This window comes from Hemitrygon akajei, chromosome 17 (genome assembly GCF_048418815.1).
Source record: "Hemitrygon akajei chromosome 17, sHemAka1.3, whole genome shotgun sequence".
In the NCBI taxonomy this organism is placed as follows: domain Eukaryota; kingdom Metazoa; phylum Chordata; class Chondrichthyes; order Myliobatiformes; family Dasyatidae; genus Hemitrygon; species Hemitrygon akajei.
The window spans coordinates 69,449,311-69,521,399 of record NC_133140.1 but is presented as its reverse complement, the minus strand read 5'-3'; positions in this window follow the sequence as shown (position 1 = coordinate 69,521,399).

The window sequence follows — 72,089 nt, the reverse complement described above, 5'->3', positions numbered from 1 at the left end:
GATTTTCATGGCTATAATGTAAAGCAGAAAGTGAACTATTCAAGGCTGAATTGGAATGGTTCCTACTGGCATATGTTGGTCCTGTGGGACACAGGGTATTGGATGCCCAGCATTCCTTCCCCCACCCAATCCCAGTGATTTTAATGCCTGTGTATTGTTCACAATGTGGGAGCATTCAGTCGAAGCATGTACATCCTGTTGGCAACTGAGGGACTGGAGTTAAATGGAATGATTTGTAGCTTTTTGCTAGAAGCCACGCCTGCTTACTCTTGCCAATTTACAAAGGAGGTAAATTAGCCATAGCAGGACTGACTTAAAGGAACAGAGGATTTATTGTGTTTTTTGGGGGAGTGGAACTAATATTGTAATTATTTTCAAATTCAAAATATATTTAAAACATGTGTTTTAATATTAGTCAATCAAATGTCTGGTCAACTATCTGGTCAATAGTCAATTAACTCAGTGACTGAAACCTCGACGAGCTTCTAAGGTAGAGAATTCAAAGATCCACTGCACTCTGTTTAAAGAAATTTCTCCTCATCTCTGTCCTAAAAGCCCGCTCCATCTTTTATAGCTCTTACCCTTGCTTCTGGATTCCTCATCCAGAGTAAACTTCCTCCCCACATTCACTGTTTTGAGCTCTCTTTAAGTTTTGTACCTTTAAAGGAGATCATCTCTAATTATTCTAAATTCTGGAAAATACACCACTGATCCACCCAGTCCTTCCTTATATAGGAATCTAGCAATCCCAGAAACAAATCGGCCAATTCATTGTCTCACTCCTGAACAGAATCAGAATGAGAATCAGATTTATTATGACTAAGTTCTGGCATGAAATTTGTTTGCAACAGTCATAGAAGCACAAAGATAAGCCCTTTGGGCTCCTAAGTTCATACTGAACATTGACTACTTATTTACACCAAACTTACACCAATTGGGTTGTATACTCCCTACATTACCATCAACCTTCTCTTGATCATAACACTTACCTGTATACAAAGAGCATTATAGCAGCTAGTTAACATATCAACCATCCCAGAGGAAACTGGTGCACCCTGGGGAAACAAATATGATCACACCGTGAAAGTGCAAAGTCCATGCAGACAAGGTATTAACAAAATGTCTGGTCAACTATCTGGTCAATAGTCAACTAACTCCATTCCTAAAGTCTCCACTTCTCTGAATAGAGAATCCAAAGATTTACCACACTCTATGTGAAGATGTTTCTCATCATCACAGTCCTAAATGCCCATCCCATCTCCTGTAACTTTGATCCATGGTTCTGGATTCCTTGCTTCCCACTTGTTTCCCACTTCCACCGTATTGAGCCCAAAAATAATTTTCTAAGTCTAAAGAACAGGCAACAGATTTCTGAATGATCCATGTACACCACCTCATTATTCTTTTAGGTTTTGCACTACTTCTTTTGTAGTTTATTGCAAATTTATGTGTTTGCATTGTACTGCTGCCGCAAAACAATAAATTTCATATCATATAAGAAACACAAAATGTTTGAAGAACTCAGCATACATGGAAAGGAATGAAGAGTCAAAGTTTTGGCTAACTAATTACGGCCAACGTGAGAGGGAACAGTTTTAAGGAAGTAGGCACGGAGGAGATGTCAGGGGTAAGTTTTTTATGCAGAAAGTGGTGAGTGAGTAGAATCGGCTGCCAGCAACGGTGGTGGAGGTGGCTATGATAGCGTCTTTTAAGAGACCCCTGGATAGGTACATGGAGCTTAGAAAAATGGAGGGCTGTGGGTAACTCTAGGTAATTTCTAAAGTAAGTACATGGTCAGCACAGCATTGTGGGCCAAAGGGCCTGTATTATGCTGTAGGTTTTCTATGTTTCTATGTTTTGGGCCGAGACCCTGATGATCAGTCTTGGCTCAAAACATTGACTCTTTATTCCTTTCCATAGATACTGCCTGACATACTGCATTCCTCCAGTATTTTGTGTGCATTGATCTGGATTTCCAGCATTTGCAGAATCTCTTGTGTTTATCATATCATATCATATAAGACAGTGATAATAAACCTGATCCAGATTTTGATTCTGATTCTGACATAATTCTACAGGTATGATTTTACCAGTGCCCTTCAGAATAGCAGTTACTTTACTCCTATCATAATATAAGTTCTACTATAATATAAGTCTCCTTAATTACTCACGCATTAGCTTTCAGTGACTTACTGTTTGCACAAGGATATTTAAGTCCTTTTGAACATAATTTCCCAATCTCTCCCAATGTTACATACTCTATGTTTATGAAATTGGTGGCCACATATTCTTCCTCATTATCATGATCAGATTTATTATCACCTTCATGTCACCTGAAATTTGTTGTTTTGTGGCAGCAGTACAATACAAAGATATAAATATTAATAAATTACAGAAATATTTAAATAGTGCAAGAAAAGGAATAATGAGGTAGTGTTCTTAAGTTCATGGTGTCATATGGGGGCATTCAAACCGGACCCAAATGCAGGACACAGACACTGAAGTACTGGGGACAGGACAGGACAAAACTAAAGGACAGGACAGGTTGCAGACAGGGCTGGGGGAGCAGGATCGGGATGAGGGACTGGGAACAAGGAGCCTGGGGTGGACTCCGAGCTCGAGACTGGACACAGACCCAGAGCCTGGGCCTTGACTCAGGCTCAGACCCCCAAACCAGGCAAAGACGTGACAAAGCCTGGGTTCTAAGAGTTGGAGACTTAGGTTCCAGGAATTCTGGGGTTCCGGGGTTCCTGAAGGCTAGCCTCCTGGGCAGGACGCAGGACACAACCCAACAGAGGCAAGGAATCAGAAGGGACAGAACCAACCTCAGGGTAACAGCAACCAGCCTGGCTTACCCAACAGAGGCAAGGGACAGGGAGGGAGCTCAGTCCAGGGTGGCTCCAAGACTCAAGGCAGCCAGTAACCTCAGCCGGCTACAGAACAGCCAAATCCATAACTTACTGAATGAACCAGCCTTCCACCAGTGGGTTACTCCAAGCAGCAACTGCCAAGAATCTTCACAAGACAACAATACCACCCCCCCAACTACACTCAATCCCACAGCCACTTATATTCCCAGCCAACAAGATGAGCATTAGGTGCAAATGCTTGAGTCCAACCAAAACAAGGGACAGTCGGAGAACCCGGATTCCAGAGTCCGCGGACCGGAACATGAACCGGAATGCAGACTTCGGACCGGACCATGACACATGGACTGTTTAGAAACCTGATGGAGGTGGGGAAGAAGCTGCTCCTAAAACATTGAGTGTGGGTCTTTGGGCCCCTGTACCTCATCCCTGATGGTAGTGCTGAGAAGAGGGCATGTCCTGGATGGTGAGGGACTTTAGTGATGGATATTGCCTTTTTGAGGCACTGCTTCTTGAAGGTGTCCTTGATGGTGAAGAGGATAGTGCCCACGATCAAACTGGGAGATCCTGGGCATTAACAGTTCCTCACCAATCTGTGATAGAACCAGTCATAATGCTCTTTGCAGTACTTCAAGAGGAGTTTTGAAAGAATCTTTGATGACACCCCATATCTCCTCAAACTCCAAATGAAGTAGAGCAGATGTTTGTGTTGGGGCCTGGATAGATCCTCAGAGATGTTGATGTTGTGGAAGCTGAAGCTGCTCACTCTTTGGCTCATCTTTATCACCTGAAGCCTCCTTACTTCTTCCTTCTTCCTCCCTCCTCTGAGTCACACTTAGTTTTATATCATGAGTAAACTGGAGATATATCGCTTGTTCGTCTCAGCCAACCTGTTGATTTTGACTGTGAATACCTGGGGTCCAAGTACCACTACTTGCAGTATCTTACTACTAACTGCCATCCAGAGAAAGAGTTACTTATTCCCATTCTTCACTTCTTGGCTGTTAACAAATGATCAGTCCATGAAAATATATTGCCACAAAGTTAATCTAGTTGATCAGTCCCCTAAGTCGGAATTTATTGAATGCTATCTGAAAATCTAAGTACACCACATTTACTAGTTCCCCAGCCCTTATTAATCAGACACTGCCAACTCCATGTTGTCATATATTGCCACAAAGTTAATCTTGTTGACCAATCTCCTGTGTTTGAATTTATTGAATGCTTTCTGAAAATCTAAGTAGGGTACATCTATTAGTCCCCTCCTTATTCTTTATACTCGACACATTGACAAAGAATTTCAATATATTATTCAAATCTGATTTCTCTTACACCAATGGTTCCCAATGTTTTTAAGCCATGGACCAATACCATCAAGCAAGGATTCCGTGGACCCCAGTTTGGAAACCCCTGTTTTACAAAAATTTGATTCTGCTTAATCCTATTCCCCTTTTCCAGTTGTTCTGTTCCAGCACCCTCAGTTTTCATTTATAGCTAACTGATGTGAAGTTAACAGATCAATAGTTTCCTGACTTCTCCATCCTCTTTTCTTTAAGTAGTGGAACCATTGGCTAATTATCTGACTTTGTTGAACTCATTGTTCGGCCTACAAGACTGTAAAATATCTAATTAATAGATGCAAGGTTGTTCTTTGGGGTTGTGCTAAGCTACATTGGAATAGTATAGGTAAGAAAAAGACAGGCTAGATTGGGTGTAGAAAGGAGTATTTTGGTAGGACATCCAGTAGGCTACCTGTCCTCATGTTGGGAAAACCAGGACTCTGGTTAACAGAATTACCTCCTCCTCCTTCACCTAGTGGTGGAATATCCTCCCAGCACTTGCCATCTACAGCCAGAGAGGAGGTTTTGGAGAATTGCCAATGTCCACTGAACTTGCTGCACTGTAAGTTTCTGCTTTTAGAGCAATGTGAGAAGAGAGAACTGAGGCAATTAAGGAAAATTCCTGCTTGTTCGGCTTCCAGATGTTGCTCAACTAAGCAGATTTAACTTGTATCTAGTAAAGTACAGTACAGGATCATGCTATGTCCAAAATTTACAAACGTATATTACTATTACTTTCCTGAACATAAATGAAGCAAGAACTTGAGAACACAGAATATAAAGGTGGCTCAATACTTTGCTTGTAGTAGGCAATAATTAAATCAGATAACATTATAAATTTTTTTATGCCTCTGTCATTGTTGGTGACATTATGAGCTATGTATATACTTGATGCTTTCACTTCTATTGACCCAGTCAGCTATGGCACAGTTGATATCTCTCTTACCTCTTGAATCATTAGGTTAGAATCTCCAGAGTCTTGAACATAAAATTCTTGGCTGATAATTCTGTACAGTTTTAGAATGTGCTGTGCTCTTTGAGGTGATGTCTTTTGGAAGAGATGTTAAACTGAGGCCCATCTGCTCTCTCATCTGGACATAAAGATCCTGTGGCATTCTTCCAAAGAAGAGTACGGGAAATATTTTTGGATTCCGGTCCAATGAATATCCCTCAAACTACATCACTGATAAAAGCTAGCCTAAAAATCTTATAGTTCCAGGGAAGGTGACTTCCAGTGGCATTGAGTGGCAAGGGAGCCATGGGGACTGTGATAGATTTAGGTAAAGATTTTCCAGAAGAAAATATTCAGTTGACTGAGTCATTGTTCTCAGTGTAAAAAGCCTTGAAAGGTATGTGAAAAGACCCACTGCATCATTGCGAAGAGAAAATCAGGTAGCAATGAAGTGCTGCAGAGGGGATAAGCGGAATGTCGCCTTGCTTGGGGATGGGGGGGAATAATAGTGTTCATCGAAAGAACTATTAGGAGACATGAAGAAAGGTGACGTCAAGCATTGTGGATGAATAGAGAATGGAACAAGACCGTTGTCATGGAAACATGAAGCATTAGTGTAAATTATGCTGGACATGATATTGTATAATGGGAGGGAACGCATGTCCTGGAAAGGGGCCTGGAGCACATTTAGCTATTGTCCAAACACGAATAGTAATGGCCGGAGGCAAACTATCAGGAGGATTATAGGCAACTAGGTTAGCTTGGATGTCTTTAACTCACATTACAGTAGTTACCATCCATCATAGCATGAGTAATCTATGCCACTAATAGACCTTGAATGGGCTAAAGAATTTTTAGCTAGTGATATCATTGTCCAACAATTAACATCATAGTGTAAGTATCATTATTACAGAGTATTGGCATCAAATTTGTGTAGGTGCATTTTAAAATCTATTTGTTTTTAGCATCATGTTTGGTAAAATTTATTTGCAAAACATGCAAAAACATTAAGCTGTGTAAAAGGATTTCTACACAAGAACATGCAAACTAGAAGCAGGAATAGACTATATGGCCCTTTCAGCCCATTCTGCTGTCCATTCATTTCGCTCTGCATCATTTCCTGAACTCAGCCACTTGATTCCTTGAATATCACAAAAATTTTTATGGGCATGGTTACTAGTGTGAGCAAATTGGCTCTGTGTCTTCTGCATTACAACAGTGACTGAACTGCAAATATTTAAAAATTGATCCAAAAGGTGAAAAATAACACTCCATTCTTTTAGTCAGGTGCCTATGTTCCAATAAATTTGCCTCATGCTAAGAAACCAAAATGATGGAAAGATTAATGTGACATTCATGAATCTTTGGTTAACAAGATCAATTTTATATGGGTTTGTGACTCTAGTCTCACATTGACAAAAGGTTGCTTGTAAAATGCTAAAATTTCAAACCTTGAAAAGTTTTCATTTTTCTTCGTAAGTTATTAAAGTTTTTTAGCTGAACTTTATGAGTTCCTAAATGTAAAGCCTAAGCAGGTGCTGTCAATAAAGCGAGCTTTAACCTTAGCCACATTTATAAAGGCGGACAAAACTTTAGCTGTGGGGCCCAGCTTACACACAAACTTTTATAGTTAACGTGTGCAGTAACAGCACACTGCAGTGTCTGGTAAACTGCTTCAGGCTCCTGTGCAAGTCAAGGGTTGAAAAGGCTGTCAGGGTAAAAAACAAATGGACTATTCATGCAGGCATCACTGTATAGCTTTATGACATTACACGCTTACAAAAAAAAATTGCCAAGAAGAGTCAGATCGGGTTGCAGCCTGACCGCAGTGCAGCATATGCCTGGGTCTTGAACTTTGCCAGTTTCCAGAGGCTTTTTTTCCTCCCTTACTTGTACACCCCCACCCGACTCTCCACCCTCTCTCACTCTCCCGTAATCTTGAAAAGTAACAAATGCTTTTTCAGAGGTCTGACCTGACTTGGTCAGGGGGCAAAACAGGCAACTATTAATAGGTACGGTGACCAGGATTGAGAACCAATGAGCTGCATATGGAACAACTTGACAACAGCATGATTGACCTAAATCGAAGCAAGGCACATCCATACCACTGAGGCTAAAGCAACCCAAAATAACCTATACTTCATTCAAACAAGGGCATTATTTAAATCTGTACCCATTTTCTCACATGATGTCTCTTCATTCCCATTAAAGAAAACAAAAATAATAATTGCAATTATTTAAAATATAAAAGCTACAAATAAGATATAATTCAAAATCTTTATTTTAATTTGAAGTATCTGCCGTTTATTTATCTTTATAATGGAGTCCTATCATAAACAGAGGAAATATTTTCTGCTTTTCGGTGGCTAATGTTACTGTAGATGACATAGGGCTATGGGTAACCCTAGGTAATTTCTAAAGAAAGTACATGTTCAGCACAACATTGTGGGCTGAAGGGCCTGTATTGTGCTGTAGGTTTTCTATGTTTCATGTTAATACATTTCAGCATTAAAAGTGTCACACAGATATATGTTCAATTCTGAAGGAAGTTAACCAGTTTATCTTTTGTATATGTCTTTTCAGTAATCCCTAAAATAGCATATTCCAACATGTCCTGAAAGCTAGTAATGATATACTCAAACAATGTATATATAATAAAGGGAATTTAAGTATACAGTCTGCGGCCACTTTATCAGGTACACCTGCTCATTAATGCAAAGATCGAATCGGCCAACTATGTGGCAGAAGCTCAATGCATAAAATCATGTGGACTTGGTCAAGAGGTTCAGTTGCTGTTCAGACCAAACATGAGAATTGGGAAGAAATGTGACCTAAGTGGTTTTGAGTGTGCAGTGGTTGTTGGTGCTAGATGGGGTGATTTGAGTATCTCAGAAACTGCTAATCTCCAGCCATTTTTTACACACAACAGACTCTAGAGTTTACAGAGAATGGTGTGAAAAGCAAAAAAAAATCCAGTGAGCAGCAGTTCTGTGTGCAGAGGTCAGAGGAAAATAGTTCATGCTGACAGGAATGCAACAGTAACTCAAATAACCATGCGTTACAACAGTGGTATGCAGAAGAGCACCCCTGAATGCTCAACATGTCGAACCTTAAAGTGGATGGGCTACAGCAGCAGAAGACCACGAACATACAGTCAGTAGCCACAGTGTTAGGTACCAGAGGAACCTAATATAGTGGCCACTGAGTATACATATCAAAAGTAGGTTGCATAAGAAATCAACTTTATTACAAGAAAATGTGTACTGAAATGTGCAAGGGCATACAGTGTCAGCTGTAAGATTGGGGATTGATTCCAGCTGCTGTAATGTGTTTGTATATTCTCTCCACGACCACATAGGCTGCCTCTGGGTGCCCCAGTTTTTCCCACTTTCCAGCAATGTAAAGGTTAGAGCTAGTAAATTGTGTGCATGCTATCTTGGTGCCAGAGGTGGTGACTAAGATAATCTTCGCTGATCAGATTTAACACAAACGGTGCATTTCACAGTATTTTTTTGATATTGCAAATTCTATGAGACAAATAAAGCTATTCCTGAAATCTTTTATCTTTACTATGTCATTCATTGAAAGAATGTTGTTACAAATACAACATTTGCAGGAAGTAGTGATACACCAAAATCTTGATGTAACAGGTAACGTTTCAAGGAACTTCTTAAAAATGGCAAGGGAATGACAGTGAGATCTGGGAAGGAAATTAAGGAGTTTAAGCCTTGGCAGATGAAACTATGGCTGCTGAGGTTTCTTGAGGGGCAGATGCAGCCAACTCAGATAATTATGAGATTGCAGATTGTCACAAAGACAGAGAAGATTGAGACCACAGTGGGATTTGAGAACATTGAAGAAAGTTTGAACTCTTCTGTGTCATTTAACAGAATATATCAATAAACAGAAGGTGAGGTAGACCTTATTGCTCTGGCTTCTCATCTTTTTTCCCAGTCCTGATGAAGGGTCTCAGCCCAAAATGTTGACTGCTGACTCTTTCCCCTAGATGCTGTCTGGTCTGCTGAGATGCTGCAGCATTTTGTGGGTGTTGCTGGGATTTCCATTAGTCACAGATTTTTTTGTGGTTGTGCAAGTTAGGAAATGAGCAGCAGAGGTTTGGACAAGCAAAAGTTTAAAATGAAGGAGGGGAGGCAGGGAAGAGATGGGCTGAAGATAGGGATTATCTCCAGGAGGATGAGGCCATTTGACTTAATGGGGCAACGACCAGTATTTCAATCTTCTTTGTCTGTGTAATGCATTTTAAATGATGTGAATGTGGGACAAACCCAAAAAGCTGAATGACATGAACAGAATAAGAAAAAAATGGCCAGTTGTGAGGCAGATAGAAAGAAAGAGTGGACTACATAGCAATGGACAACTTGGTAATAAATCTACAAACTTGCAATGTGCTCAGATGTCACAGACAAAAAAGTCGGAATGGTAATAAGATAGTGAATTAAACTGGCAAGTGACTGAAAACTCAGGGTCAAACCTGCAGATTGAGTGCAGATGTACCACAAACTGATTACCAATCAGCATTGGTTTTCTCAGTTGTACAGGAAACCACACTGTGAACACTGAATGCAATACATTTGATTGGAAGAAATGCAAGTGAACCATTACTCCACATGGAATGACTGTGCAAGAATGGAAGAACGACAAAGCAATCTCCTTGAAATGATTAGATGGAATCTATGGAAGAAGAAACAGTTAACCTTTTGTCATGGATGCCATCAACAGATTATCTCTATAATTTCCACCATCTCCAATAAAAAATCACTTTACTTTTAGCATTGTGCAGGAATAACTCACTTTGTGATGCTTTAGTCCCGTCTTCTGTCCCAACAACCATTCCCTTGATGCCACGTTCCCAAGGAACTGCAGGAGATGCCACATCTCTTCTTTTCCTTCCAACCAAAAAGCCCAAAATGTTCTTCCAGGTGAAGAAGTACTTCCAATCAAGTGTGCTGCATTCACTATTCACATTGAAGTCTTTTCTATGTTGGAGAAGTTAAGGCAGATTGTGAGATTGTCTTGTAAAGTACTTGCGTTCTAACTTGCAACATCAGACACTATCTGTGTGTAGTTTACACGTTCTTCTATCACCTCTTGCCTTTCCTCTTTGTGCTCTTGTTTCCTTGTACATCCCTAAGACCAGTAGGTTAATTGCCCACTGAAAATAGTCCCTAATATTTTGGTGAGGGACAGAATTTAGGGGAAGTTGATAAGAACAATAACAGAATAAAAATGTAGGATTAGCTTAAGTGGATGTTGATGCAGACACAGTAGGATGAAGGATTTTTTCTGTACCATGTCTCTTTAGACTGTTTAACTTTTATTTTACATATTTTATAAACAAGCATGAATATTTCAATTTACCAGCTTTTGCTTCATGAGACTTTGAAGAGACTCTCTTAGAACAGCACGTCATATATTGTATTTCATATACAGTTTGCTTGCTTCTACTGAAATGATAAGAATTTCCCATTTTGTGTCCAGAAGGAACTACCAACCTCCAGAAGGAAAATTCTGTCCTCATTCTTTTCAAGTGCATCTGAAATTTTATGAAAATGTTCTTAATATATTTGCCAGCTGTGAAATCTGTTTTATTCCTTAAAAAGAATATTAATACTGATCTGTTGAAACATTGACAGGATCATAACCTAACCATCAAATAAATGCATTAAAATTAGTCAAATACCAGCAAAGGGTTAATTGTAAAACCATAAACCTTTCCTGACAAGAGAGTCTTTTTATGGAAGCGCCAACAGGAATCATCTGATTCTTAGATTTAGTGACTATTGTCCTCTGGGTCCTTGAAACTTCTCTTGTGAGTCTATCTTTTTGGCCACCTTGTTGACATCAGTGCAGCTCTCACTCCATAGAGGAAGTCTAACCCTTGGCCTTGCAAAACAGTCCCCAAGAGGGAGGCAAAAGTGCAACTTAAGGGATTGAACCAAACAACCACTGCTTAACCAGACACTTCGGGACATTCTAGTGCTTTTCGGTGTTTAGACAGTCGCTGTCTCCCTGAGGAGCAACTACAGAAAAAAAAGTGAGGTCCCTACTCCATGTGGTTAACTAATTGAACAGAGAATGGAGAAAAATAAACGGCTCAAGGCATTTTATAGAAAGCTGTGCTCGTCCTTTATTGCACATAATACTGATGTGCATAAAACCTGCAGATGGAAAAGTCTATTCAAAAATTAGATTGGAGAAAAGGCCTTAAAACAAGTGGTTTATTACTTTTCAAAACATCCTTATTAGACTCTGTGTTCCTATAATCCATATCACCTAATCTGCCAAATCAAACAGATATATATATTTTAACAAGGATGTATTTATAATGGTAATGAATACAGTATACAAGCTGATGAGATTACTTGGAACAGTGAAACGTATATATTCAGTAACATGCAAAAGTTTTAGATACATATATTACTAGAGTGCCTAAGATTTTTGCACAGTACTGTATAGTATGTCTTTCCAGATACCAAAGAGAACAACACTACTGAGCTAATACAAAGTTAAGTACAAGTTCTGTATCCCAACTACCTTCCCATTTGAAATTATATGCAGTACTGTGGAAATTTCTTGGGCACCCTCGCTATATCTATACGTGCCTAAAGCTTCTGCATAGTACTGTGGTGTAACTGAGAGAGGGTCTGATTTTAACATTTTGCCTCCAAGATAATTAATGTAATTTGAGTAATTTAAATATTTTGTTTCAGGTGGTGTTAGCCAGTTTGTGTGTGCTAAATATGCTCTATGGCTTCAACTGCCCTTCCTCAGTTTAAGTGTTACCTGCACTAGCGTGCAGGCAGAGCAATGGAAATCGCTACTTACACCTTCCTTCTTCCCTGCCATAAATGTCCTCGTGCAAATAATATCGCAAATATCAACGGTTCAAGCGGCAGCTAAAAGTACATACATTGTGAGGTTATTTTCAAGAATCTACGAGGTGGAACTGGCCCAGCACTGGTTAAGTGTCCGTTTTCAAGGACTTGCAGCATTGTCACCGTATACAAGAAGTTTTTAACCATAGAATGTGATTGTGCAGAGCAGGTTACTTGGCAAATCAAGATGCTATCAATAATAATTCTGGTGGCATGGTAACGTAGCTGTTAGCGTGACAGTACCAGCAATGCGGGTTCAATTCCCGCTGCTGCCTGTAAGGTGATTGTAAATTCCCCACTACATTGTTTCCTCTGGGTGCTCTGATTTCCTCCCACATTCCAAAGACATGCAGATTCGTAGATTAATTGTCACAAGGATGTATTTGGGTGGTATGGGCTCACTGAGCTGGTAGGGCCTGTTGCTATGGGGCATCTTTCATATATTTAAAGTTTAATAAAATATAAGCTGTCTTATGATGAATGATTCATTCCAGCCATGATGGTCTGAGTGGCTTAATTCTCACTTTTATGTTGATCGGTTGAAGAAAGATTTAACTGAACAAAATTCCTGAGATCAAATATAAAACTTCTCTTGAATATTGTAGGTCTAGTCAACATGAAGCCAGAATTTGTTTGCACAATGTTTTATTTATCTGATGCTCTTAGTCTTTGTAGAACTGTGTTTATGCCAGAGTATTGCCGATTGCCAAGATGAAATTTTAAATTTATGGCGTAGAAATTCTTGTCACTAACGTTAAATGTGTGTGAGAATGTTAATCAGTGATGCTCCCCCCTTCTGCACGTTCCAGAAGTGAATGTACAGATCTGAGCATCATCGAATTTGAATATAACACACATGAACTGAGCTGAACTTCTCTCTCCAAGGCTCTCCCACAGGAGCCGGTATGAGCATTATACTGTCTCGAAATTATCTGCCATTCATTAAGATGATGACTGATATGATCTTGGCTTTCAATTCTGCCACATTAATGATTCTCTGTCACCCTCGAGCCTTCTGAAGACTGAATATCTGTCTATCCCCATGAGGATGTGCAATGACTCCGTCTCCACAGCTCCTGTGGTGGAAAATTCCAAGATTCATGATGCTCTGAGAATCAAAATTCTTGATCTCATTCTTATGTGGGTAAACCTTTATTACAAAATTATGCTCTTAGTTTTGACAGTGCTACAAAATCATCCATAAAATCATTAGACCATAAGACATAGGAGCAGAATTAGTCCATTCAGCCCATCGAGTCTGCTCCACTATTACATCGTGGCTGATTTATTTTCCCTTTCACATACCTTCTCCCTGCAACCTTCAACATCCTTATTAATCAAGAACCTAGCAACCTCCACTTTAAATATACCTAATGACATGGGCTCTACATCTGTCTGTGGTAACGAATTCCACAGGTTCACCACTCTCTGGCTAAACAAATCTCTCAACTCTGTTCTAAAGGGATTGGCTTGTATTCTGAGTCTGTGCCGTCTAGTCCTAGACTCACTCACAATAAGAAACACCCTCTCCACATTCAGTTTATCTGGGCCATTCAATATTCCATTAAATATTGAAGGAGTTTCAATGAGACCCCTTCCCCCTCATTCTTCTAAACTCTAGGCCCAAAGCCATCAAATACTCCACATACATAAACCGTTTCATTCCTGGGATCATTCTCATGAACCTCCTCTGGACCTTCTCCAACTTGAGATAACATTTGGTCTTTGAATAAATCTACTTTATTGATCTCTATAGTTAATTTATTGCACTCTGACCCTTCACCCTCACCCTTCCATCACCTTCATTTTATATCACATGTCTACTAAGAAAAATAATTGCTTTATTTTAAATCATTCTACATTCAGTCACTACTGAAAAATGATGCCGGATCACACAACATAGGTTATAGTATGAAATAATGATTATAACGGTTAAGAAGAAATGGATTTAAATGAAGGTCTAGTTTAGGAGAGACTCAATGGGTTGAACTGCCTTCTTTGTTGTAATTTCACAATGAAGGGTATGTGTCTCTTATGAATTCTGCTGTTAAAGTTAAAACATGAGTACCAAGTTTAGCAGGTTTAGAATTGTTTCTGCTCCTATATCTTATGGTCTTATGTTTGAATAATCAAAATTTTAACCAAACACAGGTCTTTCCCAAGGGACCATATAGCATCTTGTTAACGAATTATAAGTAGATTTCTTTCCCTCTTGCACTTTATAAACAACACCTGTGGTGAAAACTTGTAAATTTCTTTATTACGTTGGTTTGACAGACAGGCATCCGTTGACTGCTGTAAGTATAACGCAGAGGCGATGGTTTTTAGCTGCAGTGTTAAATCAATGTTCTGCTGATCAAAGATTTGTAAAGAACTGGACATTCTGCAAGCTTGCAATAATGGCTCTGAGTTGGCAGCTGCAGCTGTGAATGCTTTTCTACTGTGTATCAAGGGCAAGTCCTTGTTCAGAAGGAATAGAAAATCCCACCCAAAGACCATGCATGCATTCTTCAACGGGGATTCACCAGGCACCATTGAATCATTCAGCATAGAAAAAGGCTGTTCAGCCTATTTGGGCTGTGCTGTCTTTTTGATAAAGACTAATCCCATAGCCACAGCTCTGCAGAGGTTCCTTTATTAAGACCGTAAGATACAGGAGCAGAATTAGACCACTTGCTCATCGAGTCTGCTGCACCATTTCATCATGGTTGATCCAATTTTCCTCTCAACCCCAATTTCCTGCCTTCTCCCCGTATCCCATCATGCCCTGATCATTAATTATAATAATATGCCCACAGTGGGCTGTTTATTAGTCACACCTGTACACCTGCTCACGAACGCAACTATCTAATCAGCCAATCACGTGGCAGCAGCTTAAAGCAGAGAAGCATGTAAACATGGTCAAGAGGTTCGGACAAAACATCAGAATGGGGAAGAAATGTGATCTAAGTGACCTTGACTGCGGAATGAGTTTTGGCGCCAGGCCACTTTATTAGGTAAAGGAGATTCCTATTACAGTGACAATTGAGTGTTGGTCCAATTGTCTATTGAAAGGTACAAAAGAATCCCATTCTGGCAGCCCTTCCTTCCACACAGACGGCAACAAGCTACAGTTTTAAAAATGTCTCTTTTCCCTGTTGATTGGATGCTTTTCACTCTCGTCCCTAATTCCAGAGTACTGTGGTATTGGTCTTTGATCAGATAGACTAGAACCACAATGGGTAGCCCAATCCTCGGAATTTACTCCATTTAACCTCTTCTGTAAGAGCACATTTATTGAAAGAATTGCCTTTGTCTGTTGATAGCATATGAAACACAGCAGGTACTGCAGGTAGCAGTTCAATATTTTAAAGACCCAGAAAGTCAGCAGATGCAGGAAATCCAAAGCAACACACGTAAAATGCTGAAGGGAACTCAGCAGGTCAGGCGACATCTATGGAAATGAGCAAACAGTCGACGTTTCAGGCCAAGACCTTTCTTCAGGACTGGAAAGAAAGGGGGAAGACACCAGAATAAAAAGGTGGGGGAGGGGGAGGAACAGAGCTGGAAGGTGATAGGTGAAGCCAGGTAGGAAGGAGAGATAAAGGCTGGAGAAGAAAGAACGTGATAGGAGAGGTGAGTAGACCATAGGAGAAAGGGAAGGAGGAGGGGACCCCGGGAAGGAGATAGGCAGGTTCAATATCTCGCTCCCATTTAGCAGGAACAAATTACTCTCTCTTGGGGTTTGGAATGTTAATGTACTCTGAGCATTTAAGTGAGATAAACTACTTAAAAACAATTGGGTTTCATCTAAAGCATCAGTCCTATTAGCAGTTAACAGCAATGGGATTGCCATTAAAGTGGCAGTGAAAAAGAGTAAACTCTGCATAACTTTGACATTTTTTTGAAAGAAAAACGATTATTTCATAACAGATTGCGTAAGTGGTCAAACATGGAATAATTGTCACATATGGCCTTCATCATTTTGGATCAATCTTAAAGCACACTGTTTTCAGTTGAATGGAAACATGCAATAAAAAAAAGACTTTTGATCATTGAGGTGTTTGATCTCAGAAATTATAAATGAAATTAGGCATACACTGGAAAACTTGAGACCCCTGTGTCTGTGTATTTCCAGAACAGGAGGTACAGTGAAATGATAGATTTTTAGCTTATTTTCCAGTTGTGTTTCCTAGGCACTGTGGCACAAGATTCACTTGCAAGCAGTTCAGTTCAGTACAAAACGTGGTCAGATAGTATTACAGTGCTCTTTTTGAAAGTAATTCAGCCCGACACAGCAACTGCTGCATTTAGACAAAAAGGCTTTTATTATTTACATGCCAAGAGCATGAATTTTAGTCCTTAAAAAATGACATTTCATAGATTTTTATAATCACCTGAAAGTCAGGCTTGAAACCACAGCACGCAACCTGTGTGAAGTGGGGAAGGTTTTCTGCATCTGGCTCCTCAAACTGAAGTTCCACTGTGCTTAGAAGGTCTGTATTTAAAGAACACCAGCTGCATATGCTCATATTTCATCGAGCCACCAATTTCCTTTCCCTGACAAACAGCCTTCAGAAAGAAAGCAGTCCAGAAATTCTCCACGTTAGCGGAACATTCACCCTCCCCCTTCTCTTCCATTAGCATCATTATGCTGCTCCTGGGAAAAGCCAACCTTCGCCTAGGCAGCAGCCTCAGTCTCAGGGAGGGGGCCAGAACTCGCAAATGAAGCCCTGTCCCTCGCAAGCGAAAACTCTAACTTTTCCAAAATGATAAGACCACGGGAAAAGAGGTGCAAAAAAATCTGCTGACAGACTTAGCCGCTGGCTGCCTAATCACTGTTTAGAAACTGTTTACAGCCCACTTGACTGCAATTACAGGTTAGATTTCACTGAGGACAATTTATTTGCTTGACTTTAACTAGTTAATGAGGCTAGGTCAGGGGCAGCCCTGAGTCAGAGCTTTCGATCTTTCTCTAATGCCTTTCTGTCAGGTATTTTTATTTTGCTGCCCTTATCTTTTCTGTTTAGTGAAGTTAGTGTACATAGTGTCGCTCGATCTGGGAGCCTGCACAAAAAGGGACGCAATGAGGAAAGTTAATTAGACAATCTGGTTAATTCCTTGATTATATCTCAGAAATCTAAACCAGTTACAAAATGGGCTACTATTGCTGATTGAAACCAGACAAATTGCTCCAACAAAATCCTTGACTTAGGGCATGTTTTCTTAACATGAGTCTTACATCACAACTGCTACCACAAAAATGATTGGTAGTGTTCCTTACAAAAAGGTCTTGGCCCAGTAATAAAGAAAGGAGAAAAAAAATGCAGCACTCCGATCACAATTGCCATTCAATTTCCTCCCAGAACACATTGCATTTTTTTTTGTTCAGCGCTGCTATTACTCTGAATGGCTGAGTACTGATTAAGGATCTGTGAAAATTCTGGTTCAAAAATGATTGAGCACAACACAGCTGATCTCTAACATTATTAATATTTATCACTCTGCAGAGATTCACTTCACCCCAACATGAGGCATGGGAGAGGTGGGAGAGCGTGGGCAGGAGGTACCAGAAACTGAATTGTCCAGACTGCTCAGATGAATCAAAATGGCATTTTCTGCAACATAAAACAAATGCTCCTTTTGTTTAATTACCAATTTCTGAATAATTTTTACTCTTCTCCTAACATTTTGTATTATAGCCAATTTTATCATACCATAGTTATTGCCTATCCCTAGATATCAAAAATAGGAAGTTTCCTTTGATTGAATTTTATTAGCAGATGATTGACCTGAAGCATTATTCTGTTTCCCTTTCCACAGATGTTGCCTGACATGTTGGGTGTTTTTAGCATTTTCTTTTTTGTTTTAGATTTCTTGCATCTGCAGTTTTAACTTCTATTAGTTACTGTGTCTTAATTCATCCCAAGTCTCACCTCGCCTTCACTTAATTGACCCCTACTACATCATCCTATACTTAGATCCAGCAGCTCAACAAAATTAATAAAATTACTGTATAGATATATTTACATCTTACCTCCAACTTGCTCCTCCCTGTATTCATGTCTTCCTAATACTTCCATGTTCTCTGTTACTGTATCCTTGGCTTTTCGTTCACCCCACTTTCATTAGTCTTGACAGCCCAGCTCCCTGCTAATTAGGCCCTCTGGTCTAAAATCAAAGGTTTCAACCCAAAACATTGACTGATTGTTCCTCTCCGTAGATGCTGCCTGATATGCTGAGTTCCTCCAGCATTTTGTGTATGTTGATCAAGAGCTTGTCTTTTAGAATACGTGACATATGTTCAAGTGTCTGATAAAAGAGGGATAGAAACTGTCCTTGAGCCTAAGGTTTGGGGTCTCAGGCTTTTGAGTCTTCTGCTCAATTAGATAGATAGACAGACAGATGGATACTTTGTTGATCCCAAAGGAAACTAGAGTCAGAGTAGCATTACAAGTGCACAAATATACAAATATTAGAAGAGAAGTAAGAAAGAATAAAAAAAAGTTACCTCAAACAGTTTAACAGGAGGGAGTCATCACTTCCCCGGCTATAGGTTGACTCATTGTAGAGCCTAATGGCCGAGGGTAAGAATGACCTGATAAAAATAACTTTGGACCAACACAGTTGTCTCACTCTATTGCTAATTAGAGAAGGGAAAAGAGAGAATGATCATGTGTGAGGGCTCCTTGATTATGTTTTTCTGAGGCAATGGGAAATGGAGGCAGTGAGGGGAGGTTGATTTGTGAGATGGGGTGTAACCTCAGAGCTACAGATGTTCATCGAGGACAATAAACTGAGGCTCAGGCATCCTCTCAAGTGGACATAAATTATTCTATGGCCACTCTTTAGACTAGACCACCAGTGTCCAGGCCTTTGTTTTCCTCCCCAGCCTTAACCACAATGGTATTGCTATTGTGGAGTCTTGCTGTGCTCAAATAGGTAGCAATTTCATCCTCTTCATTTTTACTCTACCCTTTAGACTTTGTTATTAATAAATTATTGATACTGATTTATGGTGAACCCTTTTAAAATAAAGTCAATGGGCTCAATTGTTGAAAATAATTGCACAAAACATACACTGGCATAGTTCCTCAATATTACTTTTTAATGAACAGAGATTGAAATATAATGTGTGTTTAAAAAATGTCAGAACAGGTTGCTACTGATCCCAGTGAATTTCAACAATAAAGCATGGTGTTGTAGTTAGTTTGGAAGAGTTGGAAGAGTGGATCTGTGCAAATAGAAATGTATGTAACTAAAACTAGTGCCAATATTGTAAGACAGCGTTAACATGACCACATTGTTTATAATTGCAGGAATCGATTTCCACAACATCATTGAAAGATAGATTATCTCTAAGCCTGCTTAATGTTTTGTAGGCAAGATTGTTGCATCTATGTCATATGATACAAAGTTTGCACGTGTGATTGGGTAATAATGGGCACAAGGAATTTAACAGAAGGAAATACAAAGTGATAAATTTTTTGTATGAAATATTAGGGAAGTCAATATATTGAGCACAACTTTAAGGGGGACGTGACACTGAGAAACATGTGGGTCTACACACACATACAAATAACAGGGATCCAGAGTTTCATAAACAAAATAAAACAAATACCAGTAATGTATAATGAACTTCAATAATTGCTAGTTCTATCACAACTGGTGTAGTGTCCACTTCACATAAGAAAGACTTGAAGACCATGGAAAGGTGCAGAGAAAGGTAATGAAAGAGTGCCAAGAATGAAGCACATATCCTACAAGAAAATGCTGAGGAGATTAGTATTATTATCCTTGAAGAAGAGAAGGACATAAGGAGTTTTAATAAAACTGTTTAAACTAATGAGAAGTCTAGAAAGATGATCAAAGAATCAAGAACATGGTCACACATTTTATATAAGGCCAATGGCTAAAGGGCAAAATAGAACTTGAGGAAAAAGTCCATTTTACACCGTGAGTGGTTAAAATCTGAAATTTATTGCCTGATAGAGTGGTGATATTATATTTCTAGGGAAATTGTGCTATGGAGAAAGGGTGAGGGAGATATGAAACTCTGCAGAACAATGGCTGGCTGCATTTCTCTTTCAAAGAGTTGGCATAGAGTCGGAATGAGTTGTCACCTCTGCTGTTACTTTCTTATAATGCAATGATGTTGCTAATAGACCTCTAACTGATGATTGGTCATGGGCCTTTCCTAATCCAAAGATGGAAAATTCCACTGATTCCATTGTTAGTATGGCAAGATGACTCTGTTCCTGTCGGCTAATGGTCAATCAGCCCACTCATAACCTTCTAATGGATGTTGTAATTTTTCCATTAACAGGACAATTCAGAAGAATCCGTGCAACATTAATTGGCTCAATAACAAGTGGAGCTTTTCTGCCAGAATTACACTGATACTCATCCAGAAAAAGCACAGAGACCTTACTGCCAGAGAAATCTAGTTGTCCTCAACTTCAATCAAAACTGAGATTGGGGTTAAATGGGAAATACCTCCAGTGCCTTATAGATAGAAAGAAGTTCAAAATAGTCAATGAAGAATTTGCATATCACTGTAATATTGCTGAAGGAGTTCCTTAGGTAAGTCCATTTGGACAAATCCTCTTCAGCTATACGAGCACGAGCGTTCTTACATTGTTTGTTGGCAGATAGTATCATAAGGATCAGTTCTGTTGAGCTCTGATGATGATACTCAGTACAGCTGGGACAGAGATCTGGTGGACTAATAATAGAAAGGAGTCATGTTACAAAGTGACAAGATAAAGACAAGAGGAAAAAGCACAGTCGTCTCCTCCTAATCCAGAGTGTCATCAAATCCCACACATTCTACATTTGCTGAGTAATCACTGATTAGAAACTGAATAGGATCAAAAGTTTAAAAAATTTGAAGTATCATTTATTATCAGAGTACATACATGTCGCCACATTCAACCCCGAGATTGTTTATCCTGCCGGCAATACTCAACACATCAATAAAATAGTATCTGTAAATAATATCAATGAAAGAGCAAGAGCATTGAGGACAACAAATTGTGCAATGCCACAAAATAAACATTCATGAATAATGAGAGCATAAGTTAACAAGTAAAGGAGTCCTTAAAGTAAACCATTGGTTGTAGGAACATCTCAATAGTAATTATCCTCTTTTGTTCATGAGCCCGATGGTTGAGGGGTTGTAACTATTCTAGAACCCGGTGGTGTGAGACCTCAGACAAATTGTACCTTCTGCTGATGGCAGCAGCAAGTGAGGAAAGAGCATGACCTGGGTGGTGAAGATCTTTGATGATGGACGCTGCTCTCCTAAGACAATGTTTCATGTAAATGTGCTCAATAGCTGGGAGGGCTTTACTCATTATGTACTGGACCAAATTCACTACCTTTTGTAGGATTTTCCGCTCAAAGGCATTGGTGTTCCCGTACCAGGCTGTAATGCAGCCAGTCGATACACTTTCCTCTACACGCCTATAAAAGTATGTCAAGGTTTTTGATATTATGCCGAATCATTGCAGCTTTCTAAAGAACTAGAGGTACTGTCATGCTTCCTTTGGAACTATATTTATATGATGAGTCCAGGACAGCCATATTATTACCGTGGGAACAGAATAAGCTACATAAATAGTTCAGTTTACGAGCACTTAAAGCCTCGTATATGAAATGCAATAAATTATTCACCCCCAACACTGGATTAATCATATTTTCAGCAGTGCTTAAGAAATTCAAAACCAATTTGGACAGAGAACATGCATAATGTATACAAAGAAAATCTCTTGTTTCTACTATGCCATCATCCCAATATGTGAAGTGCTTTCTGCAGAAATCCTCCATGAGGACCACAACATTGTTGTGGTTTGGAAGCTTGTGTGCTATAATGACATGGAGAGCTATGCAGGCTGGAGTCAGGCCCTTATGATTTGACTCTCGGTAGCTTCATCCATGCTAGACAGGTTAAAGTGCAGAGGCCAGACTAACAGTTGTCCACTGGTCCTCCAGGTTCAGGGATTCAGCTCAGGGCCAACAACCCTGACTGGTCTGACAAAACTGCTACAGAAACAGGAATGAGGATTCCTTCTACATCTGCGTGTGACAGTATCCCTGAGACTCCACCCGGCACTTGCATGGCTGAAAAATGAAAACCAACAAGAAGCTGCTGGCATGATAGAAGAAGTCCTGAACACCACCAAGACCAAGACCAAAACTGGTTTTGACCACGGACCGACAGAGATGGAGGACCTTCATTACTGCCCGAAGCACCAGCTGCTTTATGGGCAGCAGGTATCTGCAGGAATGCATTACTGCATTTTGTTGCATTGGACTGGATCTCTCTGACCGACATTTCCAAATGGAGAAGTGGGCATTCAGGAGTAAATTCTAGCCTTGAAACACCAATGAAGTAAATTCTGAAAATTCATCAACCCAATTAATCTATGAACCCAATGGCTTTAAATTGCAATGAAACCAGAACACCTATGCAGTCAAAGGAGAATGAAGATGGATCAGCTCACAACTGACTTCTAACATTTTTTTAAGCTGACATTGGAAGAAGTAATCCAATTGCCAATCTCATTGCCTTTGAAGGAAAAGAATGGAGACATATTGATTGTACTCAAGGATATGGAAATGAAGAGCAAGTTTTAACATTAAAATTAACATTGTAATCTGAAATTGCATATAGATCATATGGTGCACATTTATTGTTATATGTTTAAAGATGGATGAATAACAATATTTTCATTAATACCAAATATGTAGAGAAAATATCTTTATTCATCTTTCAATGGGCCATTAACAACAAATGCAAAAACATTATCTATTTAGTAGATAGAATAAAGTTTGACATCAAATAGGCCAGCGTCTCCAATATTCCACATGAAAATCATATTAGCATGTGTCATATGCCTCTATTTACATCTTCCTTATTTTTAATCATGCTTTGATTGGGTTAATGCCTTCTTGCAGACTGAGCAGTTTCAAATTTCAGGGATATCTCATTCCAATGTGGACCATCACCATTCCTGCTAAGGTTTTTGAGAGTTTTATAATAAGTTATAAAACTCTGGATACAGAACATTTGTGGTATTGGAGTCTGGTCAGCATGCTATAGGAAGGATGTGGAGGCTTTGGAGAAGATGCAGAAGAGGTTTACATGGACGTTGCCAAGTGTTGCTGCATTAGCCATAAGATGAGGCTGTAGAAACTTGAATTGTCTTCCTTGTAGTGTCATAGGCTAGGGGATTGAAGCTCATAGGAACATAGATAATTTATAAGAGGCATAGAAAGGGAAGAAAGTCATTCCTAGAATGGAATTTCAGAGGGCATAGCTTGAAGATGAGAGGAGTAAGTTTAGAAGAGATGTATGAGACAACATTTTACACAAAGGGTGGTAACTGCTTGGAATGAGTTGTCAGGGAAGATGGTGGAAGCAGATTTGATAGCAATATTTAAGAGAGATTTAACAAACAGGGAACTGAGGGACATGGACCATGTGCAAGCAGATGGAATTAGATTGCAATCATAGTCAACATGCACATTGTGGACTGAAGGGCCTGTTTCTGTGCTGTATTGATCAATGTTCTAATGTACCACCAAGCAGATATAGTATGCCTCTTCCACTCTCAGAGCCCACTCAGTTTTGCAAGGATTGCAACTTATTTGTAACATCCATTTTAAATGGAGACTCTGCTGGTCAATATCAGTACTGTGATTCACCTTAATAATCTGCACACAAATCTCAGACTCCCGCAATGAAACTTTTGCTCCTCTTCACTTCTTTTTGAAATGATTATGCTGCAGATAAGCTGGTAAATCATCTTGTGAGTGGTTATGTGAGCAATTGTGGTGATTTGTCTCCTGTCTTTGGAGACCCAGTGACTGGGGTCAGTACATAAATTGGAACCGTCACATTGAGTTTTGCCGACCATCAATTTTGTCTTATGCCTTCATAAACAATGTGGCATGTGCTAAGCTGAATGATTCAAGGCTGTAAGGAGGGGGAGAAGATCAGCAAGAGCACAGAGTAGAAAGAATTAAAAAGACCAAGAGGTTGAAGACTAAAGGTAAGAGATGAATTACTTGTCTGACTATAATATTTTTCTTGTAGCCTGTCCAAATGTCTGTGATTGGTGGTGTTAAAGCCTCCTTGGGTAAGGGAATAAAATCCGTTGAAGGCAAGAGATTCTGCAGATGCTGGAAATCCAGAGTAACACACACAAGATGCTGGAGGAACTCAGCAGGACAGGCAACGTCTATGTAAAGGAATAAAGAGTTGATGTTTCAGGCCAAGACCCTTCATCAGGACTGGGGAGGAAGGAGAAGAGGCCAGAATAAGAAGGTGGGGGGGGGGGGGGATGGGGGAGGGAAGGACTAAAAGGGAAGGAGGGTAATAGGAGATAGGTGAATCCAGGTTAGTGGGGTATTTTGTGTATGCTATTCAACCCTTGAATGGCCTTCTGCAAAAGCAGGAGTAACTGAGACAAAAATAAAATTATTACTACTATGGCTTAAATGATAACTTCATCACCTTAATTGAGTTTGAGGGTAAGTACCCAGTTGCTGGTCATGCCTACACCTGGCAGACAGTTGCAAGAATGGGAATGGCAGAAGCTTGGGAACAGATCTCCCCAGCTTGTCCTCCAGACCACAAAATACTTCTGCCATCTGTGGAAAAAATATTTGTCTTGCATGATTGAAAATCTATGCTTAGAAATAAAAACTTTTCATTTATAACTCTTAGCAAAGTGTTATATTCTATTGTTAACATGCAGAAAATGGCAACTAATTTGCAGATAGCAACACACACAAAATGCTGGAGGAACTCAGCAGGCCAGGCAGCATCTATGGAAAAGAGTAAACAGTCGACATTTCGAGCCAAAATACTTCATCAGGATTTGCAAATAGTTTGTTCCCACATACAACAATCGGATAATGGTCAGGTCATTATTTCAGTAACCTTTGTAACAGAAGACTTCTACTCCATCATTTTGTGCGATGGATATAAGAAATAAAATTCTAATTCTAATTCCAGTTAAGGGATATATTTTGGCCTAATCACAGGGATAACTGACATTTTTTCCGGAAGTAACATCCCCTAACTAGAAAATTTAGAGAATTTAGAGATTAAATTAAGGCCTCAGTTATGCTGTTTGTTTAAGTTCATATTCAGGATCTGAGCTCCCTTGCTATAGCCAGCATTTATTGTCCATGACCAATTGCTCTTGAGTAGGTTATGGTGAGTCGCTTCATGAACTGGTGAAAGTATTGTAGTCCTTTACTGCTGTTAGAGAGATCTACTGAAGGTCAAGGATTAGCAATGTATTTCCAATCAAGAATGGTGTGCAACTGGGATGGGAGTCTGTAGTCAAAATTGCTTACCTTCTTGTTGGTAAAACTCTTGGATTAACCTCGCACCTAAATGGCAGTTTCAATAACATTGATTTAGACTCTCAGCAATACACTATTAACATTCCTTCCTGCATTTAAGTCTGTGGATGAAGATTTGAACTCACAGCTTTCTGCTTCAGAGGTTGGAATGCTGCTAAATGAGCTAAAATTAATTTAAAACCTAGAGGTGACCTTATTTATAGAGCAAAGAAGCATTGGAGAAATGTCAAAATCACAGCTCCTTAACCACCCAATTTTGATCTTATCAAATAAAATTATCAGCTTGTTTCTGATATACCTGCCTATGTGTTGGTGCTGGTGGACAGAATTTGGGCTACAAACTAAGTTTTAAAGCATTAATGGCCTCCTGTCCCTGACATGAAAGGAGTCAGGTTGTATTTTTGTTTAAATATTGATTTTGGCGTTGCTAAACATGGTGTTAACAGATGTTTGGGTGTTTATGTATTGCTCTGCAGCCAGAATTTTACTTTCCACCTGCAATAGGTCCAAAACAGCCACAGAGGAGGAGAAAGTGTCCTGTTTGAAGTAGCGGTTTCATTTAAATCTATACGTAAGTATCAGTGAGTGCTGGGGGAAGATGAAAATATTATACTTCTACCTTTTCTTGCAAATATAATCAAAGCATTCCATTGTTTGCTATCTGAGGATGTGATGCAGTTTCTTAAAATGTATATCTCTTATGTTTTAAATCTAAAACTTGAGTTTAGGGGGGGGGGGATCTCATTGAAACCTTTTAAATGTTAAAAGGCCTAGACAGAGTAATGTGGAAAGGATGTTTCCCATGGTGGGAGAGTCTAGGGCAAGAGGGCTCAGCCTCAGGATAGAGGGGTGCCCTTTCAAAACAGAAATGTGGAGAGATTTCTTTAGCCAAAGGGTCGTGAATTTGTGGAATTTGTTGCCACGTGCAGCTGTGGAGGCCAGGCTGTTGGGTGCATTTAAGGCAGAGATTGATAAGTTCTTGATTGGGCACGGCATCAAAGGTTACGGGGAGAAGGCAGGGAACTGGGGTTGAGGAGCACAAAAAAAAAAATCAGCCATGATTGAATGGCAGAGCAGACTCAATGGGCCAAATGGCCTAATTCTGCTCCTATGTCTTATGGCCTAATGGCCTTAACTACTTCTGTAGAAAAATTTGCTCAGTGCAATCATAGTCAAAACAATGAATGCCCATGTCATATAACACGGCACACAATGATGATGATGACGATGTGGTGGTGGCTTCAAATCAGGATGCAAATAAATTTACTTCTGAAAAATTATTATGCACACATTTAATAGTTTAAAGAATTTACAACATGGACATTGAACAGTACAGCACAGGAACAGGCCCTTCAGCCCACAATGCCTGCGCTGACCATGACACAACTGAAATTTGTCCCACCTTCCTGCATATGGTCCATACCTGAATCAGAGTAGGTTTTTTTTTAATCATTGACTTAGTTTGAAACTGACTTGTTTTCCAGCAGCAGTACAGTACAAGACATAAAAGTTACAAAAATATATTGTGTCATTCCTCTGTTCCCTGCCTGTTCATATGCCTTTCTAAATGCATCTTAAAAATTGTTATCAGATCTGCTTTCACCATTCCCCTGGCAGCACATTCCAGACACCTTCCACTCATCATGTTAAAAAAACCTCTTGTAAACGTTCCCCCTTCCTTCCTAACCGATACCCTTTACTATCTGATACTTCCACCCTGGGTAAAAGACTGTGACTGTGATCTATACCTGTTATCATTTTGTTTACTTCTAACAGATCTCTCCTCAGCTTCTGACACACCAGAAAAAAAAACCAGTGCAATTTTGTCCAACCTCTCTTTATACCTAAAACTCTCTATCTAGGCAACATCTTGGTGAACCTCTTCTGCACCATTTCCAAAACCTCCACAACTTTCTTGTAATTTAGTGTCCCAAAGTGCACACAATATTCAAAATGTGGCCTAACCAAAGTTTTATACAGCTGCAACAGGATTTCCCAGTGTTTTTACTCAATTCCCAGCAATATACAATATGCCTACTTGGATTGTCACTTTCAGGAGGCTTTGGGCATGCACCACAAGATTCTTCTGTACTTCTATACTCCTAAGGAGTTTATTGAACATTTTCCTCTTACATTTAATTTTCCTAAGTACAGCACCTCACACTTGTCATTGTCATTTCTCTGCCCATGTTTCCAAACGGTCTATATTTTAATGAATCTAGACTCTAGACACTAGAATACTACAGTACAGTACAGGCCCTTCGGCCTTCAATATTGTGCCGACCCATATATTCCTTAAAAAAATGTACTAAACCCACACTACCCCCTAACCTTCTACTTTTCTTTCATCCATGTGCCTGTCCAAGAGGCAGGAAGAATCCTTTGACAAGTTTGCCCAAGAATCCTTTGACAAGTTTCTTCACTACCCACATCCCTGTCAATCCACACTGGTTGAACACACAAGTTGGTGCAGTCTTCCATTGATTCTGTTATGGTTATTATTCTGTGGGTTTATTGAGTATGCCTGCAAGAAAATGAATCTCAAGATTCTATATGCTGACATATATGTACTTTGATAATAAATTTACTTTGAACTTTGAATTTTTGTGTTGTCTGCAAATCTACTAATTAGCCTAATTCCATTTCTGTCTACATTAATGAAATATATTGTATATCACACACAACAGAGGTCATGGCACTGTTCCTTGTGAAACACTAGTTACAGATCATCAGTCAGAGTTACTACCCTCCACCAGTACCAATTGTCTTCAATGGCTCAGTTAATTTTGAATCTACCAAATCTCCATAGATCCCACGTGCCTCAATTTTCTGGATCAGCCTACCATGATAGAGAGCTTTACTAAAGTCCATGCATACAACATCAATACCCTACCCTTTTTAATCATTGTTGTTACCTTCTCAAAAATCCGTAAGACATACTAAATACCCCTAATAATGCTATACTTTATGATTTAAGAGTTTTAGGTGACTTAAGTTAACTTTATAAATGTTAAAATAATTTTATGTTTTTAAAAAATTATCTTTTTCAATTCTAATAGTTTTAAAATATTTCTGAGTGTCTGGGATATTTAAAAAAAACAATCCTTTAGAGCATTTTTCTAGCAGCAGAGCTGGAAATGGGACGTTGCTAGCTGATAAAGATTTCTAGGCTGATTTGTTGGTATGATTTCATCGCTGCATTTGCCTAAAAGTTGGTTGTTGCTATCACTGATAGCTTGACTCTCACGTTTCTCTCTAATTTTCTGAATGAAAACGCAACTTCATTTTATATTTATTAACATTAAATTCTTTTTCTAATTATTTATTTCAACTTCTTATTTTCTTAGGCTTGAACACAATGATTTTTCACAGCATTGGGTTTTCTCCATTGCACTCAGTCTGCACTTCCCCCTCCCTCGGAAAATGAGCCAAAATAACCACGGACCTTTGCATCATGGTCATTCTCTCTTCTCCCCTCTCCAAATGGCCAGAAGGTGGAAAAGCTTGAGAACGTACACTTCCAGTCTCAAGGACAGCTTCTATCCCACTGTTATCAGACACTTGAATGAACTTCTTATATGATAAACTCTTGATCTCTCAATCTACCTCGTCACAGCCCTTGCCTTTATTTGTCTACCTGAACTGTGATTTTTCTGTAACTACTATATTCCATTTATTTTTCATTTTTACTACTTAGGTGTACTTATGTATGGAATAATCTATCTGGATGGCATTTAGCCAAAAGCTTTTCACTGTCTCTCAGGACATGTGATAATAATAAACTAATTACCAATTATGCCCATGATTTATGAACGTAAAGTACTTGTTGGCTCCCATTCCTATTCTTCCCCATAATAGCAGAGGACTAATTCCAATCCTGAGATTAAGATCCTATTAGGTTCCTTTTTTATCTGCATGATCTTCACCTCCTCAAGCTCCAAAATATCTGTTTCTCTAATTTTAGACATGCCGCCATTCTTCATGGTACCGATGACTGCCACATTGTGTGGTTATTTGAGCCCATATCCTTAAACTCTATCACAAAGCCATCCACCTCCTTCATCTTTTCATAGATAAATCTGGAACTCAAGTCTGATCTCACCAACCAAGATGGACAATGCACAGAAATGCCAACTCCTGCTCAAAGCAGTAATTTTTGTCACTGTAAGCAAGAAATAAGTGGTGAGTTAATTCAGAGCTGTTTTGCTCACTGCGGTTTAAAGTTTTCAGGCTTGGAGATGCCAGAAACGGCTAGCAGTAAAAAATGAAACTCCAAAGAATTTGAATGTATCGATAATCATCTTGAAAGTTGCTATCAACTTGAAGGTTTGGAGGATACAATTGTCAAAAGCATTGTATGAAGGCATTCCATTATCTGTACTAAATGTCTTGTGCTGATTTTGTTCATTTACAGTCAACCCAAAGGAACACAGCATCATATAGTAGATGAATACCTCCATCGATAACTATTAGGAACTAATACACAGTTTTATAGTAATGTAGAGGTTTAGTAGTATTCTAATTGTTTCTCATTTATGTTAATATATAATTTCTTACTCAGTTAAATGGCAGTTTTTTTAATACCTTTTTAACCATTTCCATGAAACTTTGGCTAATTGGGGCAGCTGCTTAATTGGGCCAAAATGTATTGATCCCAATGTGTCCCAATTAACCAGAATCCACTCTACCCCTAAAATAGGTGGGGGGAGTGTGGATTTGGGTGGAGATTCGGGAGAATTGGGTGTAGTTGGGCAAGTGAGAGAGGATAGGTTACCGAAAATAAGTGGGTGAATATAACTGATGGGATTGTTCTGATTCTGTGAGCTGTATGGTCTCTTTCTATGTCATTATAAGATATGCCTTATAAAAATATACTTTTACCACATACACTGTAACAGCTTAAGCAGCCAGATCACTACCACCTTCTCAAGTCCAATCAGGACAAGCATTAAAGCTTCACACACAAAATGCTGGACGAACTTTCCAGGCCAGGCAGCATCTTCCTCCAGTGTGTTGTGTGTTGCTTTAATTTCCAGCATCTGCAGATTTTCTCTTGTTTGTGAAACAATAAAGTTTGTCCTAGCCAGCAACATCCACAACCTAAAAATAAAATTTTTAAGTATTTGCTTTTCAGAGTTTGATTATTTCAATGAAACCACTGAGTAGAAGCGACTGAGTTTGCTTTGATTTACCTAATCCACTCAAAATTCACCAGTGGGTGCCAGCTCCATGATTCCCACCTCAACATCCACACCCCCACCACTCCCCTTTATTTGGCCTTCCCAACCCCCGACTCTCCCAGGGACCTCATACAGCATTTGGATCACCTCACCTTCCTACGTACTGAGACTTGTGGCTGCTGCCCAGCCTTCTCTTGGTACCCACATTTTTCCGGCACAAAAAATTGAAGCCCGGAGACTAATTTGTCATGATCCTGCCTCCGGTGTGTAGGACGCAAGCCAATCTCTAGGCCATATTGCCTGAACTTCATCTCTTTACAGCGTTTGTTCCGAAATCAATCAAGTCTATTACACGTTTCCATTTTTGAATAAACTTTGTTTAACTGGGCAATACAGAGGAAATAAATACTACAAGCTAGGCTTAACAAGACAGAGGCTGCAATCCACAGTTTGTGATCTTTACCATAATGTATGTAGTTGAGACATTAGGGCTAAAAATGCAATTAACACTGAACCAATTTGTTTTCCAGCACTTAAAGTATTCTAGCAGTGTCAAAAATCCACAAAGCCCAACTTGTCATCATCCCTAATTATCTACTAAGAAAGGAAATTAGCTTTCCAGATTTTACTCCCTATGTGCTGTAAATCTTTTCTCTTCCAATTTGCTTCTTTCTCCTGGGTGGGCAAATTAAGCTCCCTTTCGTATTCCCCCGAAAGATGCTTTCTGTGCTTTTCCATTTTACTATTCACATCTGGATTTCATATCAGCCTTTAATTAATCCTCAGTGATTGCTGGGCATTGACAGCCAAGCAGGGGAAGCTCTGATTATACTCTGACCAGGCCTGGTGACAGACTCAGCAATACAGCGAGGCTGCAATTTATCGTGGCTCCCTCGTCACCACCAGGAAGGTTGTTTAAGAATGTCGGTGTAAAACGATTCAGATTCAGATCTGTTTATCACATGTACATCAAAACATACTGTGAAGATTTGGTTGAGGCAGACTGTAAAAGCCGCCATACATATCACCACCAAACAGTAGGGACAGTAAGACATATCATCTACAAAATGAAGGTGGAGAGCTCTTTGCAAGAAGCAAAAAGAACTAGACACGGTTTAGTCAATGGCATTTAAAAGTCAACATTTGGTTTTAGCCTGTTTGAGGAAAAATATCTTCAAAGCAACATTCACAGCAGACTTCATCAGTTAGAACTTTTCTGTGACCCAGTAACTGTAGATCAAACTGTTAAGCAGAATGCTATAAAGTCCAAGAATTTGGTTCCACTTTCATATACACTTGCTTTGGCTGGGCGAGGGCAGCCACTTTTGCAGCACAGTGCTAGATTAAGTTAGAGAGTAGAAGATAGGATTGGTCTTCATCATGGTGCTTGAATCACGCCTCCTGGTGGTCACTTATCGACAGGCATTGACATCATGGAGAGAAGCTTGCAGGCAGTGTTCCCTCTAATTTGCAATCACCAGTGTCCGCAAAAATCTTGTGCTGTGCAATTTTTTGCCCAGTGACAACAACATGTGCGCACTGAAAAATTTCTTCAATAAAATCTATAAATAAGCCAGTTCTAAAATCTGCAGACAAATCATCGCAAACTCCACATTGTCAACACCGTATGTATCAGAAACCAGAAAAGGAAATGTGATTGTGTACGATTGTGAAATATACATAACAAGCCATTGAGGTAGAAAGTGACAACCTTTTGTGCACAGTTTAAAGTCCTTTGTCCGCTAGTAGCAAAAGACGTGTACATGTGTACACATGCACACCTTAGAGGGAATGTTGCTTGCAGTCCACTATCCTCCATTTCTTTCTGATATCCATTGATTAAACCTTTTGTTTTAAAGTCACGCATTGGGAAACCCAGCAAAAATAACACTGCCTTCCAATCATCACCCTGCCCCAGAGCAGAAATGCTGAAAGCTCAACTATAAACATCAGCAGTGATTTGGATGGTGTTATGTAGAGAATGCTGAAAGTAAATCATATATGGTTATGATTAAACTGAGTTTATATCATGAGCTTTAAGAGAAAATGTTGAGGTTTATAGCTGTCATTATGCCTGTCAGTCTTGTCTTTGTGTCAGAAGGTTGTGGGATCAAGTCTCACTCCAGGGACCAAGAGGGGAACTCCAGGTTGACACTCAGATAATGCAGTGTGCTAGTGCCATTGTTTGGGTGGGCTGTTAAAACTGGGGCCTCTTCTATTCCTTCAGGTGGATTGGGTAAAATAGCATAATGGTTAAGGTAGTAGTAATCTGAAAGGCCAGTCTAATAATTTGGAGAGGAGAGTTCAATTTACACCATGGCAGCTGAGGAATTTAGTTTCAGTTATTTAACACTGTCTGCAATATAAAGAGCTTATGTCAGTAATGGTAGCCTTGAAACTGTTGGATTGTCTTAACGTCACCACTGCATTTACGTGTTTCCAATATCTATCCAGTTGACTCTCAACTACTTTTTCAACTGACTAATAAAAGTTATCCTGTTCAAGGGGACCAGTGGTAAGTCCCTTTTACCCAGGTCCAATGAATATACAAAACCATATAGAACATAGAACATAGAATACAGAAAATCTACAGCACATTACAGGCCCTTCGGCCCACAATATTGTGCCAACCATGTAACGTATTCCTGAAACTGCCTAGAACTTCCCTACCACATAGCCCTCTATTATACGGTATTTTCAACAAATGAGTCCATTGACTTTATTTAAAATGTTCACCATAAATCAGTATCAGTAATATATTAATAACAAAGTCTAAAGGATAGAGTAAAAATGAAGAGGATGAAATTGCTACCTATTTGAGCACAGCAAGACTCCACAATAGCAATACCATTGTGGTTAAGGCTGGGGAGGAAAACAAAGGCCTGGACACTGGTGGTCTAGTCTAAAGAGTGGCAATAGAATGATTTATGTCCACTTGAGAGGATGCCTGAGCCTCAGTTTATTGTCCTCGATGAACATCTGTACCTCTGAGGTTGCACCCCATCTCACAAATCAACCTCCCCTCACTGCCTCCATTTCCCATTGCCTCAGAAAAACATAATCAAGGAGCCCTCACACATGATCATTCCCCTTTCTCCCTTCTCTAATTAGCAATAGAATGAGACAACTGTGTTGGTCCAAAGTTATCTTTATGAGGTCATTCTTACCCTCGGCCCTACAATGAGTCAACCTATAGCTGGGAAAGTGATGACCCCCTCCTGTTAAACCGGTTGAGGTAACTTTTTTTTATTCTTTCTTACTTCTCTTCTAATATTTGTGCACTTGTAATGCTACTCTGACACTAGTTTCCTTTGGGATCAATAAAGTATCCATCTGTCTATCTATCTATCTAACTGAGCTGAAGACTCAAAAGCCACTGTACCTATCTAAGAGTCTCTTAAGAGATCCTATTGTATCCACCTCTACCACCTTCACTGGCAGAGCATTCCACACACCCACCAGTCTGTGTGAAAAACTTACCTCTGACATCCTGCTTGTAGCTACTTTCAAGCACCTTAAAACTATGCCCCCTCATGTTAGCCATTTCAGCCCTGAGAAAAAGCCTCTGACTATCTACACGATCAATGCCTCTCATCATCTTATACACTTCTATCTGGTCACCTTTAATCCTCCATTGCTCCAAGGAGAAAAGGCCAAGTTCAGTCAACCTACATTTTCCAACCAGGCAGCATCCTTGTAAATCTCCTCTGCACTCTCTCTATAGTATCCACATCCTTCCTGTAGTGAGGTGAACAAAACTGAACACAGAACTCCAAGTGGGGTCTAACTAAGGTCTTATATATCTGTAAAATTACCTCATGGCTCTTGAACTCAGTCCCATGGTTTATGAATGCCAGCGCACCATAAGCCTTCTTAACAACACTGTCAACCTGCGCAGCAGCTTTGAGTGCCATATGGACATGAACCTCAAGATCTCACTGACCCTCCACACTTCCAAGGGTTTTACCATTAATATTATATTCTGTCTTCAAATTTGACCTACCGAAATGAACCACTTCACACTTATCTGAGTTGAACTCCAGCTGCCACTTCTCAGCCCAGTTCTGCATCCTATCGATGTCCCGCTGTAACCTCTGACAATCCTTCAGACTATCCAAAACACCCTCAATTTTTGTATCATCAGCAAACTTACTAATCCACACTTCTACTTCCTCTTCCAGATCATTTATAAAAATCACAAAGAGAGGGATCCCAGAACAGATCCCTGCAGGACATCACTAGTCACCAACCTCCATGCAGAGTACCATCCACAACCACCCTTTGCCTCCTGTGGTCAAGCCAATTCTGGATTCACAAAACAAGGTCTCCTTGGATCCCATGCCTCATTACTTTTTGAATGAGCCTGGCATGGGGAACCTTATCAAATCCCTTACTGAAATCTGTATACACTACATGCTCTACCTTCATCAATGTGTTTTGTTACATCCTCAAAGAATTCAATTGGATTCGTAAGGCATGACCTGCCCTTGACAAATCCATGCTGACTATCCCTAATCAGTTTATGTCTCTCCAAATGCTCATAAAGCCTGCTTCTCAGTATCTTCTCCAACAACTTGCCCACCACTGAAGTAAGATAAACTGGTCTATAATTTCTTGGGTGATATCTACTCCCTTTTTTGAACAACCTTCTAGTCATCTGCTACTTCTCCCATTCCTGTTGATACAAAGATCATTGACAAAAGCTCAGCAATTTCCTCCCTTGCTTCCCACAGTAGCCTGGGGTATATCTCATCTGGTCCCAGCAACTTATCTAACTTAATACCTTTCAAAAACTCCAGCAGATCCTCTTTCTTAATCTTCATACACTCAACCGTTTCAGTCTGCTGTAAGTCATTCCCACAATTGCCGAAGTCCTTTTCACTGGTGAATACTGAAACAAGGTAGATAGTTCTGCTTCAAGGAATGTAGGTTACAGTTCTAGAATAGCTCTGTGAATGCGTTGAGACTTTGAAACAATGTGGGTATATGGCCTTCCATTTTGTCTTCCAAAATCTGATTCAGCTGCTGGGTTTTGAAAATTGCATTCTTTTGCCAATATTATGACGTCGAGAAAGTAAATGTTTTCAACAAAGTAACAGTAAACACACAGCAAGGAAAAACAATACAGAAAAGATTTAATTGGTGCAATCCAGTTAACAAAGTAGATTGAGCAAGAAATTATAAAGTTATCTGCAAGGAGAAAAATAATAAAAAATTGGAAAGTCTTGGCAGGTTTATGTGTTACACCTGGAGTATTGCATGCACTTTCATCTCCTTGTTTAAAAAGGAATATACTGGCATAAGAAGCCATTATGAAACTACAAGATATAGGGGCAGAACAGGCCACTCAGCCCATCGAGACTGTTCCACCAGACCATCATAGCTGATTTATTATTCCTTTCAACCCCATTCACCTGCCTTCTCCCCATAGCCTATGACACCCTGATTAATCAAGAAACTACCAACCTCCACCTTAAATATACCCAATGTCTTGGCTTGCATAGCTGTCTGTGGCAATAAATTCCACAGATTCATTGTACGCTGGCTAATTTTTTTTTCCTCACCTCTGTTCTAAAAGGATGTCCCTCTTTGCTGAATCTATGCCATCTAGTCCTAGACTCCCCAACTATAGGAAGCACCCTCTCCACATCCACGCTATCTGGGCCTTTCAATATTCAATAGGTTTCACTGAGATTACCCCCGCTCCCCACCTCATTCTTCTGAACTCCAGCGAGTACAGATCCAGAGCCATCAAGCACTCCTTTCATTGTTGTGAGTGTCCTTTGGACTTTTTCCAATGCAGCACTTCTTTTCTTAGATAAGGGGCCCAAAACTACTCACAAAACTCCAAGAGCAGTCTGACCAATGCCTTATAAAGCCTCAACATTACATCTTTACATTTGTATTCTAGTGCTCTTGACATGAATGCTCAAATTGCATTTGCCTTCCTCACCCTGACACAACCTGCAAGTTAGCCTTTAGGAAATCCTGCAAGAGGACTCACAGGCCCTTTGATTCCCTGTTTTTTGAATTTTCTCTCCATTTAGAAAATACTTCACACTTTTTTTCCTTCTACCGAAGTGCATGATTATGTGCTTCCCTATATTCCATCTGCCACTTTGCTCATTCTCCCAATCTGTTAAGTCCATCTGCAAATACCCTGCTTCCTCAACACTACCTGACCCTCCACCTCTCTTCATATCATCTGCAAACATGGCCACAAAACCATCAATAATTTCATCCAAATCATTGATAGGTAACATGAAAAGAAGTGGTCCCAACACCGGCCCCTACAACACACCTCTTGTCACCAGCAGCCAACCAGAAAGGCCCTATTTATTCTCACTTTTTGCCTCCTGTCAGTCAGCCAAGGACTTTCAAGGACTTGTTATCTCATGTTCCTGATATTTATTTATTTGTTTGTTTGTTTGTTTATTTATTTACTGGCAGTTTGTTGTCCTTGCACAATGGTTAAACACCCAAAGTGGTGTGGTCTTTCATTGATTCTCATATGGTTATTATTCTAATATGGATTTATTAAGAAATCCATATTAAGAAATCCAATTAAATGTTTACAAGAAAATGGATCTCCGGGTTGAATAGGGTGACATATATGTACTTTAATAATAAAGTTACTTTGAATTTTTAAACTCTGAACTTTGAACTTCAGACTTTTCAGCTTCCCAAGCACCTTCTCCTTAGTCATTACAACTATTACTTCTGCCCCCTGATGCTCTCACATTTCTGGCATACTGCTAGTGCCTTCCAGAATGAAGACTGAGGCAAAATGCTTATTAGGTTCACCTGGCATTTCTTTGTTCCCCATTACTACCTCTCCAGCGTCATTTTCCGGTATCCAATATCCACTCTTGTCTCTGTGTATGTACTTTGTATATATCCCAAATAACTTACCAGGCAGTGATACAGCCAGTCAGGATGCTCTCAGCTGTGCCCCTGTCGAAAGTCCTTAGGATTTGGGAACTCATGCCAAATTCCTTCAACTGCCTGAGGTGCTGAGACACTGTTGTGCTTTATTCACCACACAGCAGTATGTACAGACCAAGTGAGATCTTCGGTGATGCGTATACCGATGAACTTAAAGCTGTTCACCCTCTCAACCCCAGATCCATTGATGTCAATAGGGGTTAGCCTAGCTACGATCCTCCTGTAGTCCACAACCAGCTCCTTTGTTTTTACGACATTGAGGGAGAGGTTGTTTTCTTGACACCGCTGTGTCATTATTATTTGAGGTAAGGCCAATCAATGTAGTATCATCTGCAAATTTAATTAGCTGATTGGAGCTGTGGGTGGCGACACAGTCATGGGTGTTCAGAGAGTAAAGGAGGGGGCTTAGGACACAGCCTTGTTGGGCCCCTGTGTTGAGGGTCGGAGGGGCAGAGGTGAGGGGGCACACTCTTACCACCCGCTGGCGATCTGACAAGTAGTCCAGGATCCAGCTGCACAAGACAGAGTGGCCGAGGTGTCTGAGCTTCTTGTCGAGCCTGGAGGGAACTATGGTGTTGAATGCTGAACTGTAGTCCAAGAACAGCATTCCCACATAAGCATCCCTCTTCTCTAGTTGTGTAATGACAGTGTGTAAAGCTGTGGCTATTGCTTCAGCTGTCGATCAGTTGTGTGGGTAGGTGAATTGTAGGGGGTCCAGTGTGGATGGTAGCGTGCGGTAGATGTAGTCCTTGACCAGCCTCTCAAAGCATTACTCCACTGTGATACTACTACATTCAATTTTAGCTTCTCCTTTTCAGGGTGAATTCTATCATATTATGATCACTGCCTTCTAAGGATTCCTTTACCTTAAACTCTCTAATCAAATCTGGGTCATTACAAAGCACCCAAACCAGGATTGTTGTTCCCCTAATGGACTCAATCATGCACTGCTCTAAAACATCATCTTGCAGCCATTCTATAAATTCTGTCTTGGGATCCAACACCAACCTGATTTTCCCAATCGACCTGCATATTGAAATCCCCCATGACTGTCAATTATCACATTTTTAACATGCTTTTTCTATCTACGTTGTAAATTGGAGCCCACATCCTGTTACTGTTAGGTGGCCAGTATAAAGCCCCCTTCAGAGTCTTTTTACCTTTGCAGTTTCGTAACTCTACACAAGGATTCTACATCTTCTCATCCTATGTCACTTCTTTCTAAGGATTTGAGTTCATTTTTTTACCAACAGGGCCACCACACTCCTCTCTGCCTACCTGCCTATTCTTGTGTATCCTTGGATGTTAAGCTCCCAACTGTGATCTTCACTCAGCCATGAATCAGTGATGCCCACGACATCTGCTCATCTCTAACTGCGCTACAAGATCATCTACCATAATCCATATACTACATGCATTGAAATATTACACCTTCAGTCCTATATTCATCACCCTTTTCAATTTTGGCCCCTGTTACACTTTAACTCATCTCACTGACTGCAATTTTGCCTGATCATCTGCCTGTCATTCCTCAGTGTCACTATACACTGCATCTAGTTGTATACCAGCTGCCTCAAACATGGACCATGGCCCCTGCAGCAAATTAATCATACATTCATCTGCCAAATCATCCTATTCTTACTCTCACTGGCACATGGCACAGGCGGCAATCCAGATAATACTACCCTGGAGGTCCTGCTTTTCACCAGCTACCTAACTTCCTATATTCTCTCTTCAGAACCTCCTTCTTTCTCCTACCTATGTCGTTGGTACTAATATGTACCACAACTTCCAGCTGTTCGCCCTCCCCCTATAGGATGATGTGGTCCCAATCCAAGACGTCCCTGACTTTGGCACTTAGGAGGCAACATGCCATCTGGGTTTCTCTTTCACATCCACAGAATCTGCTGTCTGCTCCTCTAATTACAGAATCTCCTATTACTACTGCACTCCTTGTCCCTCCCCACTTCCCTTCTGTGTGACAGAGACAGACTCAATGCCACAGATCAGGTCACTGAGGCTTCCCCTGGTAGGTCTTAACCCCCAACAGTATCCAAAGTATCCTCTTATTATTGAGAGGAACAGCCACAGGGGCACTCTGCACTGGCTGTCTATTCCCTTTCCCTGTCCTGATAGCCACCCAGGTACCTACCTCCTGACTACCTCCCTGTCGCTCCTATTTATTCACCTCCTTATTTCCCGTGTGAGCAGAAGGTCATCCCGCATCAGTTCCACTTCCTAAGGAGTTGCAGCTCAGTGCAGTTCATGCAGATGTAGTTTCCAGGGAGACTGTAAGTCTGCCAAAGTTCCCACATCGCACACAAGGAATGTGCCACTAACTCTGGACCCATTCTCAGAGAACTAGCTATGTACTTACAAAATAAAGCTTACTGGAAACTTACTCAGAACCTCCACCCATTCGCACCTAAGCCCATTGAGCCAAAGCCTGACCTCTCTAACACTATCCACTGCTCCCACAATGGCCGCTCCACTTACACTTTGCTTTTTACTGGCCCCTGCCAAGTGCCCAATAGATCATTATGACCACAGTCAGCTGAAAAGATCTGAAAGCACCCAAGCTCTTTTGCATCATAAACGAACAACCTCTCATGCTGACCACAGTCTGTCAAAAAAATGAGAAAGCATGAGAAGTATCACCAGACTGCTTCTGGAATTTTATAGGGAACACTTGGGCAGAATGTTGCAATTCTTCGTGGAGCTTAGAAGAATGGAAAGTTAACTTACTGACCCATGTAAGATTCCGAGGGAGCATGATATAGAAGACATGCGGGAATGTTTCCCCTTATGGACTAACATAGAATCTTGAGACATGGTTTTAAAATAGGATGAAGATAAAGAGGAATTTCTTCCTTCCAAGAGCCATGGAACCTTCAAAACTCTCTACAACATAGGCCCGGGTAGGCTTAAATATATTGGGTACAATTTGTTTTGGGAACAGTGGGTAGACAAACAGGCGGGAAAATGGAATTGAGATTACTAAACGACCTTAATGAAAGGCAAAGCAGAACCAATGGGCCATACGACCCACTCATACTCCCAGTTTTCAAGTTCTTATGTTTCCTATGTAATAAATTAGAAGCAAGATCTTTTAAATGCTATTGTAATTTGATAGAGTTCCAAATAAAGACTAACACCAGGAAAGTGATCATCATTACTTGCCTGGTTGACTGCATCAGCAATCCTGCAAAAGCTTAATACAATGTTGGTGAGGCCTAATTTGGAGTATTATTTGCAGTTTCGGTCACCTAGCCACAGGAAAGATGTAAATAAGGTTGAAAGAGTAAAGAGAAAATTTACAAGGATATTGCTGGGTATGGAGGACTTGAGTTCTAAGGATTAGGACTTTATTACTTAGAACACAGAAGACTGAGAGGAGATTTGATAGAGTTGTACAAAATTGTGAGGGGTATAGATAGGGTACACGCAAGCAGACTTTTTCCACTGAGGTTGGGAGGGACCACATCCAAAGGTCATTGGTTAAGGGTGGAAGGTAAAAAGTTTAAGGGGAACATGAGTGGAAACTTCTTCACTCAGAGGGTTGTGAGAGTGTGGAATGAGGTGCCAACACAAGTGGTGCAAGGATATGGAGGGCTATGATCCTGGTACAGGTTGATGGGAGCAGGCAGTTTAAATGGTTTTTGCATGGACAAGATGGGCCAAAGGGCCTGTTTCTGTGCTATACATCTCTATAATTCTAATGTTATTACACGTTTATACTTAAATAAATAAATACATAGATTGGGAGGACCATAGTGTTGGATGAGGAGAAGAGGTGAGGAAATTGTGAATGCAAGTTTGATTGCAACATTTGAAAGAAGTTTGGGTAAGTACATGGAAGGGAGGGGTATGGAGGTACTATGGTCCAGCTGGGGGTTGAAGGTTCTAGGCAGAATAACAGTTCAGCATGTACTAGATGGGCCAAAGGGCCTGTTTCTATGCTGTAGTTTTCTATGATTCTAACCTCAGGACAATGCAGTCCATTTGACTGACCTGTCTACCACTGTTTTCACAATCCATCTTCTTCAACACAAAGGCGCTTACAAACCTATTTCAACAATACCTTTCAAGCCTGTGACCTTTATCACCAACGATGTCAAGGGAAGCATTGTCTTGACAATGCAATTATTGGAAATTCCCTTACAGGTTGCATAATATCTTGATTTAGCACCTATTACATTCTCTTTATCACCACAGGATCATAATCCTGAAATCCCATATTTAACATTATCGTGGGGATCTCACAGCATTAATGCCTCTTCAGCACCTGGGGATATGCAGTAAATATGCTGGCTTTTTAATGAGTATCACAAGTTCTTTAAATTAATAGATAAAGAACATGGATAATGAAATACAATTTTCATTTTAAACCTTTTTTAGCCTGAATTTTGAGGTTAAACTTTGTGACACATAAGTAAGTCCTAATCCGTACCAGTAAACTTGCAGGGAAGTGGGTCGTCTCACAGCAGCAGGGAGGTCCTATGATACAACAGCATCTGCCTCATGTCATCTAGCATGACAGCTTCAGATTATCCAGAGAAGCTCAAAAGCTGCTGCAGGAGAGACTGACAAGGTTTTTGCAATAAATGAAAGCTATAAACTTAGTCCTTTGACAGCCATAAAGTGAAAAACAAGCTATGGCATGTGCTGACGGCAGCAAGAACATCAGGGGTGTGATAGGTGACCTGGTTTTCCTGACCTCATTCTTCAAAGAGCAATGCTAAATGCAGTTTTGAGATTTTAAGTTCAATGCTTATTGGAGAAAATCTCTTTAAAAGAACAGTCCCATATTGAATTTATTATCTGACATTGAATTAGTAGGCACGCATTGCCTCAAAATCAGAAGGTTAGACATTTAAGGTAGATTTGAATATCTCAGCACTCTGAGCTGTACTGTGTTCTCAGAAGTGCTATTTTCCAGGAGAGATGTTGCTTTAAAATTTTCCTCTCTCACACACATTTCATGCATCAATCATGAAATATCGCTTTCTCTCTGTCCCCTTCTCTCTCCTTCTGATCTGCTCAGTGCTTCCACATATACCCAATACCTTATCCCCAAAGTGCCCAGTTTCTTGCCCCTTCCTCCACTGATCAGCTACAAAACTCTCCCACTAAACCTGTTTTCTCCACTGCTCCCACCGTCCTCCCGACCTACCGCATTTCATTCCATGCTCCATCAGATTCCATTATCTTCAACCCATTGTTGCATCCACATCATATCCCAGCCTCTTTCACTATCCCATACTTCCCCCCTCCCCCTGCGCCTGACCTTGCTGCCAAACATCCCCCTTCACACGGATCCACCTGATCACTTGCTAGATCCTGCCTCACTCCTCCCCCCTGCCCTCTTCATGCTCGATGCCTTTGCTCTACACTTTCAGTCCAGATGGGGTGGGGGGGGGGGGTCTCAACTCAAATGCCAATGGAACATTTCTCTCCACAGATGCTGGGCTCCTCCAACATTTAGTTTGTTGCTCCAGATTCCAACATCTGCAGTCTCCATGCAATACTGAAGGGTATGTGCACTGATATCCATTACTGGGATGCTGTACCATTGGAACTGGAATTTGAGAGCCGTGTACTGTACATTACTCAGCTGACACAATGGTGTGCTCAGCAAGCGCAACTGATGGTGAAGTCAATTTCTGTTGGTTTGTTTTGGTTCTTTATTTGATGTCAAAGTACAACACTAAGTTCCACAACCTTGTTTGTTGATTAAACCTCTTTGCTGAGAATAATTAAAATACTGTACATTGATATAATCATTAAAGTGCAAGTCCCTACACAATGTGATGTTGTATTGGCGAAAGTATACAGCTGTAGAGTCAGATATAGGCGATAAGACACTGTACTTTGTAGAACAAAAAAAAAATCCATCTGGTAGTGCCACAATATAGAAGAAAGTGTACTCCAGTGTGTTTGAGTTCTTAACCGCTAATAATACCCATTATGAGCTGGCATGGCATCAAATACATTCACTAATGGCAGTCTTTTTAAGCTTTACTGGTCAAGCAGAACATGGGAGATGATCTGCTTTGTACACCAGTAAACAAAGCTTAACTATTCAACAATCTGATAGAGTGACAACGGCAGTTCAAGTGAGATTCGGCAAATGTCGATGACTGATTTCAAATACCTTTCCTCTGATAGGAAAGTGATGAGGGTCAGTGTGAGTTGACATGGGAAGTTGATCAGGGCTCCTGAGCAGATAGAAACAATAACAACACTGCCTTACACAAGTAATAGAAATACAACCACCATGTAACCAGCAATGGTGATTAAACGACTGTGTAGCAGCACCCTCATTTCATATTCTAGCACCTAGACTGCCAGGATTGAAGATGATTTTAACTTGTCCTTGGTGTCCCATTTTTATCACTTAATGCAAAACACTGGCTTCTTCCTAACTATGCTGCTTACTCTGTTGAATTGTTCCCAGAATTTCTATTTGTTTTTCATATATACAGTATGTGCATTAAAAGTAATAGAGCCCTTCGGTCCATTGTCCATGCTGGACAAGATTAACATCTAAGCAGTTAGTCTCATTTGCCTGAATTTTGCCCATATCCCTCTAATCTTTTCTTATCCATGCATCTGGCCAGGTGTCTTGTTAGTGTATTGGCCTCAACCACATCCTCAGACAGCTCATTCTATCCATGAACAAAATTGTCCCTTGGGTTCCTAGAAAATCTCTCCACTGCCAACCTAAGCCCATGTATTTCTTTGCCATGTCAGTCTTTGTTTGTACGTAGATTTTCATGAATTCAATTGTATTTCTTTGTTTTACTGTGAATGCCCACAGAAATATTAATTTCAAGGTAGTATATAACACATACCAACTTTGATAACAAATTTACTTTGAACATTGAACTTTGATATCCACCTTTACTGTATGAGTACCCCTCTTGATCTTATGCACCTCAGTAACCCTTTGCCCACTGTCCCATTTGTACATTGTATCACCAACCAACACTAGAGCTCAAAACCATCAAATGTTGTAGTGACATTGGTGTGTATTATGTTATACAACCAGTTTCTCACATAATTATTTTATTGTGTAGCATTCATAGTGATGCTACCTCCATTGAAATATATTGTAACGTGCCCTTGATCATAGTTCAGTATAACACTGTATCTAATTTAATACGGATATCTGAGGGCAAATTTCAACCCCATTGTTTCTTTCTGAAAGCCTCTCTTTCTATGAACTGGCTCACAGCCTAGCATCATAATCTCTTAAAACACCTCTTTCCTGTTATGTGTGTAGTTCCAGATGAAAAACCCAATTCCCATAAGTCAGTGGCTATCAACAGTGCAGGAAGATCTGGTCTGCAGCAAACAATTTCTGTCCACTTTAAAAAACATTAAATGTGCTTTTTAGCTGATATTCTGCATTGAATGAAAGGATGAATACTCGTCTGCATTTATTTTCTGCCAGTAATATTTTCATGTAATAGTTGGCGAGTCAATACTTGTGGAAAGTTGCGTTTTTCAGAAATACTTTTAAATATTTTCTTTCTGTCTTCTTTATTTTATTAAGTTATGTTTGAGCATAAAACATTAAAGAATACAGAATAGGAACAGGTCCTTTGGTCCATAATGTTATGCTGAACTAATTAAACTAAACTCATCTCTTCTGCCTCCATATCTCTCCATTCCCTGCTTATTCATATTCCTATCTAGGTGTCCGTTGATCAGTTATATCATATTTGCTACCATTACATGCAGAATCAGATTCTGTATCAGGTTTAGTATCACCAGCATATGTTGTAAAATTTGTTAACTTAGCAGTAGCTGTACAATACAATACATGATAAATATAGAATAAGTAAATTAATTACAGTAAGTTTTAATATATTAAGTAGTTAAATTAAGAGTAATAGTGCAAAAAATAGAAATAAAACAGTAGTGAGGTAGTGCTCATGGGTTCAATGTCCATTTAGAAATCGAACGGCAAAGGGGAAGATGCTTTTCCTGAATCGCTGAGTTTGTGCCTTCAGGCTTCTTGTACCTCCTTCCTGATGGTAACAATGGAGGAGGGCATGTTCTGGATGATAGGGGTCCTTAATAATGGATGCCACCTTTCTGAGGCATCGCTCCTTGATATATCTTGCATACCATGGCAGCTAGTATCCATGATGGAGTTGATAATTTTACTACTTTCTGTAGCTTTGTTCAATGCTGTACAGTAGCTTCACCCCCTCCCCCCATACTAGATGGCAATGCAGTCAGTCAGCATGCTTTCCACGGTACATCAGTATAAGTTTTCAACTGTTTTAGGTGACAAACCAAATCTCCTCAATTTCCTGATAAAATATAGCCGTTGTCTTACCTTCTTTCTAGCTGCATCGATATGTTGGGACCAGTTCAGATCTTCAGCGATCTAGACACCCAGGAACTTGAAATTTCTCAGTCTTTCCACTTCCGATCCCTCTGAGGACTGATTCATGTTCCCTCATCTTACCCTTTCTGAAGTCCACAATCAGCTGCTCGGTCTTACTGACATTTTGCAAGGATGTTGCTGCAACAACACTCAACTAGCCGGTATATCTCACTGCTGTGCGCGCTCTCGTCTCCATCTGAGATTCTGCCAACAGAAATTTATAGATGGCGTTTGAGCTATGCCTAGCCACACAGTCATAGTTATAGTGAAAGTACAGCAGAGGGCTAAGCACATGTCCCTGACGTGCACCAGTATTGATTGCCATTAAGCATCCATTCTCTGTGTAAAAAACTTGCCATCCGTTGAGCTAATCACCTCTCACACCAAATGCATAATGTCTAGTATTAGATATTTTGACCTGGGATAGAGATACCAGCTGTCTACTCTAACTATTCCCCTCATAACCTTATGACCTCTACAAGGTTTCCCTTCAGCTTCCGCCACTCTAGAGAGAACAACCCCAAATTTCCACTCTCAAATTCAGACCCCTGAAAATATCTCTGTAACTTGCTGTAACTGAAGTAGCAAAGTGGTAATTAATAACATCAGTACCAATACTTAGAGCCACCACTGTCTAATTCAATCCCCCATATTATGAGTAATTAGAGTCTCATCTGTTTTATTGAGTTTTCAACAGCCAGGCTAAATATTTCACCCTGACCCTCTGAGCTACAAAGTTCCAAAGACATTTATTATCAAAGTACACATACTGTAGGTCACCACATACTACCCTGAGATATATTTTCTTGTGGGGATTCACAGTTGATATAAAAAAAAACACAGCAGAGTCAATGAAAAACAACATGGAGACAATCTTTAAAAACTACATCACACATACAGTACAGTCCATGACATCTTCAGAATGGAATTCCAATTTCTGTTAAAACGATTAGTACAATTACAGTAATGAACATAATCTCCTCCAGTAGAGGCAACCCCTGATTAAACCTTAGACAATACTGAGCACTACTGAGCATGGTAAAGCTATCAATCCTCAATGTTATGGAATAAATTGTACAACAAGTTCTTATCACTCATGAGCGTACAGTTAAACATGGAAATCCAAAAGGAAATGTTTTCTCTGGAAACAGTGATTTCATTCTGTGCCATTAGATAAGAGTGACCTAACCAACTTTTTCAGAATAAATTAAAGATCTATAAATGTATGATAGCTTTTACTTTTGTAATGTAGTGACCCAGCTGCTCTGGAAGCAAGACAAACAAGAGAAAATCTGCAGATGCTGGAAATCCAAGCAACACATACAAAACGCTGGAGGAACTCAGCAGGCCAGGCAGTGTCTATGGAAAAAAGTGCAGTTGATGTTTCAGGACAAGACCCACTCATAGATGCTGCCTGGCCTGCTGGAAGAAAAGCAGTTCTTTAATATAAAGAGAAAGTTCAGCTTCTATCCTTGAAAGGTCATTGCCTTTTTTCCTTTCAAACTTAATTTGCTTGTTGGCAACGGAAACATTTCAGGTCAGCAGGAAAGAAGGGTTGCAGCAGGGTGCAGGTAATGGGGCAACATGCTAAGTTGCCATTGCGATTCTCTAAATGATACAATCTTCAATCTAAATTACAAGGCACAGAGAAAGGGCAAAATGTACTGATGTCCTTTTGCTGCACTCTTGGCATGAGTTTCTGGTTTCTAATAAGATGGTGGGCATGTTCAGACACAATAGCTCTTATGGGGCCAACTAAATGCGTTATTGACTTTCATAAATGCAGCTTTTTACGATTGCAAGACCTTGCTGGACATTAAGAGCTTAAAGTGCTGCAGGTCTGCCCCATCAGTGAGTTGCTTGTGTAATGTATGGATCTATTTCTTTTAGCGTAATGACTCCCATTACTACTACTTATTGACTGATAACTTACCGATGCACATTGATCTGTTGTTCTCTCTCTCTACGCAAAGTGCAGTTAACATCATCACCACTTGCGTGCTTTTATTTAATTGACATTTGGGTACTTCGAAGCTGTAACAGAGCATCAAGCCGGTGCTGCATACTGTACAGTATCCTCTGCCATGAATAGAGGACATTTTTGCATCTTTGGCAGGTGGGGAGAGGTTTTCAAAGATTGACTTGTCAGAAGCCTATCTGCAAAGGATGATTGAGGAGTCAAGCAGGAAGTTCCTCACAACCTGAACACTCACAGGGGGCTGTTCCAGTATAATTGTCTTGTCTTTGGCATGGCATCAGCTCCAGCAATTTGGCAAAGAGCAATGGACCAAGTGCTCCAAGGTATCCCAGGAACATAGTGTTACCTTGATGACATCATCGTGACTGGGAAGAGTGATGAAAAGCACCCCCAGAACCTTGGTGAAGTGCTTACCAGGCTGAGTGAGTATGGTCTGTGCGCAAAGAGAAAGAAATGTGAGTTTTTCAAGAATGAAATCTTGTATTGTGGACATGTCATTGATAAGCCTGGCTTACATAAGTCACAATAGAAGATTGAAGCAGTACTACAGGCACCCAAACTGGAAAATGTGTCACAACTCAGGTCGTACTTCGGCCTTGTAAACTACTACCAGATGGCCACACTCATGTTGTGGTTGCCTCTAAATTACACACCAGAGTGTTAGAGAATCGGCACGAAGGACACCTGGGTACAGTTAAGATAAAGAGCCTCACCTGGAGCTATGTGTGGTGGCCGGGAATAGATAGAGAGATTGAAAACTTGAGCAAAAGCTGATCAGGCTGCATTCACAGGTATTCATGTATGATTGAATGATAAATTAAACTTGAACTTGAGTTTAAACAAGCTAACATTTTATTGACTTACACTCAGTGGTCACTTTATTAGGTACACCTGTACACCTGCTCATTAATGCAAGTATTTAATCAGCCAATCATGTGGCAGCATCCAGGCATAGTCAAGCGGTTCAGTTGTTGTTCAGATCAAACATCAGAATGGGCATGACATGTGATCTAAGTGACTATGATTGTGGAATGATCATTGGTGACTGACGGGGGTAGTTGGAGTATCTCAAAAACTACTGATCTCCCTGGTTCTTCACACACAACAATCTCTAAAGCTTACAGGAATGGTGCAAAAAACAAAGGGCATTCAGTGAGTGGCAGATCTGTGGGTGAAAATACCTTGTTTATGAAAGAGGTCAGAGGAAAATGTGCAGACTGGTTCAAGCTGACAGGAAGGTGACAGTTGTCAAGTAACCACGTATTACAAAAGTGGTGTGCAGAAGAGCATCTTCGAGTGTACAACACGTAAAACCTTGAAGTGACTTTACAATAGCAGAACACCAAAAACATGCACTCAGTAGCCACTGTATTAAGTACAGGAGGTATCGAATAAAGTGGCCTCTGACTGTAACCATTCCAGGCTGCTGGCATCTTAAATGCTATGGGTTGCAATTTAATTGACTGAATCCACTCCCAATACACCTTATGTAGCCATCACTTTAAGGAGCAAGGCAGATGCATTGCTATAGTTTCTGAGTACTGGATTCACATGATGGGAACATCTATAGCAAAGATGCCAGTCATTGTTCATTTACATAGTGACAAGACCAGGTAAGGAAGTCAGAAACTTTTCCCCCGAGGAGCATTAATGAATCATGTTAAATTTGACATCAGTCCAGAATTTTCATGACTTTTATTTCAGGATATATCTACATTGAATTTATATTTCTGGAAGCCACATTGGGATTTGAAGTCATGTTACCTTATCCATAGATCAAGCCTGCAGATACCACTCCAATAAATTAATCCATAGTAATTTGTGCATGCAATAATGGCTCATAACTCCACTATTTCAGATTTTGGACAACACTGGCAAAGTTTCATCATATTTGACCTCCTGATAACACCATCTAAAACACATCCGGCATTCAATCTAGTTCATTAGAAAGCTATTGTATTTCTATTTAACAAACATGTTCAATGACAAGAAGAAATAGAATAAAAACAAAAGGGTTACCAACAGAAGGACATTGTAATGGTGGTGCAAACTGAAGGTGCATTGGTGAACTGTGTATCTGAACACTTTGTTGAACCATAGAACCCTGCCGAAACCTTCAGTCCAGAATAGCTTTCCATCACTTTACACTTGTTGTCTGTATCAATTTTTATCTGCCATGCAACTGAGCATTTTAGAGCCTTTTGCAGTCTATCTTAAAACTGCGTCATTTAATTCCTGATACGGTTCCTCTATCTGCTTTCTAAGACTTCTCTTTAAACTTACTGCTGTGTCTGTCCTCATCTCACCAGTAAATGACCTCATGGAATCCGATATGCTAAAATAGAGTCATAGAGTCATATAAAACTACAGCACAGAAACAAGCCCTTTGGCCCATCTAGTCTGTGCCAGACCATTTAAACTGCCTATTCCAATTGACCTGCACCGGGCCAATAGCCCTCCATACCCCAACTATCAATGAACCTGTCCAAACTTTTCTTAAACATTGGAATAGAGCTCCCACGCACAACTTGTGCTGGCAACTTATTCTGTGCACTCTCACAACCCTCTGAGTGAATAAGTTTCCCCTCATGTTCCTCTGAAACTTTACACCTTTCACACTTAACCCATGACCTCTGCTTTTAGTCTCACCCACCCCGCATGGAAAAAGCCTGCTTGCATTTATTCTGTCAGACAAAGTAAGCATCTCTCCTGACATTGAGCTCCATCAATGTAAGACATCACAGGAGGAGAGAGGAATTGGTTTAAAATGTTCTCAAAGGATCCTTAAGGAAATTGTAACATCTTCATTGGTCTTGGGATCAGCATATAATAGATTGCAATGGGTCAATATCAGGGAATGTGTACAGTATATAACCTGAAATTCTTACTCTTCACATGCATCCACAAATCTGAAGAAAACCCCCAAAGATTGAATGACAGAAAAACATTAGTACCCCAAAGCCCCACTTCTCCCTTTCATGCACAAGCAGCAGTGAAGTATCAACCTCCCCTACAACCTCTACCATGCAAGCAATAGCAAAGCCCAAAGAGACCATGAAAAATCATCAAAAAGAGTCCATCAAAAACCACTGTCCGTCCCAACACTTTGACATCTCAGCTAGGCTTTCTCTCTCACTAATGAGGCAGGAAGAGGTATGACTCCGGCCACAGCGAGAGGGGAGAACAGCAGTTCGCTGTTTCGTCTGTTAGTCTGCAGTGTCGCTTTATTGTGAGTTTCTCCAACTCAAGAATCAGCAACAAACTCTCTCTCACCTTCGAAAGGGAAAGAAAGAGATCCCTCAAGTGCCAGATGTCCCCAAAAGCCTCTGGAGGAGATGCATCTAGAGAACTTCAAAAATGACTGTACTCTTCACTGGAAGCATGCTGAACACCTACAAGATCACTAGCTCTCACCTTGCTGTCATCAGTCAGCTCAGAATCCACAGAACTGCAGCGGAAGCTGGTCATCGTCAGTCCTGAGGAACTGCCTTAAAAGAATATTTCACTGTTTATTTCATTGCCAAACTAAATTCTGTTTTCGACAAAGGACGAGGGTTGACAACAGTCCTTAACAAAATTCAGGGCCTGTTGGAACAGTTAGAACATGATGAAACACTCATCAGTGACACATACAATTTATTAACTGTGCACACTGCCAGTTGACAAGAATTGAATTGTTACTTAATGCTGGAGTTATTTGGCATCGACCAATTTTCAGTAAGAGCTTAGTGCAAAGCACAACTGACAGCACCCACTTTATTGATGTCTGTTAACTACACACAGTTAAACAGTAGAGAGCGACTGTATTGTGTTCTTCTGCATTTGCACCCAGAGTTACACCTGAGATGGTATATTTTCAAGTTTTGTGCAGATGATCAGGATGGGTCTAACTTCCGAAAATGTCAGGGACTACATGTTAAATTCAGAGAACTGCATCAAAACTGCTTGACTTTTTATACAGGCATGTACAGATTGCTCCATGTGGTGCCAGTGGTATCCTAAACATGGTTCAGAACCTTATCCACCCCACTGGGTTCTGGTATCATATTAGGGTCTTAATTTTCATTTTGTTGTATAGTTAAAATCGCTGGCATGTAGATCGAAGAGCTGATTGTGAACTTCAGAAAGGATAGAACAAGGGAACATGAACCAATCCTCATCCTCATAGAAGGATCAGTTGGAGAAAGTGAGCAATTTCAAGATCCTGGCTGTCAATATCTTTGAGGACCTAATCTACTTGCAACATATTGATGCAGCTATAAAGAAGTCAAGGTGGAGGATATATTTCATTAGGAGTTTGAGGAGATTTGGTCACTTAAGCACTTGAAAACTTCTACAAATGTTTGATGGAGAGCATTCTTCATGGCTGCATCGCCGTCTGGTGGGGGGGGGGGGCGGTGTGGACGTTGCACAGGATCGAAGTAAGTAGAAAAAGTTGCAAAAATTGTCAGTTCCATCAGGTAGTATTCAAGACATCTTCAAGAAGTGGTGTATCAAAAAGTGGTGTCCATCATTAAGGACCCCCATCACCCAGGACATGCCCTCTTCTCATTGTTACTGTCAGGAAGGAGGTACAGAAGCCTGAAGGCACACACTCAACAATCCAGGAACAGCTTCTTCACCTCTGCCATCCAATTTCTCAATGGACATTGAACCCATGAATACTACCTCACTACATTTTTTATTTATTTGTTTTTGCACTTTTTTTATTTTAACGTAAATATCTAATATACTGTACTTATTGAAATTCAGTTTTTTTCTATATTTATCTATATATTGCATTGTACTGCTTCCGCAAGGTTAACAAATTTAATGACATATGCCAGTGATATTAAATTTGATTCTGATTCTGATTCTCATGCAATAAGATGTAAAAAAAGTTTTTAAATAAAGCATTAGTGGCACACACCTGCATCCATTGATTCTGGTTGTGATTTTTTGATTCATAATTCGAATCCTGTTGCAAAATGTTTGACTTTTACCTCCAGCTGCCAAGAGATCAAATTCAGTTTGCATCTACTTACACAAACCAAAATTCTGTTCCCTCAACATTGGGCATATACCTCTGCTCTAATTTATAATTGGTGTTGAATTTCTATTTTACACATACACTACATATTTAGAGTAATTTCCACACTAGCCAGAATCAAATCCCTTTCCTTTGCAATGAGTTTTTAGCAAATTTTGAGGGCAGAAATCTGATTCTGCTCTGCATAACTTGGAGAGTAACCATTTCATTCCAGGGTCACATATATTTAAATACTTATCTCAAGGTGGGGAAAAAAAGGCCACAGTAATTTGCTAACCAATGCACTCAAAATGGTGGCGGAGCCCAGCAGTAGGTCAGGTAACATCAGTGGAGAGGAATAAACTGTCGACCTTTTGGTCCGAGATGAAAGGCCTCTGCCTGAAATATCGACTATTTATTTCTCTCTGTAGTCATTGGCTGACCTGCTGATTTCTTCTAGCATTTTGTGTGTGCTACTCTGGATTTCCAGCATTTACAAATCACTTGTGTTTATAATTTGCTAAAAATAAATGTTGTGAACTTGTCTTCGCAGAACCAATCCAAAAGCAGCAAAACAATTTGCATTTACCCAGCTCATTCATTGTTTTAGCTACTGTTTTAGACTGTTCAGCCTATATCTCATCTCTATTGACTCAAATATAGTGATACTAGTGCTGAACCTTAGAGGTATATTTCTATGTGTTATCAAGGCAGTAAGACACTTTTTTTGGCTTGAAATGTTACTTCAGATATGTGTTAATGTTAAAGGAACTCAGGAGAAATAAACAATCTGATGGAAGGGATCAGCAAGTCAAACAGCGAGGGAAGGAATTGTCAATTTTTCGGGTCGAAACCCTGCATTCAATCCTGATCATAAACAAGAGCAAATCTGTAGATCCTGGAAATCCAAGCAACACGCACGAAATGCTGGAGGAACTCAGCAGGCCAGGCAGCATCTATGGAAAAGCATCTATGGCTTTGTGCCGCGACCCTTGCTGAAGCATTTTGTGTGCGCTGTTCAGTCTTGAAACAGGATTTCAACCTGTGTTGTCAGCAGTTCCTTTCCTCCCACAGATGCTGTTGAACCTGCTGAGTTCCTCCATCGGATAGTTTGTCATTCCAGATTCCATCATCTGTAGCTACTTGTGTTTCTCTTGCGGGCACTCGGATCTGACTCACTACAACACTGGAGGAGTAAACTCCAGAGTTTAAATGCACTCTGTGATCTTAATACATGGCAAGGAAAGTACTTTTAACCATATAACAATTACAGCACGGAAACAGGCCATCTTGGCCCTTCTAGACCGTGCCGAACGCTAACTCTCACCTAGTCCCACCTACCTGCATTCAGCCCATAACCCTCCATTCCTTTCCTGTCCATATACAGTTTTATCTTAAATGACAAAATCAATCCTGCCTCTATCACTTCTACCTAATAATACTTTTATTATTAGATAGAATTTGCTGCTTTCCTGGAAACAAAAGTCCTGATGGAAAAATCCTCGGTGGATTCAAAAGGAGAAATGTTTGGACTCATACTCTCAGTTTCCAATCTCAAAAGAAATATGAAATGCACTTCTGGCATTCCTGGTATATATACAGTACAGTATTTGTTATTCTCTTTCCATTTTAACTGTAATATTCATCTAGATTGGAAGGCATGCCAATGGTTTGCCAAGTTCTATGCCACTGTAGCACTCTCAGTTGTACAGTGGAATAGATAACTGCCAGTAGAGGACTCATTGTATCTGAATTCTACTAATGAGATCAGAATTTCTGTAAAACCAACATACACTTGGTGGTCACTTTATTAGGTACACCTGTACACCTACTCATTAATGCAAATATCTAATCAGCCAATTGTGTGGCTGCAACTTATACAGACAGGGTCAAGAGGTTCAGTTGTTACTCTGACCAAACATCAGAATGAGGAAAAAAATGTGATCTAAGTGGCTTTGACTGTGGAATGATTGTTGGTGCCAGACTGGGTGGTTTGAGTCTCTGAAACTGCTGATCTCCTGGGATTTTCACAGAGAACAGTCTCTAAAGATTACAGAGAATGGTGTAAAAAACAAAAAAAAAATCCAATGAACAGCAGTTCTATGGGTAAAAATGCCTTGTTAGTGAGAGAGGTCAGAGGAGAATGGTCAGACTGCTTCAAGCTGACAGGAAGGTGACAGCAACTCAAATAAGCAGGCATAACAACAGTGGTGTACAGAAGAGCATCTCTGCATGCACAATACTTCAAACCTTTAAGTGGATTGGCTATAGCAGCAGAAGACCTCAAATATACACACTGAGTGTTTATTCCCACAGAGGGAGGAAAGAATTAGTGAGAGAGATCTAGCTAGGTCATCTCATGAACAGCTGTATGAGCTATTTAGCATCATTATTGTCTGACGTCAATTATGAATAGGAGTGTAGATTTATGAGAATGTTGCTAAGACTCAAGGGCTGAGTTACTGGAAGAGCCTAGGTCTGGAACAAAGGAGAGTGAGTCATAAGTTATATGCCTTACAGAGGCATATAAAATCATAAGTGACATAGATAGGGTGAATGCACTAGTCTTTCCCCATGGAGGGCATTGGTTTAAGGTGAGAGGGAAAGATTTAAAGGACCTGAGGGGTAATTTCTTCATACAGAGAGTGGTACATACATGAAATGAGCTGCTAGGGAAGTGGTTAAGGTAAGTAAAACAACAACATAAAAAAACAGGTACATGGATAAGTAGGATTTGCAAATGGAGCCAGCTTAGATGAGTACCTTTGTTGACATGGACAATTTGGGCAAAGGGCCTGTTTTAGTGTTGTATTACTCTATGGCTCTCAAGTAGATTAGTATCCTCAGCTCTGAATTATTGATCTGGCATTTTGTCTGAATCCTAGAACAGTAATTGTAGAACTTAAAGATAGTAAATATAACGCTTTTTAGAAGACTTTCCAGTAATGGTAATAATGAAACTACCGGATAGTTATAAACATGAGATTCACAAAGGGAAGGACATTTGCTATCTTTACTCGGTTAGGCCTATATGTGACTACAGACCGTGTAAAATGGCCATTCCTCAGCTGATTCTGAAATGGAAACTGAAATGAAAAAGAATTCTCAGCTGAACTGGAAACATTTCCTTCTGTTGGAAGGAGTGAAAAAAAGCTTTAATAATTGGTGGGGAGGGGATGAAAAATATTTTTTGTTTGAAAAGCACACAAGGTATTAATGAACTCTGCAAAGTTTTTGGGATTTGGGCAATGGCCAGAAGATTTTTATTAACTCTGGTACATAATCAAATCTTCAGGCAATGCCACACAATAACCCGGAATTGGAAATAGAAAATAACTCAAAAATGCTGTAAGTGTACAGCAGGTTAGGCAGCATATGTGGAGTGTTTTCTTGCTGATGTCCGTTTGTCGGACCTAAGAGGCAAATGGGTGTTATATGATGTGGAAAAAGCAGGAGGTAGGACAGATAACAAAAAAGGCCCTGACATTACTATAAGCATTGCATAGTAGCTTTGCGAGATGCAAGGCTTATTACTTAAATTTGGTATTGAAAAGGATCATGCTGCACTTCCTTAGATATGTATTTTGTTGTAGGTACAGTCGTAAAGTGAACAATTAATACTATCGAAATCTCTTCAGTAATAAGGGTTTTATCCGAGTTTGGCTGTGATGGTGCCTCTTCAGTTGAGTATTGTTTACACTGTTATCCTTAAGTGGCCCCTTATCCTTTCCACTCCCACTTGGCTGCAATGGCCTCTCTCAGTTTCAACATTTGAGATTCAGGAAACCGTAGCACATTTTTACCAGGAATATAAAATCATCCCCTGGTGGCTCCTTATCAACTGAGTCGTCATCAAAGGAAGGTCAAATCTTTCCATTATCCATCTTTTAATTGTGGCAGACCAACACTCAGGCAAAGAGCCAAACAGTTTCTGCAGGAGGAGAGGCTCATGAAGATTAAATACGAAGTAAGATTGTGTGAGGCTTGAAATTAGCAGGAAGCCTGGCGAACATCAAGCCTTAAGTTTTTGACTGGCGTTATTGTACTGAATGTAATAAATTTTGTTGGAAAAATTATATCTTTATTTCCTTATCTACCAACATTATTCTCCAGTTTAGTCATTCACAATCTAAGTTTTAATGAATGTAGAGGTTTCTTTTCCTGAGATATAAAGTACAATCATCAACACATCACAGTTCCATTGCAAACTCCTGTGCAGGTCAATGGTGGAGGCTACTGGGAGGTGCCAAAGCTGAAGTAGTAATTCCAAGTGAAAAGAATCAAAATGATCCAGATAATGTTAGAAGAATCCCTTTCAGATTAATTTACAGTTGGACGGATTTTCTTTTAAATTTGACATTTGCTTAACTAACAGTACTTGAAGATTTAAGTAAAGAGTAATGTAATATTTTAAACAACTAAAACTTAAAATGGTTTTATTTACTCCCCGGGAAGAGACTGAAAGTACTGTTCATGGTTTAGTGGGCAAAACAGCTAAGTGAGCAACACTGAACTGCTGGAGCCAAGCTTGTACAGACACCTTGGGAATTCATCATCAAATCTTCACAGGTCGGGAGGAAATTTCCCATGTTTGGTACAGCTTCTTGGGGGAATATCTGGAGTAAGCAGAACATCATCAGAAAGAAGCTTCCATAGAATTACTTAGTTCCTATTTTAAAATATCTTCCTTTCTTCTCCTATAGACTTATGGCTTTTGTTTACTGAGGGCTGTAATTGAGATTGTGTTGTATCCAAAAACAAACTTTAAATATAAGTTAAAAGCAATACAACATGTTGGCTGAAGAGAAGCATGATGATCTTATTTAGTGCTCTCTTTTCAGTATTTTTATTCAGAAGAAAAAACAAGATTTACAGAATGCAACACATAGATACATCTCAAAATAAAGTGTGTACATTCATATATTGTAATAAAATTGATCAAAATGTTATAGCACATCACATAAAGGTATATCACTCCGTAATCAAAAATTTAAAGATAGGTCATACATCATAAAATAAATTTTTTATATAAAAAAGTCAACCCCCTACCAACTACCAAAGAAAAAAGCTGATGGATGATAATGGATAATTAGAAAAAAAACCATATTCGCTTAAGAAGAGAAGATAGAAATATACCTAAAAGTCTGTGCACTGTTAAGCTTTATAAATTGAAGAAGTAATTTAGGAAAGGTCCCCAGATATCATAAAAAGATTGTTTCAAATTTAAGACTGAGCAGCGGATCTTCTCTAAATTTAAATAAGACATAATATCACGTAGCCATTGAAGATATGTAGGAGGGGTAGACTCCCTCCATTTAAGCAAGATTGCTCTCCTTGCTAAAAGAGAGGTAAAAACTAAAACTATTTAGTGATAAGAAGATTATAAAACTAATTTATTGTTATTTGTAGCTTATTGTTTGTGTATCAAACACTGTCAATGGAGCACTGTATCATTTGATTGCATAGGGATTTTAGAGTCATAGAGTCATTGAATACTATAGCATAGAAATAGGCCATTTGGCCCATCCAGTCTATGTCAACCTGATCATTTGCCTAGCCCCATCTTCCTGCACCTGAGCAATGTCCCTCCAAACCCCTCTCGTCCATGTACAGTAGCTATCTAAATTTCTCTTAAACGTTACAATTGAATGCACACCTACCACTCCCACTGTCAGCTTGTTCTACACTCGCACTGCCTTCTGAGTGAAATTTCCCCTCAGTTTCCCTTAAATATTTCACCTTTCACCTTAACATACAACCTCTAGTTCTTATCTCACCCATCCTGAGGGGAAAAAGCTTCAGGCTGGTGGATGCATTGGGGTAGGTAATATATTACATTTTGTTAAACAGTGTTTAACTTGAAGTAACAAAATTTGCTGAAGGAACTCAGTGGGCTAAACAGCATCTGTGGAGGGAAAGCAATTGTTGATGGTTTCAGTTGGAACCTCGCATCAGGACTAGTTAATTCCTTTCCCCTACAGATACTGCTTGACCCACTGAGTTCCTCCTGCAGAATAGTTGTTACTTCAGATTCCAGCATCTTAGTCTCTTGTGTAACCTTTGACCTGAAATGTTATTTCTATTTAGCTCACCTTGGAGGCTGCCTGATGCCCTGAGTATATCCAACATTTTCTGTTTCACCGAGTGTTCCTTATGTTATAAGGAAGGGTAAATTTAGAGCTTAATATGAATCTTACGCAGACTTTTAAGATTAAGTGTGGTCACTGCAGTCAGAAATTTGTTCTGTCTTCGTGGTGTGGAATGACAACAGCTTGGCAAGGTCACTCTCTGTCTTAAACCAGCCCTCTGGCCCATACAAGAGTGTGGACAGAGCACAGCTCTGGTACAGCTTCACCTTGGTGTGGATGCTGTACTTGGTTGATCCCCATATGTTGCTCATTGACCTGAAGATGTTTTTAGAGTTGCATGTCTGTACCAGATGCTGTCCTTGGTCCCACTATCCTGCCGAATGATGCTGCCCAGGTAGGTGAACCTGCCAGTGCTGGGTAAGTCAACGCCATATTCCTTGATGGGAGGAGGAGACTTAACAATGAGGGTTATGGTGTCAGCCTTTCTCTGGCTGACTCTAAGTCCAACCTGTTCACCAAAGGTGCACAGGTGCTGAGTTTTCTCTTGCATGTGCTGGTGTGTATGTGATAGTAATGTGAGGTCATCCACAAATTCAAGGTCTTCCAAAACGGAGTATGGAGTTCACCTGATCTCTCTCTGCTTATCTTTAATTGTTTGCCTCATAACACAGTTAATCATCAGGTTAAACAATATCACCAATGTCACACAGCCTTACCTGACTCCTGTCTTGACTTCAAACCTCAAATTGATATCCTCAACTGTGCAGGTGAAATTAGCATGAAAACTCTGAATAAACTGGACAATTTAAGCTGGTGTCATTCCGCACCATGAGCCTCCCGAAGATCCTCCATATTTTTTGACCAAGGAAGATCTCCAACCATGCCCTTCTCCTTCAGAGTTATCAAGATGACATGGCCACAATCATCATGAGGAAATGTTGGAGATGGACTGGGCACGTGATGAGAAGAAAGTCCAACTCCATTATCAAGACAGAACTTCATGGACCTCTGAAGGGTGGAGGGAACGCAGGAAACCAAACAGAATTTGGAGTGATACCATAGAGGCAGAAATGAGGACACTGAACCACACCCAGGACACAATAGAGAATATGGCCAAGGACTGACAGAAATGGAGGTCCTTCATTGTTGGCCTAAACCCCAGTGGCACAATAGGCATTAAGTAAGTGAAAATAAACTATAAATGTAATTCCATTAAAAGAAGCTGTTAAAAACAATAATCAATATAGTACATCCTCATGGGACTCTATTGAACATGGTCTTTTCATATCTAGGGTGTACATTCAAATTATTACTGGACTATTGGAACTAAAATCAAATTTCCTTTCAACTTTAAGGTTCGAAAGATTAATGGTTAGCTTTAATTGTCACATCTACTCTGAAATATCAAAACATACTGTTAAACATGTTGTTTGTGTCAAATCAAATCATCGAGGATTGTACTAGGCTGCCCACAGTGCCACCACAGTTCCAGTGCCAAGATAGCATTCCCACAACTCACTAACCCTAATCCATACATCTTTGGAATGTGGAAGGAAACTGGAGCACCCGGAGGAAACCCACGTGGTCACGTGGAAAACGTGACAGGAATTGAACCCCCATTTGGTGATCGCTGTAAAGGAATGCACTTACCACTCTAAATGAGTGTCAACAACCAAGACCCAGGAGGAGACAGATCTATAAAACAAAACTGTCAAAAATTTTCACAGTTCACCAACTGTCCAAAATGTTCACAACAGAAAACACTATGGTTTATTCATTTCCTTAGATGTTGCCTAACCTGCTGAGCTCCTCCAACATTTTGTGTGTGTTGCTCTGGATTTCTAGTACTTGGAGAATCTCTGAATTTAAAATAATAAAGATAAAGAGCTTAAAATATATCTGTAACTTCTTAAGTCAACGTATCAATAACACCGTTCTCGAAATACTGTTCAACATGGACAATCTCATTCACATGGCATCTCTGAGGGCCCCATGAGCTGAATATTATTTGAATCATGTTGTTTTTGTTCTTCATTTAGCATACCATCCTGTTGCTAAGCAAATGCTTATTCAGCACTCTCCTTTAATGCAACAAGTTCAATAACACTCGCTGCTTTTGTTGAAAATCTGCTTTAAAGATATTTGGCCTTTGTTTTTGAATTTCTTAACTATTGGTAAGGAGAGTAAAATAGTTTCCCTTGTAGACTGGGTTAGTTTACTGAGTTTGGGTTCATGTGCAATGATCAATTTGAGAGGATTTTGCTGACGTGATTGGAAGTGTGGGAACTGTCTTCTGCTCATTTTACACCATAAGAAAACCAGCGCAGTGATTCATTGAAAACTACTTCCATGAAAGAAAATGGATTCCGAAACATCAACGGTTAATTTCCAGAAGTTCTGTCATCAGTCCAGGAATATGGAGCGGTTCCAGTATTAACAGGAACAGCTTGCTCTGCAAAAGATGCCATGATTTTCACTTTGAATGGTTCACAGCATGACATTCTTGTACAGCTTTGGTTTTAACAAGAAAAACAACAGAGAGTGCTGCAAAACTGAGGTGATGCCTCAAAGTGGAGGAATCCATCATTGAGGACCCCCATTGCCCCGGACCCAGTAGTCTTATTACTACCACCAGAGAGGAGGTACAGGAGCTTGAAGACGCACACTCAATGATTTAGGATCAGATCCTTCTCCGCCACCATCATATTTCTGAATGGACAATGAACCAACCCACAAACACTACCTCTCTGTTTGCACTACTTATTTAATTTATTATTGTAATTTATAGTACTTTTTATGTATTACACTGTACTGCTGCCACTAAACAAAAACATTCACAACATATGTCAGTGATATTAATCCTGATTCTGATTCTGATTCCAATATAGAAAATATCTGATCGACTCAGGCAGTCAGGTATCATGAGAGAGCAAATGGCCATAGAACATAGAAGAGAAAAACAGGAACAGACCCTTTGGCCCACAATGTTGTGCTGAAGCAAATAAATTAGTACTCAAGTTGCCAACTAAAATAATTCCCAATGACTACAACATGTCCACAACCCATCATTTTCCTCATAATCATGTGCCTATCTAAAAGTCCCTAATGTATCAGCCTCTACCATCACCCTACACATCCAGCACTCTCTGTGTAAAAGAAACTTGTCTCTCACATCTCCTTTAAAATGAACCCCTCTCAGTTTAAATGCATGCCTTCTGGTTTTAGACATTTCAATGCAGAGAAAAAGATACTGTCTGTCTACTCAATCTATGCCTCACATAATCTTATAAACTTCCAACAGATCTCCCCTCTGCCTTCACCACCCCAGGGAAAACCGCCCAGGTTTGTCCAACCTCTCGTTATAGTACGTGCTCTCTGATCCAGACAGGATCCTGGTAAACTCTTCTGCACCCTCTCTAAAGTCTCAGCATCATTCCGATAATAGGCTGACCAAAACTGTGTGCAGTAGTTCAGATGTGGCCCAAAAATGTTTTATAATTCTGCAACACAACTCCCTGACTTTTGAACTCAAAGCCTCAACTAATAAAGGCAAACATTCCCTGTGCCTTCTTAACCACCTGATTAAAACCAATGTAGCCACTTTTAGGAGGTTATGAACCAGGATCCCAAGATCTCTCTGCTCATCATTATCTCTTTACATTTGATCTACCAAGGTGCAATACACCATATTTGGCTGGGTTAAACTCCATCTTTCATTTCTCTGTCCATATCGGGAAGTGATGTATATTCCACTGTAGTCTTTGCCAGTCATTTACGCTATCCACAACACCACCAATCTTTGTATCATTAATAATATTACTAATTTACCCATCCACATTTCCACCCAGGTCATTTGTATACATCAAAAAGAGCAGAGGTCTCAGTACAGATCCCTACAGAATACTACCAATGACAGATCTCCAACTAGAATACGTTCTTTCAAAAACTACCTTCTGTCTTCTATGGGCAAGCCATTCTCAATCCAGTCGGCCAGTTCACCATGGATCCCATGCATCTTATTCTTCTGGATGAGTTTCCCATTAGGGATCTTTACAAATGCCTTACTAAAACCATGTAGACAACATCCAAAGCACCACCTTCATCAATCATCCTCATCACCTCGTCAAAACCTCAATCAAGTTAGTAAGACACTACTTACCCTGCACAAAGCCATGCTGGCCCTCCCTAATAAGGTCAAATTCTCATTAATCCTATCCTTAAGAATTCTCTTCAGTAACTTCCCTACCACAGATGTGAGACTCAGCTGTCCATAATAGTTTCCAGGATTATCCCTGATTCTCTTCTTGAACAATGGAACAACATAACTACTTGCCAACCCTCTGGGCCTTCTCCTATGGCTATAGAGGACACAAAGATATTGGTCAAGGCCCCAGCAATCTCTTCACTTGTCTCTCTCAATAACCTGGAAATGTCCTATCAAGCCCTGGGGACTTATCAATCTTAATGCTCTTTAATAGACCTAACACTACCTCGTCCTTTTCTTCAAAATGCTCTAACTTATTAATATTCTCGACACTAATCTCATCCTTCACATTAACGACATCACCTACATCCTTTGCATCCAAGAAAATGTTCCCCACTTTATCTTTGAGTGGTCCCACATGCTTGCAAGTTATCCTCTTGCTCCAGATGTATTCACAAAATACCTTGGGATTCTCTTTAATCCTACTTGCCAAGGACAATAGATGGTCACCCATCTATTATCTGCAACCTGCACTATGGGTGTGACTACTTTAGTAAAAGTTTCACCTCTGGGGTTTTCAGCCTCCCAGATGGTCCTGACCACACATGGTTCCAGCTCCACTCTTTGACCTAGTTAGTTAGGAGCTGAAGTTCCTGCAGATGCGGTCCTCAGGTAGACTGTTAGGTACCCTGAAATCCCAGATCTCACAGGGGGAGCATTCCACTGCTTTAACCATCCTGCCTACACAGACATGTTGTTGTTTTACAAGAAATATTACAAAGAATCGGAAGGCGAAAGGAAATATGCACACACAATTATGCACACATGCATACATATATTTGCGTACAAAAATAAATATAACAAGCTATAAATCTTGCTGACCAAACCCTCCTGGCCGGACCTCCCATCTTTATTATATTTGGCATTGTACAGAAATAGAGGGCCAATATAATTTACCCAAAGTAGCCCAGGCTCTTTGAGTAAGTGATTATCTATACGGACAGGACAATGGTTCAAAGTTCTAAGTTCAAAGTATTTTTTTTATCAAAGTACATACACATCACCATATACTACCCTGAGATTCGTTTTCTTGTGGGCTTTTGCAGTAAATACAAAGAGACACAATAGAATCAATAATTAACCACATGCAACAAAGGCTTACAAATGACCAATGTGAAAAAGACAAAAAAATTGTGCAAATCCAAAAAGGAAAAAAGAAAATAGTAATAATAAATAAACAAGTTATTAATATTGAGAATAAGCTGTAGAGTCCTTGAATGGGTGAGAAGTTATGAAAAACCACAATAAGTATTGTTAATGGGCACTAGAGGAATAAGGAATTTGAATATCTTTGTAATAATCACAGGAAAAATGTGTCTTTAATAGGATTTAATAATAAAAGGTCAAAGGTCCAACAAGACTTGGAGATTTTTCAATACATTCTGATAAGTCAAGAGAAACTATTTGCAAGGAAAGAATAATTCTTTTGCTGCCACAAAGCTTGGATCAAATTTGATGAAATACTACTGACTGTGTTTCCTGCAAGGGAATGGAACAGATTTTTCAAAGAGAGAGTGGACTCAAAATGGACTGAGTTACCCTGTTGTGTTGGTGTACATTTCAATAATCCAGTGGTGGAAACCAGATTTCAAAATGAAGTTAATGTTCTGAAATTTGGTAAGAGATATTTTGAAGAAATTAGATACTTTGACTGAGCATTTAGCAACTGCTTGGCAATGGACCCTAATCCTGATTTGCAGATTTATATATTTAATGTGGAATAACACACTTGATTGCTTACATCAACGGCACTTCTACATTGCTCTTGCTTAATTAGAATCATGAGCAGAACATTTATTTACTTACATTAACTAAATATGACCAGCTTAAGCAAGTGGCAGACTGTAGGCTAAGATATTAAATGGTTCTGCTGCCAGTATAAGAGCTAGATTAATCACTGCAAACTTGAGAGCTGGTGAACAAACATGAAATTCTTACAATTTAAAGTGAGCCAGTTCCTGCATTTAAAAGAACTTTACAATTAGGTTACTGCAGCAGTTAAATGTAAAACCTCAGGGCCCATTCCACTGCAACCTTACACTTCAGTTTATAGAACGACATCAGTACTCAGTACTCGAGCCCAGTAATCACAGTGATGCAACATTGATTGTGTCTCCCTGCACATGTTGTAGCAGATCCAGGCCCATTACATCAGGTTTGCCAATGAGACTGCAATTAAATAATCCAATGTCTCTACTGAGACATGCGTCTACGGGAAAAAAATGTAAGCATTGTATTAATATTCTTTATCCTGAATACTTTGCAGTACTTGAATATGCACATTTAGCTGCTCTTTCAGACAATTTTAATCCATTCACATTAAGCTTTTATCCAATGCTTCTTAACAAAATGCGTTTCTTACTCAAGATTACTCCAAGTAAGTGAGTAATATTTGCAGGCGGACTGTGATGTAAACTGTATCAGATGCATTTGCCTTGCATTTGGTGCCTTTAGGGTTAACATGGCTCTGAAGACCTTTCTTAATTTGCAACTGAAGACCTTTATCTTCTACCAGTGACATTCAGTTCTCACGTTTCATACTTAATTACTTGTTCAGCAATCATGCTTGTAGGAGATAGATGTGTTTCTGTTTTTGGCCTGTGCAGCTGTGAATTGTTTATTGACTTACCGTCAGACAGGAATGACTGTAATTTAAGGTTTGGACCCTGCTACTCCATGTAACAGGTCAACTGAATACTTGCATAATACTCCTTAGGAGGTGAAGGCTATCTTATACTAATGATGATAACAACATCTTACAACAGTGTTATAAAATTGACAGCTTCCATGTGTTAAGCTGCACACTCCAAAATCCTGAACTGCAGCCTTTCAGTTTTTGAGGGTTGCACATAAAAAAAGCAATTATCATATCTCCAGCAAATATTTCAAAACATTTCTCAATGCTGGTTCAATTACGTTGAACTGCAACAGACTTTGCACAGTGAATTGGGACAGCCAGTTCTGCAAACCTAGATCCTACAAATAATGAGATGTCTTATGTGAAAGGGATAAGGATCTCATGTTGGTTTAATGCTGTTACGAAGTGTATTTAGTTACGCATGTACACAATCATGCATATGCATGTGCAACACACACACACACACACACACACACACACACACACACACACACACACACACACACACACACACACACACACACACACACACACACACACACACACACACACACGTTACCATTGAATCTCTGACCTTTAAGAAGTCAATTTATTCTGACTATCAATATCATCTTACACTCATACTACCAACATTTATTGGTTACCTCAAACCAGATGAGTGACTAAAACCAAGCCCTCCCTTATCACAACAGTACAAGCTCACACGTAAACCTAAACCTTGAAATTTTCTGTTGCTTTATTTTACTACAAGCTTCCATCTATTCTGGATAATCAGGATCTAAAAATTTCCTTGTGACAAGTCAAATTAGTGTGTTTGCTATCTCACCCTCTCTCCAGCATTTCTGTCTTCATGCTCCATATTACTCTAACAATGCCCTAAGTATGTCTGAGGAAAAATCTCTCATTTTTTAACTCATCAGGTTATAACCTTTAGGAATTAATATTAAGTTTAATTATTTCAAATAAACACACTTTCTCATAGATGCAGGTGTTAATTGTGCTTTAGTTGGTTTCTGTGTCATTTTGTTACAACAGCAAGATAAGTAATTGGCACCTTAACTGTGGTCGACACCATATAATCATTATGTCTTTTCTCTCCATCTCCCACTCTCATCTTCCCATTCTTTTACTTTTCTGGTGAAGGGTCATTAATCCAGATCATCCACTCTATTCGTCTCCCCCATAGCAGTTAGACCTGCTAAGTGCTTTTAGAATTATCCGGTTTTAGTTCTGGATTTTCACTGTCTATTATTTCAACATTGTATTTTGTTGTGTATTCTTTAGCAGTGGTAAACAGGAAGTGTCCCCAGAAATATTTTTCCATTTTCCAGCTAGCAAATGAAAAAGAACTTGGTAAATGCTTGCTTGTTAATGATCATTCTCCTTCCTTTTGTACTGAGTAGGAACAAAATGCCAACAGTGCTTGGAGGGATTGACATTTTAAGCCTGTGCAATGTATTGCCTCAGGGATCAATAATTACCTCAGAAATCTAGATTCAATAAGAAAGACATGTTTTCAGACTCCCTTTCACAATCTGAAGATGTCCTAAAGCATTTTGCAGACATGGGTTAAATTTAAATTCTTGTCACTGATACAATGTAGCCAATTAATAGGCAACAGTGCTGTAATGAGCAGATCAGTTATATAGTTAACTAGCAAAACAAAAATTAACTACAGTTCTGCAATTAGAAATAAAAACAGAAAATGCCAGAAATATTCAAGAGGTCAGGCAGCATTTGGGGAGGGAGAAATATAATTAAAATTGTGGTCTGTTGACTTTTCATTCTGATGCAAAATGTGAAAGTTCATTGATCTGAAATGTTCACCTGTTTTCTCTCTGCCTGATCTGTTGAGTACTTCATAATCTATTTTAATGGTGTTTGATTAAGGAAAAAAATATTAGAAAATAAATCTCCTACACTTGGAAACACTGTCATGAGAGCTTTTAAATCTTCCCAATAAACCTTTGTTTTAATGACTTAACTGACTGAAAGTACTTCCAAATATCAAGCCCCTGACTGACATCTTGAGGAGAACATTTGACTTTGGCTACTTCTGCTAACAATCTCTTGAAGTAGCAGCTGATGATTTTTTTCCTCTCTGCACATTGATTTAGCATTGACTCTAAGGAAAATGATTATTGGGAGATAAACAGAGGAGGTGTTTATCCTCAGACATTTGTTGCTAGCAAGCAAAGACAAAATTTCACTCTAATGAGCTGAACTAGCCAATCTCAGCTGAGCCTTATTAAAACACATGCAAGCTGACATAGCAAGCTTATGTAATGCTATCCAGTAACCTGCAATAAAAGTGTTTCTCTGGGACAGAGAAAATCAGGCTCCGCTACACTGCAAGAAACTGAACATCAACCATTTGGTTGATGTAACTGGATCACAAACTGTCTTTAACATGGAGAAATTAAAGAGGAAATGTTAAATAATAGAACTGAACAAACCCTTATATAAATGTATTTAAAAACAATGTTTTGTCTTCAGATACCTTATGGACAATGACATTTTAAATTTGCACAATAGTTTGTTGTCTTAAGGAGATATAATTACTGCCAAAATCAGGAATACTTTGACTGTTTACAACAAAGGAAATATCTGCTAACTTGCAGCACAGAAATAGTATGGACAGGCTGATGAGGAATAAGCTGGTGCTGGTTCAATGAATAGTTTAATATACATTGTGGCTTTCCGAATACTGAGAATAACAATCAATGATAGAATATTTAAGAGACTTTTAGGTAGGCAAATGGAGGGCAAAAGGTTAGATTGATCTTGGAGTTGTTTAAAAGATCAGCACAAAAGATTGTGAGCTGAATGGCCTGTACTGTTCTATGTTCTAGACAGTCCTTAAGACGATAAGTCTGGAATTGTTCACTCAGTTGAAATCTGGTGTTGCCTTCTATATTGCACAATGATCCTTGAAGAACATGGAGACTTATAACATCTGCTCTTTGCCTACAATAGCTTGCTCAGTGGTTGACTTCGATATTTCCTTCATGCCCTTGTGGTTGAAATTTCGATTCCAATGAAAGCTAACATTATTCATTTCTTCCTTGTGGAAGTCCAATACAATAGCAACTCATTAAACAGCAGCACTGTTTCGTCTAAAACAAGTACAACTGTCTGGAAAATGTTAAGTTGCATAGTTCTCTACTACATATACTGAAAATCATCACACAAGGCACAGAAGCCAGACAGAGTTTGGTGGGCCTTCCTTCAATGAGCATCTCATGTTACCAATTAATAATGACCTGTACAGACAGATAAACAAAATCTAAGAAAATAAACAGCAGCCCCATGGAACTAATTATTTTTTAGCCACTGAAGGAGGCAAAATTGTCAGTGAGGTAATGGTTGTTGTCAGTCCATGTGAGAATCCATGGACTACCAACAACACAAATAGAAAATACCAGATATCCACTGGGTGACATCGTGATCAGAGATTAATGAACAAAATCAATTTTAAATGTGAAGGAGTAATTATCAAAGAAGAAATTAGAATACATGAGTTGTATTCCTTAATAGTGTTTCATTCAATGCAGGATCATTTATTCTTATACAGTATACAGACTCTACTCCTGTTTGACTCACTTTACTCTAATGACTGTGTGGCTATGCACAGCTCCAATACCGTTTTCAAATTTGCTGATGACATCACTGTCATAGGTCAAATTAAAGGTGGTGAAGAATCAGCATGCAGGAGGGAGATTGAAAATCTGGCTGAGTGGTGCCACAACAACAATAATATCTCACTTAATGTCAGCAAGACCAAGGAGCTGATAATTGACTTCAGGAGGAGGAAATCAGAGGTCCATAAGCCATTCATCATCAGAGGATCAGAAGTGGAGAGGGTCGGCAACTTTAAATTTCTTGGTGTTATCATTACAGAGAATTTTTCCTGGGCCCAACAATTAAGTGCAATTACAAAAAAAGCAAGACAGCTCTTCTGCTTCCTTAGAAGTCTGTGAAGAATTGGCAAAACATTAAAACTTTGACAAACTGTTATAGATGTGTGGTGGAGAGTATATTGGCTGCTTGCATCATGGCCTGCTAGACCTTTGAATGGAAAATCCTACAAAAGGTAGTGGGTACAGTCCCGTCCATCACAGGTAAAGCTCTCCTCATCACTGAACACATCTACACAGAGTGCTGTCACAGGATAGCAGCATCCATCATCAGGGACCCCCTCACCATTTATGCCATGCTCTCTTCTCACCTGCAATCAGGAAGAAGGTGCGGGAGCCTCAGAACCCACACCATCAGCTTCAGGAACAGTTATTAACTCCTCAGCCATTAGGCTTTTGAACCAGTGGGGATAACTTCACTCAATTTCACTTGCCCCTTACACTGAAATGTTCTCACAATCTATGGACTGGCTTTCAAGGACTCTTCATCTCGAGTTCTCGCTATTTATTTCTATTTTCTTTTCTTTGCATTTGCACAGTTTTTGTCTTTTGCACATTGGATTATTTGTCCATCCCATTGGTCTTTCATTAATTCTATTATGTTTCGTGCATTTACTGAATATGACCGCAAAGTGAGTATCAGGGTTGCATATGGTCTCTCTCTCACACACACACACACACACACACACACACACACACACACACACACACACACACACACACACACACACACACACACACACACACACACACACACACACACACACACACACACACACACACACACACACACACTTTGAACTTCAATAGAGTTGCCAGCTCTATTTGGATGTGTTCCTAGAAGATTTGTCATCTCACCCAGCCAAACAATTTAAAATATTTTCATAACTAATTAAAAGTGCTCAAAAATTACAATAAACATGTATAATTATTTTATTTTTCTATATTTTCCCCCAAAACAGAATCCTGTAAGTCCAAGAGATTCCTGGGCAATCTTAAAAAGCTGGCAGCCTTATGTTTAAAAGAAACAACTGGCTGTGATTGTTGTTGCAATTGTACTAACAAATTTAAAGGATACACCACATTCAGAGTTAAGAGGTTCATGAAATCCTTTACTAGGTAAAGAAAGTTGCTTTTGTCTGATTATTTGGCTATAAAAGGCTACAATATGTTTTTCCATACCACAGGTACGGTATTTATATTAAAGCCTGTTGCTATTAACTTATTTTAAATGTGACGACTGACAGTTTAATTTATTCATCAAAAAGGTGGCATTTCATTAATTTCTGATTGCATTTTACATATTATTACAGTAAAAATTCAAAATGAATTTAAAATCAATAAAATTTTGGATTTTATGTTTTCTCGTTTGAGAAAAAACATGTGATGTTTATCTGAAATAATTCACTCTATTTTGAAATAGTTAGACTTTCTATTTTTTTGGTAGTCAAGGTATGGAAATGCCAACATTTATTGTCCAACCCTAATTGTCAAGGAATGACTGCTGACCATAACGTGAAATATTGCCGGGAATTCGAGGATGTTGGTGCAATGCTAAAAAATGGGCCCCAAGTCAAGAATGTGTACAACTCGGGACCGTACCCTTGCCTTGTATCTGTGCTTCTGATTCACTGAGGTGTGGGTTCAGAAATACTGTAAAAAAGCTTTGGTGAGTTACTGCAATGGATTGTATCTTTGCATTGTAACTTATGCATGGTTAATATGACGGACTGATTTCAGATTAAATGAATAGCTTTAAATTGGATAGTTAAGCTTCTTGGGTTTGGTTGCAACTGCATCAATCTGAGTAGGTGGATGGTATTCCACAACATTCATGTAGGTGGGTGCAGTGTCACAGGATGATTCACTTAATTTATATTGACATCTCTTGTACAAGCACATCCTTTTAAGAGGCCTGGATGAATTTTAGGTCAAAGTTATTTTCACGAGGTAACCTCCCAGGATTTGATCATGACAATACAACTAAGAATATTGTTAGGCTCCTCTTTTTAGAGATGAGCAATGTCTGGCACTTCTACAGCTTACTTGCTGTGTGGCAGTCTTTATGTTGTTCAGACCTTCTCTAATCAAGTTCAAGTTCAAGTCCAGTTCAAGTCAATGAAAAAACGCACCACTGGACCAAGGTGCACAACACAGTGCATATAACCTCACAAACAACACATAAAGTAATAATACCACCAATTAATTATCAAACAATAAGGTTCATTTATGACACAAGTTAAAAAGTAAACTGT